Below are 60,948 nucleotides of genomic sequence, written 5' to 3'. Positions count from 1 at the left end.
TGCTGCATAACCCTAGAGCGCTTGAGCTTGAGGGCACAAACTGATGGCTGGACATTCACCTTCAGGATTTTCGAGTAGACAGCAGAATTCATTGTTCCATCAATCACAGCAAGTGGTCCAGGTCCTGAAGCAGCAAAGCAGCCCCAGACCATCACACTGCCAACACCATGTTTGACTGTTGGCATGATGTTTTCTTTTATCAAATGTTGTTATTTTTATGCCAGATGTAACGGGTCACACACCTTCCAAAAATTTCAACTTTTGTCTCGTCAGTCCACAGAATATTTACCCCAAAGTCTTGGGGATCATCAAGATGTTTCTTGGCAAATGTGAGACGAGCCTTTGTGTTCTTTTTTGTCAGCAGTGGTTTTGGCCTTGGAACTCTCTCATTGATGCCATCTTTGCCCTGTGTCTTTCTTATGGTTTAGTCATGAACTCTGACCTTAACTGAGGCCAGTGAGGCCTGCAGGTCTTCAGATGTCGTTCTGGGTTCTCTTGTGACCTCCTGGATGAGTCGTCGTTGTACTCTTTGAGTCATTTTGGTTGGCCGACTACTCCTGGGAAGGTTCACCACTGTTCCCAGTTTACTCCATTTGTGGATAATGGCTCTGACTGTGGTTTGCTGGAGTCCCAAAGCCTTGGAAATGGCTTTGTAATCTTTTCCAGAATGATGGATTTCAATCACTTTGTTTCTCATTTACTTTTTCACATAGGGCCAGATAGGTTTGGATTTTTTTTCTCCTTAATAAATAAAATCATCATTTAGAAACTGCATTTTGTATTTACATGGGTTGATTGGTTGTCCTTGTGAGATATAGAAATAGGTTTGATGATCTGAAACATTTAAGTGTGATAAATATACAAAAAAAAAAAAAAAAACAGGAATCAGAGCAGGGGCAAATACTTTCTCATGGCACTGTATATTGGCAACATATCAGCGTCATGTACTGGAACTTTGTTAAACTGTATCCTCCCTGTCAAATAAAAATATACTTCAAGTAGTAAATGCAAAGAAAATTACACTCCATGTATGTAGACATATGCACTGATTTCAAAATTCTTAACAGTAAGCGCACAAAATCTAGTGGGGATAATCTGTGCAGTGATGTACTGATACATCATGCAGTTTTTGTTGGAAAAGGGCTTTTGTTAAAAATAGCCATTGAGTAACAGGCATAAAACCACTAAAATCTTTCTGTTTGCTATCAACCACTGCATAGTCTGCACACTTAAGAGGAAGTGACAGCACCGGAGTCCCTCGGGGAATGATTGTGGTGACCAGGCTTTGTGCCTGTCACTGTGTGACATTTACCAGCAGGGTCTGTACCCGGAGAGGAAATCAAATGTGATTGTTTAGCATTTAGGACATCTAGAGATCACGAAACTCAAACAATTGTACTGTAATTGCTAATTTTGGAAAATCATTTTTATAGTATATTCTTTTTTAAGCAGTGGCTAAATTTACATTGGAGCCTATTCATGCAGTATAGACTCAATAAAATGTAGATTATGAGTTGCAGCTAATGAATCAAATAACAAAAAAAGCTTCTAATTCAGTCACTTGAAAGCCTTTAATAGTTTTCTTCAGAAGTCTTTGTTGAAGTGACTGAGATACTGTTGGGACAAAAGTAACACCTGCAGCTGCTGCACAAAGATGTTTACAGCTTCAGTCTGACAGAGAGCCCCATATTACCCCCACCTCCTTCAGACTATACCATACCTCTCTGAGTGGGAAGGCACACACCTGGCTCTCCAAATATTAATTGCAGCTCCACTTGCCACACATTATTGGGTTATAATGCAGTAATACCACTGCATGTGAAGGAAAACATCTGTTATCACACTTGGTTTTACTCAAAGATCATCTTGATAGTAGCCGGAAATTTTCAAGCAAAGACTTTCATTCATGTTTTCCATTAATATGTCTTTGTATATCCAAGCAAGAACTTTAAAATGATGTCTCGGTTTGTTGTGGATAGCAGAATGAGACTGAAGCAGGACAGAAAATATCACTAGAGAGTTCACAACTTGTGTGACTCCTGTGCCGTAATGATGATGTAACAATAAATGTAGCCCAGAGGCAACTGTGCCCTCATCTTGATGCCCGACCTGAACCTAGACAGGTCAAACACATGTCATGTGTCACAAAGAGGAGCACTAACTATCCACTCTTTTCTCACAGTAGCTGTTTTTTTTTCTTTCTTTTGTGCATTACAAACCTGAGCTAAAACACCACCACTATAAGTTCTCCTGTCCAGGTTAAATGAGCCTTTCCTTTATATAATACTGGCCATTCTTTGAAAAGTGGAACTCCTCCTTGGTATTCATGATTGACTTCCTTTTTCCCCTCCTTAAATATCTTTCATGTATTTCTTCTTATTCAATAACAGATTATAGAAAAGGGATAAAATACTATGTATTCACATCATAATCCCCGAAGAAAAAAAATCTGATATTTGCTTTATAAACCAAATTTAGCCCAGCTGGGGGGATGAGTGTTAGCCTAGTCAAGGCCACCTCGCCCTGTCTCTGCTTCTCCTATACTCTATCTAAGCTCTCTTTTCTCACACGTTTCTCTCTTTTTCCATTTGCTCTTGTTTGCAGTTGTTTTCATATGTGATGTTAGCACCGGGGATAGTTGTCTTTTTGCAGTGGCAACTATGAACGATGAACATCTTCACTTCCTGGAGACTTCCTCTACGGAGCTTTGGTCTGTTAAAGGTGGCGGTTCAGTTTGGGCTGTGATGGCCATGTGGTAGAGTAGATAAGATAAAGAACGCCTGCATGTCGGCATGGTGGGCGGTGGGGGCTAGCAGAGAGGGCTGGCTCTGGAGTTCACAGTTCAGTCCTGTGAAGGTGTCGTGGGACTAACTAAACAAAACTCCAGTAAAGGGCAGTTCCCACTTGATTTAGGGATGTCTCGTCCTTTCAGTAGGGCACAAGTATCTGTTATTCACTTCAATGCTTCTTCTCTTTGCCATCCTGGAAAAGTTGAACCTCTCCCTAAAAATCTTTAGTGCTGTTGTTGTTATCCCATTAATGATTAGAGATGAAGGGGTGATACACTGTATCTGTAAATCCACAGAAACAAAAATCAGATTTTAAGCTATTTAAACCAAATTGCCTTGACTTAATCCTGTATTTTTGATTGCTGACTTGATGTCTCCTTGGTTCTTTTCAATTTTAACTCCACCAGAGGATTTTTCAAATCCGTTTGGCTGCAGACTGTACATCTTTGACGGCCACTCTCACAGACTGTTCATCTGACATGCCATATATCTCAGAACAGAATACGCACTAAAACGTTTAAAATAAAATTGGATTAAAATTCTATTTAGGGCCATGGTAAGGGTTAGGATACCAAAAGATAAACGTTACAAACCTGACCTGCAAAACCTGATTACATGACGTTTAATAAAGCCAAGAAAACAGTCTGCTTACAGGAAAAAAGGTCGTTCTCTTTGAAAACATTGTAACTGAGCCAGCTTAGCTTGCATAGCTCTGTTGGCTGTGTAAGCTATGAAGATAATGGAAAGCGAAACATAGCTGTGTAGCTAATGAACCTGAAGCTTGGTTCACAAAGCAGCTACATTATCTACATTACAAGGCCAAAGGTTTGGAAGCAAAATCAAATGTGTACAAAAACATAATCATTTCATTCGTTTACTTTGCAACAAAATAAACATGATTGTAATATTAAGAGTCGTTCAACAAGATACATTTGAACTATAATTATCAGGTGTTAGGATTTTTATTGTTTGGCTTTGCTTCCTTAAAGTAACCTCCTCTGGCTTTATCAACAGCATGGCATATACCAGGCATTTGTTCCACAAGTTTTTAAGATATGTGCAAGGAATATTCCAAGCTTTCTTAAGTTCATCAGTGAGAGACTGCTGATTCATGGGACACACTTTTTGACTGGTCTATAGCTCTTAGAGAGAGGTCTGGAGACTGAGGAGACCAAACCTTCTTTCCAAGAAAATCTTTCTCTTCTTTTTTTGTTTAGGTAACCCTGACAGGGCCTGGAAGAATGCTCATGGTCATAATCTTGCTGCAAAACAAACTTCAACCTTCAAGTCTTCATCCAGATTGAACTGCATGATTCTGGAGGATGGAGTTGTTCTGTTCCTTTTTCATAATACCCATTACTTCAAACAATCTCCTACTCTATCACCTGCAAAACATCCCCTTACCATTACACTACCACCTCCATGCTTTATTGTGGGTGTTGCACATGCTTTAAGAGATTCACCAGTTTGTCTGCAGACATACTGTACATATCTGTCTTCTAGTTTCTTTACCCAGCTGTTTCTTTCAAGACATTTCTATGGTAGTTTGTCAGAGATATAGACACAGATGAGATTTATTGGGATTTTTGTATGGAAACTCTCAAAAACCAAAGAGCTAAAATGAATAATGCAAGGGTAATTTGTTTTTTTTTACTTTTGCACTGAAGTTGTGACATTTGCAAATCTTATCAACCCTAAAACTAAGCCCTTCTTTTCTTTTGTTAACATTTATTCAGCAATGGTCTGGTAACATCAAAGTATACCGAAAGGTAAATTGTGGGAAATGGTGGCTATCAATGACAGCAATGTCTGATCATGTAAAACATCTCAAAATCTACAGAACTCATACTCGTTTTTCAGATAGGCATTGTGAACAGGAACTTGAAGTAGCTTCCAAATGTTTGGCCTTTATTGGCCTTGTTTCCCCACTTTTGGTCTGTAGTGTATGTAGCTAAGTTAGCTTAAGTTTCATCAAAGAGAGCCAACATTTTTGCAACTACCTCTAAATGGATCAATGCATAATTTAATCCCCAGGGTAGACGTCTGATATTTTTTGTTCATGAAATGTTGCTCAGTCTGTAATGTTTGAAATCTCATGAATGTAATTTCCAGACTTTTAAAGTTGGACTAAATAAATAATCTAAAACTGGAAATACATTTTACCAGCAAGCTATGGTACTTCCTTTCTGAGATATACAGTGTCTCAGATGAACAGTCAGTGAGACCCCTTTCGTATTTTTACTGGTGCATGGAAGAACTGGGAGACATTATCGCATACAGCTTTGAACTGTGTGCATTTTAAGTCAGTTTATTCTTGCCATTTTCTTCTGTTTGGTATGGTTCCTTCACATTGGGATGCACACTCCAGAGAGTCAGCTGGCATTTACCGGTCTTTGGCCGGTTTTACAGGCAGATGTCCGACAGATAAAAATACTACTGGCCAACATGTCCAGCTGAAAAAATAAGCCAATTACCAAATGAGTAAATGGTGAACAATTATATATATCACATATTATGTTACTTATGAGATGTATTCATATAAGCTCAAAGTCATATAAACTCAATGACCCACTTCCTGTGCTGTGCTGGGATTGTTTGTCTACATAGGCAGCACATGGCTAATTAAGGTGCTGAATATTCATGTGATCAGTAGATGATGGCAAACAGAGCTTATCTCTGAAGGACTTTAGAGCTGCTGAAAAATATGAAGGTAGATCAGTGGTATAGAAGGATTTTAAGATTTTGAACCTGGGCCAAGCAGAGAGTTGTAAATCTAACTATGACCAATTCTCAGATAAACTGTATTCAGTACAAAACCATGTCCTGCAGAATGGCATGGATCATTAGGGCTGATGGTGAGAGCAACCATCTCACCCCCCTGTAGCTGGGTGTTCATGCTGAGATGATGAGATGACTGAACTATCAATAGTGGACATTTTTAGGTTGGCATATATTATATATTGTGCAATTGTCTGCATGTGTGTAAGGAAAAGCTCACAGTTTTCATTATGTTTGTTTCATTATGACTGCAGTTAATCCGGTTTACTGACAGGCTCGATTTCTACTGTCTCGGTCTTGGGTCAGGTTTGGAAAGAAAAATGTATCCCCATTCCTGTTTTAGCACAGATATGAAGCTGTATCAGTGTTTCTGCTTTTATATGTTTTACTGCTGTTAAATGCAGGTTATTGCTGATTTATGGCTATCTGAAGCAAATGTTCTAAATGGACGAAATTCTTGAGGACCACTGGTCATCTTGGCGAAAGACAAAAAAGTCCAGATGAAACTCTGGCACATACACATCACCTGTTCGTCAACTGTTTTAAACATGTTAAATGTGTATGAATCATGAGGGTACTTCCTCCATGTCCTTTGGCAGGTGAATGCTTGTAAAAGCTCTGTGGCCATGAATTAAGATGATCAGGTTAAAAAACTAAACCAGTGTTTGATCTTTATTATAACCATCATCAGTTTTTCACACATTGGAGAATCAATTGCTCAGCATTGATTGGTAGACCCGTAGAACAATCCGATTGTCATTTAAAAGCTCTGATCAATATCTTTATCTATCTAAAGACAGAAGTGTACATTGTGAAGTGTTTATTGGAGATGATCAGGGATAAAAAAAAACAGTCTGCATTCAGCTAAGGTGGTCTAGTCATTGCCACTACTGTTGCTTTTTAGTCTTTTATTCCTTGTGTCTTTGTTTCTCTCTTGCACGGACATGTACGCACATAAAACAGGAGAAAGAGGAATCAACATCCACCTGGAAGAGGATGTCATGATAGCTTTGGTTGCCTTCTCTGTTGATTGAGCACGTAGCAGCAGCCTCTACGTGTGCCCATCTCATCCCTCCAGGGTATTGGTTTTGTGAATGAAGTGGCCAAACTCCCAGATGGCAGAATTGATATAGCTGAGAGGAGAGGGCGGTGTGCACAAGCCATCCTGCCCCTGCATCCTCTGTCGTCCATTAAGCCCCTCTCCTCCTAACGCATGGGTAATGGCCTATCTGTGCACCATAATCAGACAGACACACCGACTGTAAAAAGCCATCAAAATAAAACACACACAGACAAGCACATACACAGCCAGCAGCTACATTGACACAGCTGCAGTCATTATTCACAGGAGGAGGTCTCGGGTGAGGAGAAAAGGATGAAAAATGGCAGGCGGAACTGTTTTATCTGATCTGACGTGACTGCGTCAGAAGGCCTCATGTGCGTTACAAATTCAGCAGATTCATCGATCCAACTTATACCAGGACGCATCCCTTCTCACGCTTTGTGTGATTTAAGTGCAATTTACTTTCATCTGCACCGATAAGCAATTTCCGTCATGGCATCTTGTTTGTTTTTTTCACGATTTGTTGTCCTCTGCTGTCTCAATCATTCTGATTTTTTAACGACAGTTAAACCTTTTAGCCACCAACAGAAACAACTCATAACACCTTCGATCTCACACCCAGACGCACACAATGAAAAGCTGTGTGTGTGCAAATGGGGAATGCCTGTTTCCTCCCCTCTATAATTTCAGCATCAAAACTTTGACAACAAAACGGTCTTTTCATGTTCAGATAGTTTTGTTTTTTGGTCAAGGACACACTGACTCATAACACCTTCATTATTAAAGGACTAATGCTTCAACAAAAATGAATACTTCAGTTAGTTTTAGTGAAGTACATGTGCTCAAAGTAGGATTGTCAGTATGAATGCGTTAACTTCTAATAATTGAGGTCCATTATTAGTGCATACAATTTTAAACTCGCTGTTAATCAAATGCTTTTTTTTTCCTTTCAGCAGATTTGGTTGAAGCCACTTCAACTGCTCCCTGCTGCCTCAGGGATTATAATAAGTCCACTACTGCTCCTCAATTTCACTTTAAAGAACTCCCAGACAGCTCAGTGGACAAGTCAAAAGTCATCTGAACCTTGGGTTATCAAACATTTTACTCTTCCTGTTCACTTATTACCTTTTCAATCCATAACAAGTTCCTTTTTCCACATACAGATCTGCAATCTACCTGAAGTTCCTTATTTGCCTTTACAATAAAAGCATGTCTGTGTCCAAACAGGAAGCCATTTAAGATGATTCAGAAATCCTAAATAAAACAGAAACCATTTAAATGCAAAATAGAGGAATTTCAAAAAGGGACAAACAGGGGAGATTAACTGTTATTGGTATCAGAAAATTTGAGATTCATCCCATTAAATTGTGATTTTTTTGACATCCCTAGCTTAAAGTTAACACTTCCTCTGTTGAGTAAATGCAACAGTGATGGGACAATAATGAACAAGCTGCCTAAAGACCTTAAATTCAACACTTCTTTCATTTACACTTTTGTCCACAGCGACATTCTTCAGTGATTACAGAAGTAGTGAACACTTTAAGATTTATTTTTTCAGCTGAACACTTAGGCATCTGACTGAACTATGATAAAACACATCAGTGCTGGCGTTATTTCTGACATTTGCACCTAACTGATAAAAATCTGCATTACATGACTTTTAATTAGTTCAAACAGACATCTGCTTTGAAAAATCTTTTCTGAGAAGGCGGTGCTTATGTGATATAGAAACCTACTATTGGTAGGTTTCTACATCACAGACTCTATATAAAAGGTCGAATGTTACTGCCGCTAACTGACTTTACCATTCAGTGACCACACCCATCCTCTCCTTCACCTGCACTGCTCCTGCTCCAGCTTTAGTAACGCCGGTGCTGGAGCAAACGGTGCAAACAGGTAGTGCTCAGGACCACCATAGTCTGCCATCACTCCACAGCCTGCTTCAGAGGGACTCTGGAGGGGAAAAATCCTCCACCTCAAAAGATTGCTCTGAGACAGCAGTGCTGTGGGACTCTGTGTCACTTTCTGGCAAGGGGACGTCACTGTCACTTCTGCTTCATCTGGAAAACCCCGTCCTTTAAAAAAAAAAAAAAAAAAAATTCAAAAAAAGCATTTTAAAAAAAAATTGACTCTTTATCAAAAAAAAAGACTGTGTGAGATCATATTCTGTAATCTGAACATCTTAACCCCTTAAAGCATGAAAACACAAATTATAGCCAGAAAATTCGGTTTTTTTGGGGGGACTGAAATGATTTTTTAACTTTCTATTGAAATCCAAAAAATCCTAATTTCCATAAAATTTGACATATATATTTTATGTATCTCATTTGATACATTAGGTGTTTTTGGTAACTTATAATCCACTTGAGTGCATTTTTCATCATTTATCAGATTGTATTCAGAAGGTTTTTTTTAAGTAATTTATTGATCATATTGATGAGATAGAGATCATAAAAGTATGTATCAAATATGATACAACAGACTTTAAGGGGTTAAGATATAGGTTGCACAGATTTGCATGATGAAATTGACTTAATTCATGATCACTTATAAAGGGCAATATGAGCCAAGAATTGTCTCATTTCTTGATCTTCATTTGATTACTCAGCCTTAACAGAGACAACATAGATGAGCAATATCAAATTTTACATTATTCTTTAGAAAAATCTAACATGTTAGACTACTGAATCAAATGCAATAAAAATATAGATTTAAAATGCAGAATAGGCATTAGTAATGCCACATGTGGGTTTATCTGAGCTTCAGCTGGTTGGTTTTTGTGGAGCTGCAATATCCTGGCCCTCCAGGCAACTGAATGACAAGGACCCATTAAGGGTTAATGTGATTAGAAGTCTGTCCAGCCGCAGAGCTGTGTGCTACTGCTGGAGGGGACCGTGTTACAGCGTCATTATGCTGCCTCTGTGACCCCAGCACAGGACAAATGGTTGGATAAGACTCTAACATGGCGCTTTGACCACTTATGTACCAGCAGGTTTCTGTTTTTGGACATCCAGGCAGGTCAGATGGGGGGGGCTGAGATATGAAGCATTTTTAGACCAAAGTCAGTAAAACAAACACTGAGTAATTGAATGGATAGTTTTTAAAATCAAACATCCAAAAAGTTCTATAAATCTGGATTTCTGTGAATTAATCTGGATTTTCTTTGTCATCCATTTAAGCCATTATAAACAGATAAATATTTTTGCTAGTTGTGACCACAGTTCTCAGACCACTTTGAGTGTTTGATTGAAATCATTGTTGATTTTTACCCTGCTGGGCACATTCAACATGACACACAGAGTAGATATGTGGATGCATCCGGACCACAATCAGACTGATCAGATATGACATTTAGAAATACACAGGCTGCTTTAGAAACAAAGAGCAAAAGAGAGAAGTGCCAAATATAGCCTCAGGGTTTAATGATAAAGCCGCTGCTTCCCTTTATGTGTGTTCCTCATGAGAGAATGGAAAAGTATTAAATCATTATCCTTCCCAAGATCCATGTCTCTATTGTTTTTGGGTTTTCTTTGAATAGAGTTATTTCCTTTTGCTAATTTAACATTTAAAAGGATTATTTTTGCTGTTTTAGGAGAAAAAAGGTCCATAGAAACTCTATCCTCTATTGATAAGTCTTAAGGTAACCTTAGACATAATGTGATGTTAAATTACTCCTACAGGCTAAAAATCAGTGTAATACAAATTAAGACTGAGAAATGATGATTGTCTGGATCATGTTTGGGTCCCAGCATTCTCTTAGTATTGTAAGTAATTTGTGCGGTTCTGTCACCACCGCACACACAGACCACCGTATCACTGGCGTGGTGACGGCAGTCAGCATGGACCATTGAGCATCCGTCCCTCATCCACTCGCCCACCCAGGAACACTTTATGCTACCACTGTCAAATTACACATGGAGAGCGGCACTCTATGTGATTAGTCATTCCACTTGGCAGCTGTATTTTGACACATGCAAAAACAATCACAGTCATTGCTGTTCACAGATGCTCCAATGCTGCTTAAAAAAGAAAGAGGAAGAAGCTCAGAAGTACCTGAGACGATTAAGTGTGCTTTCATATGGTTGAAATCTTTGTTTTAGCGATGACAAACTGATCACTCTTTGTTTTGGAGCTGACATTCTGTACAATTTTATTGTTTTATTTAACAGAAAAATACAACATGTTCTCAGTATGGTGTCAGGGCACCACGACCTTCATAAAAAATCCTCTTCAAGATGCTATAGTCTATAAAGAATATGGTCTCTCTGCATCACCGCAATTTACCTTGTACACATGTGCAGTGTAAGCACTCAGGACATGCATGGCCATCAGGCTGACAATCCAACATGACTGTTGAAGAGTCTGCTTGAAATTGCACACGCTATGCATGGCTTAAGTTGCTGTAATGCACCAACAGGCAGAAATGTGTCAGCTGGAAAACCCTGATGTAAAATTTCAAAGAAGTAAAATAAGTTAAAAGGTGCTTCAAACTAAAGATCTTCATTTTTGTAAGTCCAGGTGGATGGATTACCATTGGAAGATGACATTTGTTTGTGTAAAGTTTCATTTTTAGATTTGTAAAGTAATTAACACAATTTCATCTAACGGTACATTTGTTTGTAGTCATCTTTTGAGGTTGTAATTTAATTTAAGAGTCCTCATTTATGTGGTTCACTTTGCCTTTAAGGTTGTAACAGGCAGAGTGATATAGCTTTAAGATTTGAAGTGATGTATGGCGTTGTTTGTTCAGCGATCGTGAAAGGTTACGTCATGCTATGCTAAAAGACATACATTGTATTTTGAGAAGAAAGACTGAAAGTTTCCTGTACTCTTTGCTCACCTACAACCTTGAGTGATTAACTGTTAAAGTTACAAGTTTTACATTATAAATATGGCTCTGCTTGAGGTTTCTACCTCTTTTAAGGAAGTTTTCCTTTGCATCTGTTAAATGCTTACCATATATTTTGTTGGACCTTCGCTGTATTCTTTGGGTCATTGTCTTGCTTGAAAATTAGTCTTCTCCCAACCTGTAGTTCTTTTGCTGACTGAATAAGATTGTCCTCCAGGATTTCCACTTAGCATCTTTTCCAAAAGCACAGTTTTGGTCTCATCAGATCAAAGAACTTTCTTCCACTTTACCATGGAGTCTAATACTTGTGTTTTGGTGAACTCTAGTAGAGAGTTTTATTCAACAGTGGCTTTCTGTTTGCCACTCTTCCATAAAGCTTTAAATGGTGAAGCATCTGAGCAACCGCTGAAGCTTGTAACTCCTTCAGAGTAGTCATAGTTGTCTTGGTGACCTCTCTCCCTTGTCTCCTTCTTGCACAGTCACTCAGTTTGTGAGGATGGCCTGATCTAGGCAGATTCACACACGTGCCATATTCCTTCCATTTCTTGATGATGGATTTAAATGAACTCCAGGGGATGTTCAGTGCCTTGGAAACATTTTTGTATCATCCCCTGACTTAAACTTAACAGTAACCTTTTCTTTGAGTTGTTTGGCATGTTCTTTTGTCTTCATGGTGTAATGGTAGCTAGGAATACTGGTTTTCCAATTATTGGGCTCTCCAGACACAGGTATCTTTATACTACAATTGTTTGACACACATTCACTGCACTGAAGTGATCCTCATGTCACTAAATGCCAGACCAACACCAACATTTTACCAGTAAGTTCAGTGTGCTTGCTGACTGGAAGGGGCAAGAGTGGGTGCCTTTGGAAGCACTTTGTCATGACTTGATTTGATCAGTAAAGTTTGATTTGTCATTTTAACGCCAGCTTTTAGTTTATTTTGTCTAGATGTTACTGTGGAGTAGTAATGCTGTTAATTGTTGTTCTAGTGTCGGAACACCAAAATTCCCATTTACTAAAATTTACCTTTTAGGTATTAACCTTAAACGTTAACCATCAAGACTAGTGACTCCCCCCTTCCACTCCTAACTGTGACTGACTCTGACTCCAGCTCATTAGAGATTTTTTTAGCTTGACTTTTGTACAGCAGGAGGATTTGGAGCTTTGTTGTCCATCTCTAAACAGTTAATGGTTATGAAAGCATTCATTCCCACTACACTGACTGAATTGCTATAATGAAATCTGATCCACATGTTACAGTCATATAAATCTGTACAGAAGTTCATAGAAGTAATCCTATCATGCACAAAGAAGTACAAGCTCACATCCTCAATCTGAGGCTGTTTACCCAATATTATTACAATTAATAGAACACCTATTTTGCATTTTCTATTCTTTCATCAACTGGATAAGTCTAATGACCCCCACAAAGGTGACCAGCATTGTTCAGCAGCCTGGGAAAAAAAAGAAATGTGGAGGTTGATGAATAACGGCCCAGCTGGTCGTGTTAGCTGCAATTAGCCCGTCTGAAGTCCCACAATTATGTAGGGAATGGCTGACACTCACAATGCCACCGTTCTGCTGCTGAATCAATACATAATTGTAATAATTATCATCCCAATGTCATTTGCGGATACGTCCAACTCTTCCAGAAAAGACGATTGAATTAGATAAACACAGAGGGATGGATGGCGGGCACATACCGGCTCTTCAAGTGCAACATTTCACACAAAAGGTACCTGGACACCTCATCTGAGCAATCATGGGTTGACTCAGTGATGACGATGAGTCAGCCTGGATGTACAGGTGGAAAGGACTCTGCAGCACCTTTACGGCTGACTGTAGACCGCAGCGAGGTAGGAGAGGGTGAATGATCAGCTACAAATCACAGTCAGAAATATCTAACATTCACATTATCAATATTTCAATCACTGTCATGGCTGTTATCAAAGTGAAAACCTATTATTGTCCCCTAAATGTAATATATTCTTTACAAGCAAATACTGGTGTTAAAATGTACTCATGCTGAATTTTATTATGTTTACCATTTTCTTTTTAGTTTTAGTTAGACTAAAAATGACAAATAATGAAAAAGAAGCCACCAACTGTCAAATTTATAATTTCTGTTAAGACAGTTTACAAGAAGTATGGTCCAAATTTGTCCTAGCAGCAGACTTGATCATTTTAACTGAGATATAGTTATCATAGAAACATGACCTAACAGATGCAGGGTGTCCTTTAGAAAGAAAATGGGCTTCTGGTGCTCCAGTCTCTTAAATTTATCCTGGTGTATCATAGTGGTCAGCAGTGGATTCCACATCTGGGACACTTTAAACAGTTCCTCCATGTAAGGCAAGCATGCATGTTCTCTTGCCTGGTGAGCACGTTGCTTCCAACACCAAGTTCAAGTTTTGTCTTAGTTTTACCACATCATAAAATTTCAACTTCTAATCCATCGTGTTCCTTCAGTCAATTGAGCATATAGCGTTAGTTCAGGCAGGCCACAGAGTCAGGTGCTGCCATGAAATTGAGATCAGCTGATCTCCTGCAAGCCCTCATCAGCTGACAGCCAGCTGATTTACTTTAGTGCACCCTATTGGCTAATCACACTCATGCTGCCACATTTGAACTTCTCTACCCTTGCTACACTCTGCTGCTCCCTCAGCCAGCTGCATTTTTTGAAACTCTCCTCCACCCCAGCTCCTCCTTTATTCTGATTCTGACTTTAGTGTCATTCTGTTGTCACTGCTATCTACTCTCCTCTGGGATTTTTACTGCTTCTCTCCTTGCCTCTGGCTTTCCTTATGGGCACAGGAAAGGACCGTGTGCTGATCCTTCTTGATGCTTTCCATGTAGGCTTGTGGGAGGGCCAGGGGATCCCAGAACAGCCTTGAAAAAATAGTCCTTACTGAACAAGAATTCTTGTCCAATGCTGTATTTTATTGACTGGATAGCTATACCCATGAGAAACACCCTTATGATTTTAAAGGTTTCATCTTGTTCTTCTAGGTTTGTATTTTTTTCTTTTTGGGATGTTAACATTACACTGTTTCTTTTGATAATGTAAATGTGTGGATTTTAATTTTCTGTTTGTGTATTTGTGAACCAGAGGAACTCTACTTCATCAGTAGAGATTGACTGAGTGAACAAAGCTGATGAATTGTTCAGATTTCATGTCTGTCAAAAGGCAGATCCATCTAGTAAGGCTTCAATCAAAACTATTTTTGCCTGTTACTAGACCCATCAGTGACATTAGACCAGAAGGAGGCAGGAAGGGCTTAGTTTTACTGCAAGGTGGTAAACAATGGCTGCATCCAGAGAATCTATTAGCTTGATCAGTTTTTATCAAAACTTTACAACATTTCTTTATTTAAAGAAGAGCTAAGAGCCACTCTGAAAACTTTTCTTGGTCTGCAAGATGTCTACTGACTCTTCTCCCGCTCCTCTTCAGCATGAGTTTAATTAACTAAGTGGCTCCACCTTCAGTAGGCAAAAACAGCGGCAGCCTGCCAGGCTCACATTATGTAAACTTACTGGAACTGCCCATTACACCATCATGTCTTGTTACTCTAATTGGCACGTACTGAATATGACTGACAGAATATTTAACCAATGACCTTTTGAGAATTGCTTGAAAATTTCAGCCCCTCCCAAAATCACTGATAGAAATGATAAAAATTCCATGGATGTGTGGATGGATATGTATAACGGTCTAGCTGGCATGTCAGGTTATGAATGAATGAATGAGCGACTAAATCAGTGTCCCCCCTAAGTTGTCCATCTACGGTGGGGTTATGGGGGGGCCAATTTCAGCTTTCATCGGGCCAAAGGTGAGGTACACCCTGGACTGGTCGCCAGTCAATCACAGAGCGACATATAGAGAGAAACAACCTGGCTCACTCGCACTCACACCTATGGGCAATTTAGAATCAGTCAATCCAACAAACATGTCTTTGGTGTAAGGGAGGAAGCTGGACTACCTGGAGAGAACCCATGCATACACAAGGAGAACATGCTAAGTCCACACAGACACCCTATCTGACTGGAATTTGAACCAGGAGCCTTCTTGCTTAAAGCCACCATCACTAACCACTACTCCACCGTGCAGCCTCCAGCTAAGCTGCAGCACAAATAAAATGTTGATTTGCCTCTTACTAGCAAAAAGACAACTTTAAGGGACAGAAATAACATTTAACTTTAAGCATAAGCCATAATTTGAATCATTCAGCATAACAATAACACAAAAATGTCTTAAAATTAATGAAGCGAGCAAAGTGAAATCTCCGTATTTACACCTGATTCAGAAACTATTATTTACATACTTTTACCCCTGAAACTAGACCAAAAAAAATCATTCTTTATCAATGAAGACAGGCAGAGTGTCATGTCTACAGGCTTATTTTAGTGTCTTATATTTTATTCATCCTCATGTTTCTTGTCTTGTGCTTCCTGTTTTATTTTGTGATACTGACCTCGTGTCTCTTTCCTGATTGCCTCTTCCTGCCTGTACCTACCATCTGTGATGACCTCACATGTGTTTCACCTGTGTGAAATTGTCTCCCTTCCCCTTATTTAGTCTTCCCCAGCCCTTTCCTCCCTAACCAGTTTGTCTTTTCCTTTTTCCTCGTGTTTTCCAGTTAGATCTTGGCCCAGGTTGTGTTCTCTGACCTAGTTTTGGATACTTTTTCCTGTGCTTCTTTTGGATTTTTTTGTGTTCTGACCCCGTCTGATTAAACCGACTTTGAATTTTGCCTCATTGTTTCTGAGTCTTACATTTGAGCCCTTTGTTTGGCTCAGTTCAAAACAGAGCTTTCTTGATCTTATGGTGCATTAAAAATCAAGGACAGAGAAATCTGGGACATTTCCCTTTTGATTGAATTTATATTGGCAGTTGTACACTCAAGTTACATGACTTGAAAAGAGGAGACAGAGAGAGGCAGATTTGTGATATCAGTTGATCTTGATCCTAATTCAGACTGTAGTCCAGCCTGTGCTTCTTGTCTTCATACTGACTAAATCTGGTTGAACCTTAATAAAACTGTTCTGATGAATGATGCTTGAGTCTCTTGGTGTTTTGAATGCATTTTTTCTTCAGATTTATTTTAATTTACTTAAAGAGGGATGGCGGACGGATGGATCAGGAATCACATTAACAATTAACAAACTTCACAAATGCCATAGAACAAACCATAAACTTGCAAATTGTTCCAGTCTTTGAATAAATGTCAGGCTACTGCCTGTTGTTCAGTCTTTTTATGTAAAAAGGTCAAGATAAGAACATCTTCCTTTTTGAAGATACTCCAGTTTCAGTTAAATTTTCCATCCTATTGTCTCTTTGCTTTATGCTTCTTTCTACATCCTCACCCTGTCATCCTCCAATAAAGGACAGATCTGCTGCCGTTGGTGCCCGGGGCCACATCAGTGCTCTTTAGCATTTCCATCCTGTGTGCTCAGGTTGGAGGAAGAGTCGCACTGGGTCCCTTCTTCTCTTCACCCGTGTGAGCATGTGTGGCCAGAGGTCTGCAGATAATCCTTTTAGCTTTGCTTGCCTGTGGGCACTACATCACTCTGCAATCATGTTAACCACCAAAGTCCACAGACAAAAGCGCTACAAATTCACTTGATGTGCTTGTTGGTGAGGTAAGGGACAGACAGAGTGGCCCTCACAGCAAGACAACGTGTTGTTCTTTCATTCTTTGTTGTGTGTCTGCCTCCCCCCACACTATTAAATCTAATTCACGGAGAGCTGAGGGGATTAGATTGTGCTGATAAAGTGACTTAATTTTCCACAGCTGACTTTTCTGTTGTCTAACCTTTAGACACAAGTTTAAATTCAGCTCTAAAGGTCACTGTATGGTATCCAACTGGTTCTTTAAAGCAAAAGCCTTCACTTTGCTTTAAGTACTTATCAAATAAACAGAAATAGAATAAACTAAAGAAAATATGTTATAGCATTACTGTTAGACATACCAGTGTTAAGAACTCATGTCTGAAAAACTATATATCAGAACTAATAACCAGAAACTGTGAGATGACAAATGCTGTAAATTGAAGAAGCTTTACTAAAGGTCACATATATTCTAGACGGCTCCAAGTTGGGATGCGTCTGACAGAGCCTGCTCATTGATTGATCAGAATTACCGCCTTTGACGTCAGAAGCCTCAAACAAATTACCCCATAAAAAGGTGGAACCTGTCTGAAAAAACTGAAACGCTCCGAGCGCATCGCACATCCGCGCTGTCACTTCCATCACAGAGAAAACTCGAATACATCTGTGCGTAAAGATGCCGCTTTCAAGCAGCTCCACATCCTCCACCAAGAGCATCCGCAGGGCTGCATCCGAGCTGGAGAGGTCCGACTCTGTCACGGTAAGCAGTTGAGATCGTGATTTTTGAATTGATCATAGTGTTTTCAGGGGAGCAGACTATTGTATTGCGCACAGAGAGCTCGGTTAGGCGATGATTACGCACAGGATGATGCGCACTAAATCAAAGCTACATTAAAAATATACAAAAGCGCTTTGAATATTAGCTTAAATGTTTGCTGTGGCAGCTTCTCAAACTTAGCTATGTCGTAGGTTTACCTCGACTGCATAAGTGTTCTAATGCGCATTTGGAGATGTAAAGCGCTCCCACCAATTATCCAAAGAGAGGAGCAGAAGGTAAGAAGCCCAGGTGTCATTCTTCTCTTTTGCTCTTTCTGTGAGCTCTGACGGTGGATTTAAAGTAATAATGATTCGGGACGACAGCACATAAAACTTTGTTTCTTTCTGGTTCAGTCTCAAAGGTTCCTGGGCAGGCGGCAGAGCTTGATCGAGGACGCGCGTAAAGAGAGAGAAGCTGCCGCAGCAGCGGCAGAAGCGGCGGAGGCGAGCGAGCAGATCGTGTTTGAGGAGGATGATGGAAAAGCTCTGCTCAACATCTTCTTCTGTTTAAGGAGCTCAAAGACGCAGGCTCTGTCACGGACGCTCAAAGTTTTCGAGGTAAGACGGGATTACTTTTTATGTTATAATAACTTAAATCTGTGTCAGAGGGATGGATTATGACCAAAGACAGAGGAAATGACAGGTTGTGGGTGTTACACCTCCCAGCTTCAGAATTCATCACCTTAGCAAAATATACTGTTATAATTAAGCCTGTAATAAGTTGCTAGGTTGCTGAAAAATCCTTCTGGTTATTTATCACAATTGTATGTGCATAAACAATGCACATGCAAATGTGTAATAATGGCTGCTCTTATATCACAGATATTTTTATTAAAGACTTGAGATGTTTTCAGTTTAATCATTATAATTCTATTCCAAATGCATCCTTTTTGATTAAGGTGTGCAATTTTACAAAAAGATATATTATAATGAAAAGCCCTCCTTTAGAGGAAAGTAATTTAGGGCAATAAAAAGTCTGATTTTTTACCAGTAAGAGTTCTTACATTTTAGAAGGAAATTTAGCTAAGTCATGTCCTTATCAAGTCTTTGTTTTCTAGCCAATCTTGTACAATTTTAAACATTTTCTTTCACAAATTGTTGCATAAATATTCTCCAGAATTCAGTCCTGGATGTTCTACATTTCCTAGAACAGGAACAAAGACCCCTCTTTGATCCTCCTTTGTCCTCCTTGCAGGACAAAAAGCATTATTCTGCTTTAAATAGTTAAGCTATTTAGAATCAGCTCAGCACACCTGCAAAAATGTGTTCTGATGATATCAATATGCTGATTACTGATAGAATAAAGGCTTTAAATGTGCCAGAAATCAACACATTCGTGCGTCTCTGACCTAAAAATTTCTATTGCCTTACCAGTATTCAGTGATTTCATTTGACATTTCTTAAATAGTTCATGAAATCAGAAATTTCAGCTCAGTGCCTCACATTTTTTGACCATTTACCATGCAAAAAGTGGAGTAAATTTGTCTTAGTTCAAGTCTTAAAAAGTGTAAAGGAACCCTGATGATTTTTACATTTTAATGAATAGTCTGTGGCTTACTTTTTTTTATGGTCTGCTTTGGCAGAAAACAAAAAGAAGAATGCAGTCTCTTTGTATTTGGCAGCACAAAACACAAAAACATCCCTGCTTCTTTGCATCATTGTTGGATTTCTGTATTTGACCGTGTCTATTAGATCAACTGTTTTTTAACATTTATTTTGCCCATACCTAGATTTGCCTCCAGTGTGCCTCGCCACATCATTTAAAAACACTGCATTAGAGCAATCTTTAATTGTCATTCAATTAAAACCAGAGGTACAAGCTCTTTATTCAGGTGTCAAATTGCCCTTTCAGTCTTTTAGCTGTTGACTGTTATGTCAAAGCCATGCGTCATGATTGTATCTCAGCTTTGTCATAACTTCTGTACAGTCCAGTACTTTTATGATCAACATTGAAGTATTGGTGACTTTATTTCAGACATTTGAGGCTAAGATCCATCACCTGGAGACGCGGCCACACCGGAAGCTCAAGGACAGCCTGGAGTACTTTGTCCGCTGTGAGGTCCACCTGTCAGACGTCAGCACTCTCATCAGCTCCATCAAGAAGAACGCAGAGGATGTTAAAACCACCAAAGAAGTCAAATGTAACTCCCTTTAACTGTGGTTTATTCACATATTAAAAAATGTTGTAGAAATCACAGAAACAGCACTGAATTAAAGTGTGTGATCTGCTCCATTTTTTTCATCAGTTCATTGGTTTCCAAAGAAAATCGCAGATTTGGACAAATGTCATCATCTGGTCACAAAATTTGATCCAGACTTGGACCAAGACCACCCTGTGAGTAACTCTTCCAGCAGCAGCAGAACCACTTCTCATTACCAGGTTAGGAGCTAAATGTTACGACGCAGAAAATGTAATCATACTTTGATTTATTGGATTTGAACAGGGCTACACAGACCCTGTTTACAGACAGAGGAGGAAGATGATTGGAGACATTGCCTTCAGATACAGACAGTAAGAGACAGTCTAATCCCAAACAGGAAAATATCAGTTTAAAACAGATAAACTTGATTGTTCCGGATAAATCTGTGCATCTGTCTGTTCTCAGTGGGGAGTCAATTCCCAGAGTGGAGTACACAGAGGAGGAGATCGGCACATGGTAAGAGCTGCTGCACGCACATTTGAAAGAAACACAACACCGTCAAGTAGAAGAATACAAATTTATTCAAATTCTTACCTTAAACCCTGCTTTTAAAAAGAAACCCTTTCTATTAAACATTTTAAATGTACTTCTCTGACATCTATAACTATCACATTTATTTCCACTTTGGTTTTCAGAAGAGCAGTATTTTCTGTCTTCTTTCAAGTTCAAGTAAAATCTGATGTCTTGGTGATCACTGTTTCCTAATGATTCTCCAGTTGTTGGCTGACCACTGAGGTCAGCCCTACAGATGGGTCTGTCCGTGTTTGACTGACTGACTGATCGACTGAGTAACTGAGTGAGTGATGCTACTTTGAGGGCCCTAACATAACAGAGTTGTGTTTGCTTGGACTGAATGTTGGCAGTGATGGCTGCCTCCACTGTTAACTAGAGCCATACATACAGAGGTGCTCTATGGGTGGGGTTTACTTGTGCTGAAAGCCGTCTAATGGCTGCCTCCACTGCTGTAAATACTCAGATATAGCTTTAGCCTCTGTTTCACCAGAACTGGGCCACATTTCTGTGTGACAAAGAATAAAACAACCCTATAAGCTTTTCATGTTGGGAAGATGTTTTCACTCTTCTGCCGACCTGCTTTGGCATGACCTTGTGATGTTGAGGGGGAAAAAGTAACTTCTTGTGTGAATACTTGTGAAAACAATGACTGCTCGAGGAGCGATTAGCTCTGAATTAGTCACAGCAGCACTTTAGTCAAAACTGGGCATTTCTTCATCAAAACAAGCGAAGATAGCAACACTAAAAGCTTTCTGTAACAGAAAGGGTGTTTTTGCTCTTCTACCAACCCACTTCAGCGTGAGTGATAGTTAAAAGGGGAAAGGGTTTCTTGTTGTGCTAGTGTTTATCGCTGCTACCTGAACATTAGCTCGGCCTTACAGTTAGCACTGAGAGCAACACGGAAAGCTTTCTGCGACAAAAAACGACATTGTCACTCTTCTGCTGCCCCGTGTTGGCATGACTATGCGATAGTTACAGGGACAGGGTAAGTTGTTACACAGCTAATGAGTTGTTGTGTCCCAGCTAATAACTGAACTAGCAGGTCTGCTAGTCATTAGCTGGGACTGAGCCGCAGCTGGCTGTTGTCTGAACCAGACAATGTGTCTTATCCAAACAAACGCAGAGAGCAACACTGAATGCTTTCTGTGAAAGAAAAAAATGTTCTCTCTCCACTCCTGGTCTGTTTCGGCATGGCTTCCCGATCATGGCAGTGGGCTTGTCCAGTATTGTCCGGCGTTAGCTTTTAGCTTGGATGTTGCAGTAGGACCGCTATCTTGTGCAGAGGAGAGGTTTTTGTGCACTTCTTGTAGTATTGTCTTCCCTTCCCGCAATAATGGCACAGAATAAAGAGAGCGTATAGCCTCATCAACTGCAGCTCAGCCATTGTGTGTCTGCGTGAGTTTCAATCAGATGCAGTACAAGAAAAGTAGGAGGGGAGGGGGATAACGCTGCTCAGGGTTCATCTCCACAAACACAGAAGACAGAGAGAGAGACACGGCAACATGTAGCTTTTTACATTTCAGTAAGCACTTACTGGTACTTTTGCTTAAAATAATGAACAAATAACAATCATGACACCGGTGACCTGAGACTGTATTTGGACTCTCGATTTGGGACTCCTGCAGAACCTTGGGTTTTTAATTTTTCCATCATTTCCTCCTGTTCCCCTGTCATTCTTTCTCCCATCGTCCCTTTCTTTTTGACCGTTCGTGCGTCTGTTATGCAGCATTGTCAGCTGCTCTCCTCTCATCCTCGTCTGCTTTCATGCTGCCAAACAATGACACACACAAACTCGACGCTCACGCACACACCTACACTGAAACGCACGCTAACATGTTGGTAGTGTAGACCTCAGGCTTCTATCTGTTGGAGGCAAAAGTTTCATAATAATTGAGGAAAAACACCTGAACTTTCTCCTCTTAAGAATCCTTTCTGACCACAGAGGACCACCGCATCAGCGCTGTGTGTGCATGCTCCAGCTGTGTGTGTCTGTGTCATCCATGTGAGCCAGGGGTGTGCTCTATGTTAAAAAATATTTGGTTAATATTCCCTTAATACTATATGTTCATGGGGAACAAATAAATGTTAAAATCTCTGCATTTGCATTGTCAAGAGAATGCTAAACACTTGACATGTCTTTATTTGCAGAGAATATAATAAATGTGCTGTTTATTGATAATTAACGGATATAAAAAAAGGATAGGAACACTAAAGTAGAAATTCAACTTAATATTACACATAGAAAGACCCTTACACACCTGTCTGAGGAGAATAACAAATGTTTATGAAACCTGCTTCAGTTTTTATTTTAGTTTAGAATAAACAGTTCTTTCCGTTAGTGTTTTATTGTTTAGTAATTTTTCCACGTCTTTATTATTTTGCCTAGACAATTTGACTCAAAGAAGAATGATCTGTACAGAACAAGGATGTCAGAAAGTCAAACTAATGGAAACTTATAAAGAGCTTTCTTTAAAGATATTTAACAGAAAAAACAGTTTACACACTAGCCTATATAAAAACAAATTTCTCATTATATTGCAACATTTTAAATGTCAGATATTTCATGACTGATCTTTTCTGAACTCCTCTGTCAGATCATTTTTCCGAGCTTTAGCAGGTCATAAACAGACTAATTATGTAATTTTCTGTCTAACCAGGAGGGAAGTGTACTCCACCCTGAGGGACTTGTACACCACCCATGCCTGCAGTGAATACCTCGATGCCTTCCGTCTGCTTGAAAGGCATTGTGGGTACAGTCCAGACAATATTCCCCAGCTGGAAGACGTGTCAAACTTCCTGAAAGGTAGAGATGAGAAACGACAAAAGGAAAATAATTCACAAAGGTTCACATATGGAATGATTTTCTCTTTTTCTGTCTCCTCTGTTTTTAAAACAGAGCGTACAGGGTTTATTCTGCGTCCAGTCGCAGGTCTCCTCTCAGCCAGAGATTTCCTGGCCAGTTTGGCTTTCCGAGTTTTTCAATGCACCCAGTATATCCGACATGCCTCCTCTCCTATGCACTCCCCAGAGCCGTGAGTAATACTGTGACTTCTATCACTAAGTCTAAGCCATGATCTTTTGGTAGAGGTTCAGATGTTGGCCACTAAAAATGGAGTTATCTCATATAAGAACTCCATGCTGTATTTCATGGTTTGGTTCCTTAATGCCCTTGTCTTAGTCTGTAAAATTATATAAGTTAAAATATAGTTTGAAGAAATAATAGCCAACTTTTTGGACTAAAGTTTATTTTTCTGTCTATAAAAGAAAGAAACATACTTTTTCATGCTAGGAACTGTTAGAATTATTTACCACTCTATAAGAACGGTTTTAAAATGAAATATGACTGACTCTCTAGTTTAGGACTTAAAAATGTGTGTTTTATCTTCCTCCTCAGTGACTGTGTTCATGAGCTGTTGGGACATGTCCCCATGCTGGCTGATCGTACTTTTGCCCAGTTCTCACAGGTGAGAGCTTAAGACTCTAGCAGACATGCACATTTTTATTTTTAAATGCTTCGCTGTTTGAGAACAATTTATTGATTATTAATTGCAGAACCTTGGACTGGCATCACTTGGAGCATCAGATGAAGATATTGAGAAACTGTCCACAGTAAGACTGCAGTCCTAAAACACCAGTAGAATTCTTACTCCTTAGAAAAGCTTGACTTTCTTAAAAAAACAAAAAAACAAAAACAAACAAACAAACAAACAAAAAACAGGTCCTAAATTGAAACATTGCACCTCTGGTCTCTATTTTCATTTTAGATTTGTCAGTCTTTAATAATTGTGCTATTTATAAAGTCTAAAGCTGTATTCATGTAAATGAACACACAAGTAAAAAAAACTTAGATTCATTTGATTTATTTTTATTCTTTTTTATCTTGTGTTATATAAATTTGTTTTATCTCTCAATTTTATTTCCCTTTCCTTAAAAAAAAAAAAATCAGGAAATCTTATAACCTAGTTGTAATAAAAATGTTTCAATTCTGTTCTCAATAAAAATTTAAATAACAAAAAATAAAACAATGTAGCTGAAGAAGAAAAACAAAAACAAAAAAGCAGTAAAAATGAATTTGAAAATAGAATAAATATCATAAATATAAATATAAATATAAATATAACTTGCATTTAAAAAAAATTACCCTCTAACCCTAGAAATTACTTGAAAATTATTCAGGCAGGACTCACTTGGATTTAGTGAGCCAAAATAAATAAATGGCCTGGAAATTATCTTGCAACTTATATTGAAAATCATCATCTTATTTCTAAGAAATGACTTGGTAAAATACCACCTAATGACAGAGAGTTGCCACAATATTACAAGGAATTCCTTAAAACTTACTATTACAGAGTTATTATTTGGTAAAATGACAACTTATGACAAGGTTATTACCACCTCATGCTTGAGAAATTACTAGACAAATTACCACTTATTACTACAGAATTACAAGATAATCAGGGTCCACTAAAATAAAATGCAACTTTCCTATGTGGAAGCTAAAGAGGCCAAAAATAAATGAGCCTTTCTGTCTTCTACGTTTTATTGAAAATCATGTTGTTTGCGATTCATCAGTTACATCTTATGAACACTCTGATGATGCATCAAGTCTTAAAGGATATAAACACAGTAATGTTGCATGCCATCCAGATGAATTAACTACCACTATTTTAGAGTTTTACAGCTAAATTACCTTTTAAAACTGCTCATTTTCCAAATTGACAACTGAAATTAAAGAGTGTAAAAACTGTTAATTACATTTAACTGTTAATTTACTTTACAACATTAAAAGATGCTCTTTAAATTGAAATTATCTCTTTGCCAGACAACTAGATTTATTAAAGTAGACTGAATGCCCAATCAAATGATGCAACAAACAGAAAAAAGACTTTATAGTTGCATGGTGTAAACAGGACAGGTTTTAAGATGCATTTTGGTTTAATCATTACTGTATGTTTTTTCTGGAAAAGACATTCAATTTTTTTTTTATTTATCGTAAATCTGGGTCAAGAAATCACCAAAAAGCCTCCTGGAAGTGTCCTGCAGCCTTCAAAAACCTAATATGATCCACACCACTTTAAATGTCGTTATGATTAAAAACATGCATGCTCATACAAAAACATGAGAATAAGTCCAATTTTGTGAAATTTATAAAGAATTTTAAGGTTTTGGATGATAAAATATGTGGTTAGATTAAGTTTTAAAATTGCAGTAAGTTTGTTGGGATGGGCTGGGTGTCCATCCCGTAATAAAAATGTGACACATAATAAATGAATGTCCAGCCTCTTCCTCATACTTTCTGTCTGTTTCCCATCAGCTTTACTGGTTCACTGTGGAGTACGGCTTGTGCAAACAGAACGGTGAGGTGAGGGCGTACGGTGCTGGACTGCTGTCATCTTACGGAGAACTTGTGGTGCGTCCAAGCATCCTCTCACCTTCCCTCAAAAGCAGCTAAAACTACATAGCTGTCAGCTAATCCTCCGTTTTTTCTTTTAACTGCAGCACTCGCTGTCTGATGAACCTGAGACAAGGGAATTTCATCCTGAATCTGCCGCCTTGCAGCCCTATCAGGACCAGAACTACCAGCCTGTCTACTTTGTTTCTGAGAGTTTCTCTGATGCCAAGGAGAAGTTCAGGTACTGAGCCACACATGCTTACCCCACATAAAACATACAAACACCCAAGAAAATACAGAAACAGAGGGAGAGGAAAAAAAAAATTAAAAGAGGGGTTATGTAAGGGCAGGGTCAGCGAACAGCCAGCCAACCCTCGAGGCCACAAACTTTAGTAGGTCAGGAGACAGCTGTTACTAATGTAGTATTCTTTACCAGGACAAAACACTGGAGTTTTATCTGGCTAACAGATCAAATGAGGCCTGCAAAACAAGTAGCTTTAGTGTCTGTTTGGTTATCAAGTAAAATACAGAACATTACGTTCGTGCAGCACTGGCTGAGGAAATATCCATTGAAGAATGTTAGTTATGTAAAGTACACAAAGACCTTAACAGTCCATGCTTTATGGGGGGTAATACAAGCAGGATGTAACAGTCCCTGTTTGTATACATAAAGGCCAAACTGTTTACTAGCATTAGCCACTGTCAGTCAAATAATGTCTATTTAGGCACAGACAAAACGTACTGGTGCTACAGCACCTTTTGTCTGTGCCTAGATTGGACTGATTGTGGTCTTATTGTCAGAGAACCATCACCAGTCCACCCATGTGCAAACATTTGGCAACAGTGCTAAAGAGAAACTTCCACAAACAACCTCAAGCAGATCCAGGCTCCCTGGTTCCATTTTAAGACAGAAAGCTACAAAGATAGTGACATGACTTGATGCATGAGAGAGATTGGACACACTTGAGAATTATTTCAGCGTCTCAGGCCAGGTGCACCATTGGTTAAAATCTTACCTGTCCTAGAGGTCTTAACATTATAAAGCAACAACATGTTCTCTGAGTCTTGTGCTGTTAGGCATGTGTTATTTACTCTTTACTTGGCACCTTTGGGTCAAATTTTGCACTCACTTGGTAAATATTATTTGACTACAAGCTCTTTAATAATGATTGTGCCTGATCATTACCAGCTTTTTAGCTAAGAGGAAAGACTTTAAATTCAAGATTTTGTGGATATGCAGCACAGAGAAGTATATACAACTCCGAACATTAAATGAGTGTTTGAAGTTTTCTCTGATCTCACCTTATTCTGATCCTTTTTATATGGTCGACCAGGGCATACGTGGCAGGTATCAAGCGTCCCTTCTCAGTGAGGTACGATCCGTTCACCAGCAGCATAGAAGTGCTGGATAACCCGCTGAAGATCCAAGGCTGCCTGGAGGGTTTGAAGGACGAGCTGAAGGTGCTGACAGACGCCCTCAGTGTTTTGTCATGATGACGCCCCCTGCTGTGCGACTGTCCCACTGTTGTTTGCTTCCTCTCTGCTCCGCTCTGTGACCTCTGACCAGACCGATGTGTTCCTCTCTCTGTGTTGTACCTCCAGTCTGATGATGTTTCTGATCAGTTGTTGCTTGTTTTTGCTGACTGGTTGGCCGACAAGGTTGCAACCCTTGAAAACCTCAACATGTGCAGTGGCGGACCAAGTTTCCAAAGATGTTTTAACTTCTTGTTGGTTCTGTGAAAAGATCAGGTTTTACTGACATTTATGCTTTTGAAGCAAAAGGTGTTGTGTTGGAAATGTGTTAAACTCAGAACCAAAAATAAAGGGAACCATGATAATGAATGTATTTAAGAAACCTCAGTGTGTATTATATCATTATTTTAAAATCAAATAAGCATAATTGAAATAATTAAAATGTGTATTTTAAATCATTTTTTTCTTTAGAAAAAAAAAGATGTGAAGTCCTGTCACACATCACTCAGCATTTGATCATAAATTTGCAGATTTATTGAGTTTAATGCTGTTTCTGTCTTGCCATGTAAATGCACTATTAAAATATGATAAAAACATAGTTTTATGTAATGTACTGTTGATAAATGCCTAAATAGAAGAGTATGTCAAATAATAAAAGAATGGCAAATCAACATCTTGCTGTCATGTTTTCAAATCAAACTTTTGGTTCAGTGGCAACCAACAATTTTACTCCACTCATCTTTGTGAAGCGGCTAAAGCTCTGTCAGGTGGCACAGAGATGGGGCGTGAACAGCCCTTTTATAATCCAGCCACACATTTTCTATTGGACTGAGGTCTTGGTTTTGACTCAACCACTCCAGAACATTCACCTTGTTGTCCTTTATTCATTTCTGTGTAGGTTTTGCTGCATGCTACAGATTGTTGTCCTGCTGGAAAAAAAATCTTTCAAGCCGTAGACTGAATAGAATTGTCCTCTAGGATTTTCCTGTATTTTGCATTCATTTTACCCTCTACCTTTACAAGTCTTCCAGGGCCAACTGGCGAGAAGCATCCTCACAGCATGATGCTGCCACCGCTGTGCTTTAAGTGGGGATGGTGTGTTTGTGGTGATGTGCAGTGTTTGGTGTCTGTAGTCTGATGGTCTTATCAGATCAAAGACCTGTCTACATAACCAACATCCATGCACAACAACAAAATTTTGTGCAGATATTATCCTATACAGCTAATCAACACTCAGACGTAACACACAGCCCACCTGCCATGATTACAAAACATCTAGAGAAAAGTATCAAGAAAAGGGTAATGTTAGTTGAGCATCTTCATACAACATAATGCACAAAAATATCAAAGTGAGGCAGGATGGGATGACCCCTTCTGCCATATTGCTCAAGTATAGTGCCATTTTGTGGGAAACAGTGATATTCAAAAGGTCAATTTTAGTTCAAAAAATGTTGTCATGACTCAACTTAAGAGCCATATGCACCCACTGGTGTAGTGGTGCCTGCACAGCTCTTATTTCTTATGCCTCACCTTTTTATAATCTTTCTTGAGGTTGACATATTCCACAAGACTGTCTGGCTGCAGACCGCTGATCTCAGATGCCCCCTTGCGGACCACTGCTGTGAGACTCCACCTCATTCAGGTTGGAAATACAAGCCAAAACGTTTAAAATTACCTCAGAATTGACTTGACCATATCTTGACCATATCTCATTTATATAAAATAGCTGAGTTAACATGGTTATGCTAACATAGCTAAAGCTAATAAAGTTATGTTAGCTTCTGCTATGTTTGTTAAGCAAATAAAGCTAGGTCATCTAGGCGGCTACATTACCTACGTAGCTGGTGTAGTGTTAGCATTAGCTATGTTTGCTGAAGCTCATGTTGCTAAAGCTAAAGCTAACATAGCTACATTGGCTGGCATAGTAATATTGCAAATAATGCTAGTGAGCTAGATTAGCTTCACGTAAAGCTAGGTTGACCAGATGCCCCGATTTACCCGGGACAGTCTCGTTTTCAGGCTTTGACAAAAATCAATAAAACGCCAATATGCCTTTCTTTTTTTGACAACTTGTGTCCCGATTTTAGCCAATGGAAATAAGGAAATACCAAAACATTGCAACATGCACCATGCCTCCAACACTTGCTCTGTATTTCTCTGCATATATGTCAACAATTATTGTTGCCAAGACAGCTGCTATTGAACCAATAGTAAAACATAACTGATGTACCGCACGTCAAAGCTCACTCCTGAGTCGTCGTATGTGTCACTCAATCAAAGTCAGGTAAACTAGCTGTCATGCTATGATAGGAGCCAGTTAAGAGTGCCAGGAGAGGAAAAACTTTCTCCAGGTAATGAAAATGGTGCGTTTCGTTCACACTCCAAGTGTATATTTAATATACTCTGATATACAAAGTCAAGTTATACAACTATACAGCAGGGAGAGATTATACCTTGATGTTTTTTACCACAGATATTTGTGTTTTCATACTTTAGTTTAAGTTATAATGGTCATGTTTTTTTAGGCCCACCTTGCTTTTGTAAAACAATAATAATTTAATATTTATAATGATATTTATCATTAGTAATAATAATAACAATATTAATGTTAATAGTAATGATAATAAATTTGAAAAGCTGATAAGCCTGAAGAATGTGTCACAGCATGGCTCACTGACCTCTCCAACACAAACATGTCATATTGTTTACTGCTGTTAATCTTACTTTTTTTTAATTGTGGTTGATCTTAGAGGATGCTATTTCATCTGCTGAGGCACTTTCTATTGTATCAAAAAGTGTGCTGACAAAAAACCCACATTGTACCATGAGCTCATACGTGCGGTATTGCAATAAAATTTAAGTGTCCCTATTTGGAGGGTTGAAATCATGGCTGCCCTACCTAATGCAAATCAAGCTAAAGCAAGCCACTATACCAGTAACCTTTAAAAGGGTCTATACATAATTTAATCCCAGATTAGATCTCTGACCTTTTCTCTCTGTTTTATTTAGGAAATAATTCTATTATGTTTGCAGTGTAGTTATTCCATGAATGGAACTGCCATACTTTGTTTATGAATAGTAGAATTAAAAAATAAATAAAACTTCTTAAAGGGAAATACAATGTACTGGCAAACTCCACTGTTCCATCCTAACAGAGGAGAGCTGTGGTCTGCAGCCAGACCCCTCTCATTCAGTAAAATGTTATAGACCTCTCTGGCAAATTTAGATCAAGATCCAATGAAGATGAAAACAAGTCCTAGCCAATTAGAGGCAAAGTAAGCTGGGTTGTACCCTAATTATTTAAAAAAACATGCAACATACTGAATAATGTGCATCAAAAGAGGTTTAGAAGTGGGTATACCATTTGAAGACCAGATTTTAATCCTTCAATTCTTGAGAGTGCACAGCATTTACAGATGTTTGTACTTCACATATCCACCACAAGAGGGAGCTGTCCAGCAGCTTATACCGGCCTGAGTTTTGAATACTAGCAGATTTACTAGCACTTTAATGTCTTCAATCCCATAGATTATGATCACATTGGGGTAAAAAGGATCTGGTTTGGATATACAGCCACTGAAAATTCTATTAAATATTTGAATGCCCACCATTAGGGAAAAATGTGTCCAGTGGTCACAGCTTGTATGAAGACGGGCTCTGTTTTTCACCAAAAGGATCCATTTTAGTTGCTTGAAGGGAAAAATAAAGAGAATCTTCTAAACAATAACATTATGTGTAAGACTGTTAAGAGTTTGCCCGGGCAGAGCTCCTTCCTGATGGTCAGGTAAGAGGCTGAAACCCTCAGACAAACAAACAGAGATTCACCACTTTGACCACAAGGTGTCAGTATCAGTCTGAAGTCATGTCTACATCTTCACCTTCTGCAGGTCCTTCACTTACATAAGGGAACCTCTATTTACCTTTATGTGTTTTTCATGTTTAAGCTTGATTTATGAAGTGTGTTTTATATACAGTTAGGATACCTGTGAAACATCTGGATGAGCCTTTCCTGACATTAACCAGCTCAAACAGATCATTCATAATGCGCTGAAACTATTCTTTTTTTTCTACATCTTTTATCACTTTCTCCTCATTTTTTCATTCAGCATTTACATTAACCGCACACTGTTGGTTTTGGCATCCACTTCTGCTCCTGCATCCTCCTCTCCCCTAGCCTCTGCCCCCCTCCACCCCCGCCCCACTTCACTCAACCTCAGGTTGGCAAAGAGCAGCCTCCACTCTCTGGTCAGACACGTTTGGCCCCTGTGGCTCCCTCTCCACCTGAGTCACAGGAGAGCCGACCGCACAGCTTCCACTCTGATTGTTCATCTTAATCACAGCAAGGCGGAGACTTTGACATTTTTCTTGGAGTCTGAGGAATTACGTCTATTCTTGTACAGCCTGTGCGTAAACATTGTGATTGTAGGTTACCGTGCGTAAACGTGGAAAATGCCGATGGAATTGTTCCACACTTTATGAATCCCACTCTCTCCCTTTCCCCTTTTTTGCTTTTTTCTCCTTTTAAGCACTTTTCCATAAAACCTCTCTGGACCATTTCTTTTTTTTTTCTTACCAGCCGTGAAGAGGAGGAGCGAGGGGGTGGGGTTGTGGGTGTAAGGGGCGTGTTTTAGTATATAATACTTAACCGAGAAGTTTTGCCTGTCGCCTGCCGCTTGGTCTTTGGGACAGCATACATCATCCCTTTTAGCCGCTCCAACTGGGAAACTAACTCACCTGCAACCAACCAAATAACCCCACAACGTTTTTTGACTACTGCCATCTGACATGGAGACCCAGCAAAGACTCGGACACCACTCACTTTGCCACACCTGCCGGAGAACGGAGAGCAGCAGAATGAAGGTAACCAGACGAAGAAACTAGTTTTATTCTCTCCGGTTGTGCTGATCGGGTTTTGAAAGACTTCTGGCAGGGCTGTTACTGTGTTTTTCTTGGCTCTAGAAGTGCGAAAACCGCCTCGAGCGCTAAGATGCATTGAACGCATCATTATTGTGCAGAAACAGCAACCGGACATCTTTTAAATTGCATGCAACGGATAAAGTTAAACATGCATGAGTGACATTGGGAGTACCTTGAGCTTTGGAGCATTTGTGCAACAGGTCACCTTGTAAAGTAGAGGAGAAACAATGAGAGGTGTTTATTCTTCTTCTTTTCTGGATGGTGCGCCCCGTTCGCAGGACTTGGAGCAAACAGCTGGTCTTTTTGTCGGCAGATAGGGGGCGGTAGGTCTGAGGGTCAGTGAGCTCATCTCAGGGTGAGCAAGGGGAAAATATATGCTGAGTCTGGCTTTTCAGATAGTTAACTATCGAGCAGCCGGTCTTGCAACTTTAGGAGAGTTGTGTAAGAGCGAGAAAGTCAGAGATACTGTCTACTTTTTTCCTCCAGAATAAGCACTTCTCCCAGGTGCGTCGCAGTGACAGCGGCAGATAACGGCCTCAATGGGGGTGGGGGGCATTATTTGTCTCACGCAATAAGCTTTTTCTGAGTTACTAGGTCACTACAAAGAAGCAGCACAGAGCAGTTGGGATCGTACATGTTGTACGAGCATGCAAAGTGAGTGCGTAAAAAGTGGATCCTCTTATATCACGCTGAAAGGCAACATCTGGCTGTCATCTGGGATTTTGTTTTTTTTGAAGAATTTCTTTGTGTCATCATTTTTTTACATGTGTGTCTAGGCTGATGTGATGTTTCTGACATGAGTTGTGTGTGTGTGTTTTTATCTGCAGATCAAGAAGATGTCTTCGTCCAGTCGCGCGCTGCTCTTTGCACTGGCCCTGACGCTCTACGTTGTGGAAATGGCCTCGGCGGAGACGCTGTGTGGGGGAGAGCTGGTGGATGCGCTGCAGTTCGTGTGTGAAGACAGAGGCTTCTATTTCAGTAGGTTTCAAAGCAGGAGAGAGGCGAGCTCTCACAATGGGCTGAGTGAATGTTGTTTGGCTGTTTTATGTCCCTCTGTCGAGTCTCACATCTGTTTGGATAGCTGAGACTATCGCTCTGTCTGTGGCTGTGCGGTATGCGTGTTTGGTATTTGTCTTTCACACACATACACACACTCAGAGAGAGAGAGGGAGAGAGATTATAGCCAGCTGTGCGTCTCAAGACCTGGTCCAGGCTGCTTTGCTGAGTGTGCGCATTCTCCCTGCAGCTCATACCTCTCATTGCATATGAAAGACCGGCGAGCTGTGAAGGCACACACGACCCCGCGCGACACAATGGGCCGCTTGTTTACCAGTAAAGTAATAGCACCCCAAGAGGCATACCAGTCACCTCAGCACCAGTGTTCCCAGGCCAGGACCACACTGATGACTCTGAAAGGGGGAGGAGGAAGAAGAGAAGGGGGTGTTTTTGATGTCAGGTTAAGAGGACGGATCATTAACATCAATTCTGATCATTACTTCCATTGTGGTGATGATGGGAATAGCTTTAAAGCATTATGGGAATGCATTGTGTCTGCTGTTAATCCTCAAATGGATAAGCTTCTGTTTGCACAGTCTTTGGCACAATCATACCTTGTCTCTGCAGCAGAAAAAAACACTTTCTTAGACGTTGTAGGTTATAGAAAAGTCTTGCACTGGCTGTATCACCTTCTTTTGACAGACCAGAGCTGACTTCCTGGACTGAAACTGGCTAAAAATGCTTGTCAGCTACTTTTTTTTCCACAAGGAAGACTAGACTAAGACTGTCTTGATAAAGATCTGGACAAAAAGTGAGTTTATTGTTGTCCATGGTTTTAGTGCTGGACTGTTGTATGTTTAAACCCATGATACATCTCCAATGTGTGTATATTTGGTAAAAAACAAGGAGAGATGGGGTTGAGAGCTTTTGAGGCATGCCAGAATTTTCATCAGAGTGTTTTGAATCATTGAATGTGTTGGTAGTGCATTAATTATAAAATCACTTCAAAGAGAATGACTACAATTAAAGACTAGCATCTGATGACTGAAACTAAATCAAATAGTTACTTTCTTTCTGGCTAGAAGCTTCACTCTCCTCAGAAACATAATTATCCAATTCTAAGCAACATAAAAAATCCTCTTTCTCTCTTCTTCTCTTCCTGCGATCAAATCCCCTCTCTCCTGAGATTTCTGCAACATTATACGAGCTGCAGGGCTTCAAATGCGGCCTTTAAAGTCTGATCGTTTTCAGCGTATTCTTCACCTTCTCTTTTGTTTTTTTGCATTCTTGACCCTCGCACACCCTGTCCCCCCTCTGTGCTGATCCCTTTTCTCCACCTCTCTGCCCCTTCTCCCTCCTCATCTTCTTTTTTGTCTCTGCTGACTCGACAAAGGACAAGGTCACAGAAGAGTTTCCATTTTATGTATTTGCTCTCTCAAAGGTCTGTCTGAGAGCCCAGCTGTCTGTGTCGGCATGTTTACTTGTGTATTCTCTCATTAAAGGACTTCCAGATAGCCCTAATCAGATTATCCTCTACAAACAAAAAGATTTGTTGCAGTTGGTTGTAGATTTCCTTTTATCCTCTTTGCCCCGTGGGCTGCTACATTTATCAAAGTAATCCTGCAAAAACAACCCAGATTCATTACTTGTATTGCAGCTCTCCTCATCCTTTGTTGTGCTCTTCCTCAGGTAGGCCAACCAGCAGGGGAAGCAGCCGGCGCCCCCAGAACCGTGGGATCGTAGAGGAGTGTTGTTTCCGTAGCTGTGACCTCAACCTGCTGGAGCAGTACTGTGCCAAACCCGCCAAGTCTGAAAGGGACGTGTCGGCCACCTCTCTACAGGTCATACCCGTGATGCCCGCACTAAAACAGGTACATCTCAAAAACAACAACAAGTATGGGAAACGGTGCTAATCCGCGTCTCTATCTGTCCTCACATCTCCTCACCTCTGAGTCTTGCCCTCATGTCACTGACACCGAGTACACACTAAAACCCACGCAGAAACAGGTTTATCTCGTCAAATACCCATCGCTAAGCAGTTACCTTCCATGCAAAGTGCTGACCGCCGTGGAAAACATCAAGACAGTCGCAGCACGTTGTACTCAGGAAAAGGCAGAGTCATGCTCACACTGAGGCAGCGTCTCTGTGAGTGAGAGAAAGCCCGAAGACTGCCGGGCCAGTGTGTTCTGAGCGTGTGATTATTAGTCACGGAACAGCAAGCTTTCTCAAACTGGCATCCATTTTGATCTAGCACCTGACCCGGACAGTACATCTTCGAATTACGTCACAAACATGCAGGGGGAACCAGTAGAGTGTTCAGGCTTTTTCACTGCAGTCACAAGACTTTGCTGTGGCAGCTTTCCAGACCTCTTAAAAACCTCCAAACACCAGACAGGAGGATGTTTTTAACCCCTTTTCTCGGTCATATTGAAAAGCAGCATCAAGGTTTGGACGAGGCATTTGATGCGTCAGATGTTTGCAGAAAAATGACGCACTTTCCCTTTATAATGCATGAATATAAAGCTGCAGGGGAATTAGTTGGGACATGTCCCTGGTTGGTGTGTGCAGGGAGAGTTGATGGGTACAGGCTGCTCTGAGGGCCAGCTGTTCTTAAGGCTATTGAGCAGGCCTGCAGTGAATGAAGGGGGGTAAACACTCTTCAAGTGGCAGAACCAAAACAAGCCATTCACATGGAGCACTGGCTACTCGCGCATAAATTCTAGCCTCGCTGCTAACACTCCCATTCCGTTTCAATCTGTGGTGTTTAGCTAACATTTAACACCGTTTGTTTGAGCTTATCATGTGTGGTTTTATTTGGGCTGTGGAGGTTAGCCAGTTCAACGGGTCGTTTGCTCCTCATATGTATATGAGGCGAGTGGCCGCCCTTCCCTTTGACAGTATGTTAAAGAGGCTGAACTAAGCGCTTGTTGACAGCTTCTCTCAGTGAAGGAAACCAAAACAAGAGCCAGTCGGAGGCAGGGCGAGTCTGTTATGACGCTCAGCGCTGTAAGAATGACATTTGATTTCCATTTGAGCGGCCCAACAATGACCGAATGTTTTCACAAAACAAACAAGGCTTTCCTCCATTGTAATACGTACATGCACAGCATCTTATCTCTGCTAATGAACTAACTCCCTCTTTTCCCTTTTCTCCCTCCATTTTCGCCTCCACGCCACAATAGGAAGTCCCAAGGAAGCAGCATGTGACCGTGAAGTATTCCAAATACGAGGCGTGGCAGAGGAAGGCGGCCCAGCGGCTCCGGAGGGGCGTCCCCGCCATCCTGAGGGCCAAAAAGTTTCGAAAGCAGGCGGAGAAGATCAAAGCCCAGGAGCAGGTGATCTTCCACAGGCCCCTGATCAGCCTGCCCAGCAAACTGCCACCCGTCTTGCTCGCCACGGACAACTATGTCAACCACAAATGAGCCCGCTGCCAGCCCTTTGCACAGACAAGAGTTTGGAGGGAGAAAAAAAGACTAGGGGATTATAGCTTTGTCTCTGACGTCATTTCTGTGGCAGTCCTCTTTGACCTCCCCAGCCCTGTCCGAGCCCACCAATCCCTCCCCCCTCGCTCTCATCCACTACTTCTTGACCCCCTCGCCCTATTCTAATGCCCCCCCTCAACCCAACCCACCCACCCTTCTCTGGCACACAAACATGCCTTCACATTCTTCCCGTCTGAACTCCCTCTCTCTTTCAGTCACTGACACAAAAGGCACAAACACAAATGATGAACAAAAAGTTAACAATTCGGCTGAATGCAATTCAGGTGGATCCTTAAGCAAAAGAGAAACGGGAAAAGGAGAAAGAAGATGAAAGAGATCTGGGGTTTGCAAGTGTCAAGAGGACACCCAGAGGAATGCTTTTTTGTTCCTGTGGAAGACAACTGAGAGTGAAGAGCAGCTTGCATGAAAGAATCCATTCCACATCATCTTTCCTGAGGCAAAAATCTCTTGTCAGTTCTTTTTCTTATTAGTTTGCACCTCTACCTATAAAGGGACTTCCACACTGTAAGGAATTATTTTGTAAAATTAGATTCCTGTTCCAGCACCTTTTTGATCACAAACAAAAAGCAGAAAAGAGTCTGCAAAATTGCACATTGCCACGGATTACGTCAAAGTAAAGAAAAAAATGGCACTATTTTTTTATGAACAATGAACGTGTAGCTTAAAAAAATGTCATGGTGCTAGCTTTGGGAATGGACTCAAAGAAGAGGTTGAAAAGCACGTTTTTTTTTCTTTAATAAATATTAAAACTTTCCGTTTTAAGGAAAGTGGGACTTCTAAAAAAGAGGAAAATAAAGGATATGGGGGAGCTCCTGACAGTGGCAATGTCAAGGGGGAAGTGTCACTGAGAAAAGATACGGGCTGTGTCGGCGAGTGCTAGCGGCTGCTCATCACTAGCTTGCCAGCGTAAACGGCAAAGGGGGACCCAGTCTCTGCGCCCCCCCCCTCCTCGTCCCTCTGAGGCTGCCACACACAGGGAGCAGTGTGGGGACACATGGGGGACACCGTGGACCGCCTGGATTGGGAACAGTTGTGGGACAGTACTTCCAGTTTGCCATGGCTTTGCAGACTGCTCTGACAGAAAGTAACATGGCATGGACAAGTGGGATAATGATTATATTTTATTTGTCTTTTTTCTGTTTTCTTTTCATATCAATGTCTCAATGAAAAAAAGGAAAACCCTGTCAGTTTCTGGTACCGTGACATTCCTGTTTTTCCGAGTTAGGCTTTTTTTTGTTTCAATGGTTATTGTTCTGATGTTATTTTACAGTTCTAAAGAAAAGGCACAAAATTTCAATTCAAAGGGAAAAAACAGCAATAATGTCAACTAACATCTTATTTTTATTGTATATCAGTAGTATTCACATGCTTTTGCCTGAAACAAATACTTGAATATATATATATACATCTATATATATATATATAAATATAGATATATAATTAGTTTCCAGGGACGTTGTGTTATTTTCCTTTAGTCTGAGCTGTATCTTGCGTAATGAGCCGCCAAGCTTTTTTGTTTGTTTGTTGAAATACAAATAAGGGCACTGTATAAAGGCATTATTTATTTTGTTATAAAATATATTTGAAAAATTGGTCCAAATAATATACGTAGCACTGATGCTCAACTGACGGTTTTACTTTGTATGATCTCTGTTTTCCAATTGGAGTTGTAAGGCTTTTTTTGTAGATGCTTTGTACCAAAAATAATGTCTTCTTCTTTTTTTTTTTTTTTTTTTCCTTTTTTTCTGTCTGCCATAGTTACTTTAAATTAATATTTTAACAGCAGCATAGCCTGGATTGCTTAGGCATGTTATGTCACAGAAATAGGCACATACTCTGAATACGTCGGTCTGCATGGATGTCCAGAAAGCCTGTCGGGATGATCTGTGAAGGAAAGCATCAATAATGAGAGGAAAAAGAACTGTTCAATATTGATTGTACTCAAACCCACTATGTTTTTAAAGCCACTTTAGTATTGATGGTGGAGGGGAATGATCAGTCCTTTATTATTAAATCATGTCTTTGTAATTGTGCACGGTGTCCTATGATCTTCTACGGGGCGTCCTGCCCATGTGCCAGTGCCACTCATGTTGTTGTCAGTTTGGGTCAGAAGGCCATTAATGTCTGGTCAGTTAGTAGATTTAGGGACGAGCTTACATGTGTCTTACACAAGTTATTATGTTGATGCCTTAATTAAAGGTTAGGATGTCGCTGTGATGTCATCAAAGGTCATCTAAAGGTCGTTGTGTATCTGGAGAGTGTATCATCGAACCACCTCACTGTTCTCTCTCTCTCTCTCTCTCTCTCTCTCTCTCTCTCTCTCTGTCTATCTATGTTCGCCCCTGATCTTATGCATCGACACCATGTTTCTTTATTAGCATGGCGAGGGAAAGTACGCAGGGGTTGTCAGCCCCCCTCGAAAATCTTCCAATGATCCATCTATTATGCATTTGATGAAGGGCTATCATGCTGAACCATTTCTGAAGCACTCAGGAACTTAAAAAAAAAACAAAAACAATCTATGCTCTGTGAAGGAGAAGTGGAGTTAAGTGCTGAGTGCAAGTGATAATCGTGTTGTGGAAGGGTGAGCGTACCTGCCCAAAATGATACAGCTCTCTGTGACAAAACCACTGAAGCCCATGTCAGAAACAAGGTCATTTAGTGCCACATCATGCTTCCTCCTCCTTATGTCATGTATCAGCCATGAAACGGGGACTTTAATGGATGATCACCCTGCTGCAGTGAAGACAAATGTTCTCTCTTCTTCTGTCAGAGAGATCTCAATGATCATGGCTGCATCCTGTCTCTAATTATATTCTACTTCAGTTGTGCAACAAAGCAGGCAGTGCAATTACTATTATTATTATATTATATTATTATTATTATTATTAATATTATTGTTATTATATTATTTTCTATTTTTTTCTATATTTTCCTGCTAGGACTGCATTCATTCACTATTGTAATGTTCAAACAGGCGACTCTAGTGTTCCTATGAATGGCGTGAAAGACAACCACTTCTTTTCGCTGAATATGAAGAGATATCTTGCCAAGCAATGGCAACTTTTTCTGTGTCAGTAGCTCACTCAGCCTGTGTGTATTTTATTAATTTAACCTCTGCACGCTAGAACGTCCGAAATGCACAATTCATGTACTTTCATTTTTAATATCAATAAAAAAACATTTTATCAAACATACTATGTCTAAAAGGGTTACTGCTTTCTGTTCAGTGTGTGTCACATGTGAGGTAACACTTTGGAGTCATTTTTGAGATCCCTTTTTTTATGTCAATTAAACCTTATGTGCCCTGTAAATGATTTATTGCATCTTAAGGCCTTGCTTTTAGCACCCTCTCTCCTTCTCTCACCAGCCCCCCCCTTCCCTCTCTGCATCTCTGCCTGACCATCTCTCTCTCTCTCTCTCTCTCTCTCTCTCTCTGTGATGTTGCAAAGTAGAAATGTGCAGCATGTCCACTAAACCTGACCTGTTCCCACTGCTTCTGACACACCCATACATCCCTCCATCTCTTCATCTCTCCATCTCTTCATCCCTTCATCCTCCAGCGGCTCGCTAACTACTGGAGCAAGCTCCACTTCAGCGGCTAAGTTTAGCAACCAACATGTCTCAAATTATCCCGCACATATTCCAAAAACAGCTCAACCTTTTTTTTGTTGTTGACATGCATGCACACACCCACTCATGGGAATGATGTTACCGGGCAGATTTACAATTTAGTATCTTTGTTCCCAGAATAAAGCAGTTTTGGGCTCTGGGCTTTTCTCAGAGCAGTTGAGTTTACTGTAGGTATGATTTTAGGTTGAACTTTGCAAGAAGAGGAGGCAACGTCTCCTTTTCTTTGGCTTTTGTGCAAAATTCATCCTCAGAGTGATGAAATGCATGAATTTATTGTCTTGGAAAGTCAAGTCTACTATAGTGGAAAGAAGTTGTCATTGCTTGATCGAATCACATTTGAAACCATCAGCATACTTAGGAGGATGTCTCCTGCAAAAAGCATGCTTTTATGTGCATGCCATAAAATTCTTTTATTTCAGAAGGATGTTTAGAGGTTCACACTTGAGTTGCCAGAATGCACGCAAACATTCTGCCTCTTTAATCAAAGAGATCCTTCACCATTTATACATTCTCTTTCAGTCTTAAATGCATTATTATTTCAGTTTTTTAAGGTGTCACTCCCAATAAAACACTCTACTCTCATTGCCTATTTCGCAGGTGTGTTCTCCAGCAGCCGCTCTGGGATCGCGCCTGTTCCCTGCAGGTGTTTATACGTAGAATAACTCTCTGGAGTTTGGTAATGAGATCAGGGACTCTCTGTCCCTCGGGGCTCATCACGTCACTGCCAAGCCTGACAGAACACCGGCTGGCACAACATTACTCAACCAAAACAAGCCAAACCGGGCCCCAGTGTGCCAAATCATCACTTGTTTTTGTGACTGGTGAGCTTGATGGTTGTTGTTGGTGTGATCTTGTCAAGATGATCAAAGCTGATAGTGCATGGGTGTCTTAAATGTGGATGCTTACAGTGTTTTTCACAGGTAGGTGCATTTATCAATCAGTTTTTAAATCTCCATCTTTATTTGGAACAAGAATCTGAAACACTCTGGCAAAAAAGTGAAATACAAGGCCACCTTAAACCAACACAGGGGAGGCAAATTAACCGTAAAGCTTAACCCATGCATCAATTCCCATCAGAGAGGCCTCCTGAACTGTGGAGTGGGGTGTAGATGTGGGTGGCACAACTCTCCCAGGCCTGACATTGGAAACTGCCAAAGAGCACACTAGAGTTAGTTGTGGTTGGCCGGATGCACGGGATGCATGTAAGGCCAGGCCAACTATTGAGGCACAGGGTTTGGCAAGCCCAGACCATCACAGCCCAGCGTGGCCACACAGGCCAATTAAGACGGTCCTTCTCCTTTCCCTTTCTTCTCCTCCCCCTCCTCTGTGCGTCTCTCTCATCTCTCCCTCTCTCTTTATCTCTCACTTTCTCCCTTGTACTCCCTCTCTCTTTCTCCCGATCCTCACAAAGCGTGCTCACACATTCCTCTTCTCCCACTTTGCCTCCCTAATTGCTGTGGACTGAAAAGAAGGATGGAGAGAGGGGAGTGAGATTGAGAGAAAGAGACAGAGAGAGAGAGAATCAGGAGGGAAAGGGGGTCACACCAGAGAGCCGCTACGGCCGGGACAAACTGTACTGTCCCCCGGCAGTAGTCAAAACCCCTGTGTGGGGTGCTTTTGCCCTCCAGCACTCTCTTTCTCTCATTAATTACACCAAAACATAACCATTTGGCTAATTCCCGCCAAAGAGCTTAATTTCATAATATAAAAATGAGTCAATCTGCATCCTTTTGGAGCTCTGATGTGGTTACAGCAGAGCCAGAGCATAAAGAGGGGATTGTATTTCTTCAGCGCCCCACGAAACTATCTAATTGTTGATTCCTAATCAACCAGGAGCTGCGAGGAGGCTTTCCTAATTATGTAACCGTAGGTTCTGACACATTAACAATGAAGTGGAAGTTTTGGTGGATTTTGAAAGATTATTTGAAACTGTGTGAAGAAAAGAGAAGAAGACGGGGGTTCAGTTTATTGTGGCAAAATAGAAAAATGCACACTGTATTTGTGCAATTTCTTGACATAAATAGATAATTGAAATCAAATTAAGCTACACTTAGCCAATTGTTCCTGATAAAAAACCTTATTGTTTAAAAATGGCTGTCGATGCAGCATTTATGCTAACTGCAAATATATCCCTGTAGTTCCAAACAGACGTTCATGTGCACACTCCCTCGAGACGACAGATGACGTATGTCACCATGCAGAAAACTGCCACCCAAAGCCTCTGATCAGCACTACAGACAGCTGCCGAAGTGCTTTCTCCAAACACATCAGCCTAGGTTCATCAAACTACCAAACATCTGAAATCCCTCCAAAAGCAGCTTGCCCTCTGTCTGGCCATTCTACCATAAGCCCATATCAGTGAAGGGCTGCAATGATGGTTGTCCTTCTAGAACTTTGTCCCATCTCCACACAGGATCTCTGGAGCTCAGTCAGAGTAACCATCAGGTTCTTGTTCACCTCTCTTACTAAGGCCCATGTCCCTCGATTGCTCAGTTTGCCAGGTGATCAGCACTTGGAAAAGTCCTGGTTGTGCCAAACTTCTTCCCACAGCAATCTATGCTCTGTGAAGGAGAAATGGAGTTAAGTGCTGAGTGTAAAATCAAAATTTTTGCCGTGCGGTCCCTTTCGCACATAAATTCTAGACAATTTCAGGACAATTTAGCCCTCAAAGTCATAACCTCATTCATAATTGCACTAACACAGTTCACACACCCCGAACACAAAATAACCTCCTCCACAGTCAGCTCTGTAAAGGTCAACCACGCAGTATAAACTTTAATCTTCTTGAAAAGATCTTATTAAAACAGCCGTCTTACTCACCAATCAGGAAATTAAGAGATAACTGACACTGTGGTTTGGCTCTGGTTTCTTTGACTAATGTCGTGCCAGCTGATATTCATTCAGGATCAGTGTGATGGGTCTGAGTAGAGCATGAAGGGAAGGGTTAATATCACTCTCATGAGTCAAAGAATATTTCTGCAATACAAAAATAATAGTAGGAAATTAAATTTAGCACATGAGAGGAGAAGTAAATTACTGAGTACTTTTTCTTTTTTCCCCCCTGACAAGTAAACTTCGAATGTTTTTTTCCCATTATCGCAACCAGTTTATCACAGTATCAACCATTCTCCCGTGACAACAATTTAACTGTGGCTGTTTCTCAAGATCTAAAAAAAATACCTCATTATAACAGGATAGCCAGCATTTTTATAAATACATAAAGAAGTCAACAGAAAATACCAGAATTGACTTCTTATCACTGGATAGATAGATAGATAGATAGATAGATAGATAGATAGACAGACAGACAGACAGACAGACAGACAGATAGATAGATAGATAGATAGATAGATAGATAGATAGATAGATTTTGTCTAAGTGGACAAACTGTGATAAAGTGCCCTCTAAGGTGTCTTTCCAGTTGGTGCCATCTGGCTTGCCCTTTTGTTTGACAAAATGCGATAAAGTGCAGGCCAGGGTGTCTTTTAATTTGACCAAATATGATAAATTCCCCTCTAGATTGTCTTTAAGTTGGACCAAATATGTTAGGTTGACCTCTAGAGTATCTGTCAGTTGGACAAAACATGATAAAGTGCACTCGAGGGAGTCTTTCAATTTGATAAAACATCGGCAATGTGACCTGTGAGAGCCCTCTCAGGGGACAAAATGTGATACAGCGCCATCTAGCATGCCCTTGAATTGGACAAAATGTGATAAAGTGCACTCTAGAGTATCTTAAATTGGGACAGATATGATAAAGTGCCCTTCAGCATGTCCTTTAATTTGACAAGATATGATAAAGTTCCTTCCATAGTCTACTCTTAGGGGATAAAATGTGATATGTTGCCCTCCGGGTTCTTTTAATTGTACACTGTGTGAAAAAGTGCCCTCCAGTATGCCTTGTAATTAAATTTAATGTGATAAAGTGCCCTCTCGAGTGCCGTTAATTAGACAAAATGTGATACAGTAGCCTCTAGCTTGCCCTCCAGATGGACACAATATGCTAAATTGACCTCCCACTGGACAAAACATGATAAAGTGACAACTAAAGAGTATTTTTCCAGTAGGGGAGAATATGCAATTAGCTCCTGGGTATCAGGGTAACTTTCACTTGCATCCTCCTGTATCAATGTTAAGAAAAAGGTTAAATAGTTGAGAATTCTTTGTCCTTTGTGTAGTAGGTTTACTCACATAATTTTAAAAAGGTTTTTCTAATTCATTATAAATGTATGACAACTTTTGTTCACTAGTTCCTCACTGCACACAGCAGGTACCCCTTTAATAATGTTCACCCCTGCCCCTCAAGCATCCTAAGCCTGTCACTGTATCCCCTCATATACAAGAGTGCCTGTGACCACCTCAGAGACCACTCCATCACTACAGAGGGGTAAGCCAACCCTTGCTCTGGTTTTGTTTTGACTTTTAGACCCGTCACTGAGCACCTCATCTAACTGACATTTACTCGTTTGAACATGCCAGTTCCCATACTTTCCCTCAACAATCAGGAAAATTAGTGACGATTCAGCAGTTTGTTGGCTACTTTGGCTTGTTCTTGATGACGTATGTGCTGCCAGCTGTCTCTCTCATAGGCTGATGCTGAGCCTAGAGCATGCAGGAGGAGGATCTGGGTCAGTACTCCGACACGTAAGAATGTTTCTGCAATACAAAAACCCTAAGAAGGAAACATACAATGGGGAAATGAGCTGAGAAGTAAAAGGTTAAAGCCCAGTCACTGACAGTGACTATTCCAGGCCTGCTTTGCTCTTAAATCACCCAGACTCCTTGGGACTACAGACATACATAAAAGGACAATTCCACTGTTTACAATCACAGATGAACATACATGTGTGTTTGAGTTGATGTTTATATTAGTTTGACGTCTTTAGTTGTCTAAATTCTTTTGCTTTCATTTGAAAAAAGTGACTGACATACATCCCAGTTTATAATAGCTCAGGCAATGAGACAAAAGCAAACTATTTGGGCACACAAAAACAACTTCACAACGTCAGGGTTTGCCTGTGGTCTCTGTCTTATAGCATGCAAAGGATCCTTGTGGCCCACTCACACTCACAAACATGGAGCGCTTTTGATGCCACATTTGTAATGTTTTGCAATTTTGAGGCTTTTGGTGTGTTCATCAACACGGCAGTGAAAGGTCAGAGATGGGAGAAAAAGCAAACAACAGAGCGATGCGGATGTGACAAGATTTGTGGGGTAGACTTTATTCTGGAGGGACCAGAAGAAGGGGAATGAGGCGGTTTAACCATACAAAATCATAACAAAGGGGGAAGTGGTTTTTGGTGTGGTCACTGGGTCATTGCACGACAATTTCCTTTTACTGGAAACAAGGGGGTCACAGCTTCACACTGAAATACACTCTGTGTGTGGTGCACAGACCGCCAGGGGTTTACTTTTCATAGGGGTCAAATGCCTTACTCTGTGGCAAATTATTTCAAGATTTTAAACCATCCATGTTTCATCCAAACTGATAATGTCAGATTTTACTTCCTCATTTTTTTTAGCAGGGCTAAACTTGATTACTTTGGGCCTTTTTGAAATATTCATGACTTTGTTAGAGGCTAAATTTAATTGGAGGTGTTGCAGCAGGAGAGAAGTGGGTGGCAATAAATGTTTAAAAGCAGAACGCTGCACTTAATTAAACAAGGAGGTCAGCATCTTGTAATGTTTAAGGTCTCTGAGTTTCCCACTTTAACATTATCCAGGTGTGTCCTTACTTCACTCTATCAGGGCATTCATCATTGTTGCACGTCAATGTCACTATGTAGAGGTCGCAGGAGCACTACCTGAGACACACAAACATGCAACACCGCACACACTGCTTTGCTGCCATGACGCACAAGAGGCAAGACAGTTAAAGGTGCAAACTGTGACAAATCTGGAGGGTAGACAAACGTTTTTTTCTTAATGGAAATCTACAAAGAATCACAACTTTAAATCCAAAGGCAGACAATGGTTGATGCTGGCACTTGTTGTGGTGGTAAAGAGGGCTGCACAATAACCAGGGACACTCCCCTCGATGTTTGAACAACATGTAATTACAGATCAGGATAGGAGAGCCCATTCTTTGGGGAAAATAGCAATCTCTCCTAATTACAAGGCAGGCCATGATCCATACCTATCCGTCACTTCAAATAACTCGTTGTTGGAGTGGCTGATGATATTACTTCTGTTCAGGTAGAAATAAAAAAAGAAAACAGGAGACACAGAAAGAAACATCAGCACAACCGTGCCCATTCAAATCTGTCAAATCAGCAGAAAAGATAACTCAGTATTTGAACGTCTGTCTTTAACATTGTTGTCACTGATTTAAATGTATTCTATACATATTTTTAACAGTTTTTACAGTGTTGATTTAATCTTTTCCTTTTTGAAAACTATATCATTAACTTCATAGGACTGCATGTTTTGTTGAATAAAAGGTGCTAGAGAAATAAAGTTGACCTGAGTTGACAACATTTGTAAGGCCTGCTGGCAGAATAATGGGCTAAGCTTTCACTTATAAAATAAAATCGGCAAAAGTGTTCTCACAGCAGTGGTGCTCAGCTGGTCTTTAATTGAGAAACACTGTGTTGCTCTTTTTATTGATTTGTTGAAAGGCTTATACTGTGGAGCATCTCATTTTAAAAGTCAGACTGTGATGTGTTATTTTTTAATCCAAACAGAACATAAACAAACCTTAGCATTAAAGTAAAGCATAACAAAGACTAACTTATTGCAAAGCTCTCTTAGCTTAATGGTTAACATTAAATTAGTTACTTACATGGAGAAAGCAAATAATCTGGAACTGAAAAGTATTAATGCATTCACATTGACTGGGGAGCATTGGAACCAGTGTGTCATTTTGTACATGCGCTCCTGCACAGGGGTGAAGCCGCACATATGAAATATCCGGTGCTTAGCCAAGCACAGGACAGTCAAGGGGGCTGCTTGCCCAGAAAGTTCTTGCATATGGGGCACTTTGATGTACTTTTTTACTCAATTTGAAACATAAATTTAGAATTCAAGTGCCAACAAATTTAGGCATCACCTGGGAAACAAATGATGCAGTTCAACCTAATGAAATCCTCAGTGCTTACATACTTTTTCTCAATTTAATTGCACTAAAAAAGTGTCACTATCATTTTAAAATAGTGAAATACCCTGCCAAAGTTTAATAATTTAAACTGCTGCCTCCTAAAAATGTTGGAAATTTCTTTTTAAGTTACTTTGCATAGGTGGGGTGGGAATTTATCTGTCACAGCAAACATAAGCAACATACTTTTAACAAGCCTGAAAGATGAGGGCTCTGAAGAAAACATTCAGGGCTTAAGCCCCACAAGCCACCCCTTGCTCCGCCCATTCTCCCGCATATTTCTTTATGTATTATTAATAACAATTTTATTTACCCAATAAGTGCCGACAAACCTGTGCCTGCAAGTGTTTTACAGTGCCGTGAAAATGCATTTTATTCCTGAGATTTTTGCATATTTATCACACTTCAGTGTTTCGGATCATCAAACCAATTATCATATCTCACAAAGACAACCCAAGTAAATACAAAATGCAGTGTCTGAATGATTATTTAATTCTTTAAGGAGGGCAAAAAAATCCAATCCTATCTGGCCCTGACCTTTGACCTTGACCTATGACCTTAGACAATTGTGAAAATTTGATCAAGGTTTGAAAAAAAAATCTGTCAAAGGGTTCTTGAGATGGTGTTGAAGAGAATGTCCTGCACAGATGGAGGGAAAGACATCAGGATGGACAACCCAAAAACATCACGCCTCTGATCTTGGCTATTGCTGGTATATGAGCAAAAAAAAAAAAACATGCAAACTCTCTAAATCAGTTGATTTCCTTAACATTCAACACAATCACCTTTGTGGAATAAATGAAGGATTTGGATCGATTGAGAAGTCCAAATAATTCTCCCCCTTAGTCCTGTCCTATCCACTTTTCCTTGACCGTAATAAAAAATGTCACAGGGTCAAGGAAAGGTGTAAGTAAGAGGATAGGATAAGAGAAGTGTGGTGATAAGAGAATCTGACTGCACTAACACCAACACCGATGTGACAGATGTGATGTTGGTCTTCAGTAAAAAAAATTCAATTTGCTGAAGATGGGTTACAAAATGCACGTCTATCTCCTGGTGTGTTCTCTGTGCTATTTAATAAAGCAAGTGTACTGTGAAAACACTCTGAGCTCATTCATGTTTTTACAGTGAAGAACATCTGCTCAGGATGAGGTTGCTCCAGCTGCTGTGACAATTTAAACGTCTGACAACAACTGGAAGATTTTATACAGCTGAATTCAAACTTATGTGATGATTTAATGAATGATTTTTGATTCTTTAAATTCACTGTAATGATGTAGTTTAAAAGTCTTGTTTTATGCTCTTTCTTGGCACCCAACCTGTATTTTCTCCTGTTTCAAAGCTGCTAAAATTGGTCTCAGAAGTTCTTTGTGAAGCATTTTAAAATGCAGTGTCACTGTTACAGATCAAATTAGTTGTATCTTATTTTTCTCAGTTATGAGGAGAAAAACTATGATCATGTTCCAGCAATAAGATGCTGTATTTACCATCATCAAAACAGGAGAAATCATTCTTGAAATAGTACCACAATTTAAACTTTCACCACAATAATATTTAACATATCATCACGAACTAAATTGAACAATTGATGATTGATTGAACAATTGATTTTCATCTATTTTGAGGTTGAGGTAAAACAAAAACAGAGTAAATGTGATTTGGCATAGCTGTTACATCTAGAATATTCCTCTGCTAACTCTTCTGTCATACTTGTCCACATTAATCATAAGTTCAATTGAATTAAATATTTTTTAATTAATTAAAAATAACATTTAAACCTACATCACCAATTCCAAAAAAAGCTAGGGGGCTGTGTAAAATGTACATATAAACAGAACACAATGATTTGTATATCTCATAAACCCATATTTCATTCACAGTAGAACATAAACAACACATCAGATTTTGAAATGGAGACATTTTCCACTAAGGGGGAAGGAAGTGCAGGTTGTAGTGAGGGGTGCAAAGACTTTTTTGACCCCAGGGACAAATGGAGTCCCCTACAGGCTTTATAAAGGCTCGCCCCATGTCCATAGATTTCTGAAAGGAACCCCGTGAGTAGGTTCAGACTTTCATACCTGACATGCATCTCAGACAAATTACATGACACATCCTCCAAATTCGGTGGTCTACTAAGCTGCAAGATTTCTGGGGGTCCGGGAGTCTTTCTATGCTCTTCAATTGTCAGCTTTGCCCTGAATCAGCACTGTGCAGTCTGGTTTCAACCCACCTCCACCCCAGCATCCAGCTGCAGGCCGAGGCGGAGCTTGTCTACAGGCAAGCATGACAGCTGCTTGGGTTCCCCGGCCACTAGTGGGCCCCAAGACCTAATGAACTTTACTCCACAATAATGCCCTAAAATGTTGCAACTGCAGTGACCTACCCTGTTAACCCCATCAAACAACCAGTGGTCAAATTGCAATGACATCTTAGATGGATACCCCCCTAAAGAGGCCCCATGTCATCCCTGTCGCACTGCTACGTGACCTACGTCCCGTAACTTTACTGAAGTGTGTCAATCAAAGTAACGTCACAGTCAGCCATGCTAAATGAGGCGGAGCTACTAATCAGGGAGCGAGAGAATAAAGGAGAAAGCAAGACAGCGGTAAGTGGAGCAGATAACAACATGTGGCAAACACTTAAACTAGCGTAAGATGTAAGGCTGGCTGTTGATTTTTTGATAGTTAGTTAGCCTTGTTAATGAAGCGGGAGACGTTAGCTTGGGGTTCCTGCTCCGTCGGCTTGCCGTTACTGTGTGTTGACACACCCGCACATGACTGTCTTGCTAGCTTAGCCAACAAGTAGCCGACAGAGAGAAAGTTAATATGCTTGTAAGGTACAGTACCGAAATTTCACAAAAGTAACTAGGACACCGGTAATGGAGGGATTTGGACGGGGAAAAACAGCTGACCCAGACAACAGATTTTACTGTAACTAATGAAAGTTGTGTCTTAGCTAACTCTTACATTATTGATGCTTTAAAATTAAGATCCAAATTTTGACAGTGTGCTTTCTGCATAAAAGACTATCAACTTTGGAGCATATTACGTACTGAAATAAGTCTCAGACATCAAATCTTAGAACAAAGGTGAAGTGCTGGCTATTGTGGTAAAAACACACCAGAGCTGTAGCTATTTTTGGCTAATTGTATTCTGGATTACCTGTATTGCTGTATTGCAATATGTGCTGTGTGTATTGTATTGTATTTTATTTAGCTGTAGTGTATTGTGGTTTTATGATAATAGAAGCTGAATTCATTATACTGTAAATGTAAAAGCTCAGCTGGGGACAAGAGTTGAAAATTAGCCATAGCTATCCGGTCTTTATGCAGCGCTTAGTTTATTTATATTTATATTTATAATATGTATAAATATGTTTAACGCTTGTCATGGGGCCCCTTTGGAATTTTTGCTTGGGGCCCCAGCACACTCTAGAATCGCCGCTGGCTGCAGGTCCCATCAGGGGGGTTCAAGATGTTATATCCTCACTCCTCAGTTCTGCTTTTAAAATAATCCGCAAAGAATGATGAAGTCAGAGCCTGATGCCTGTCATAGTTAATGAAAAATTACAAATGTGAGATAAATGACTGAACTAAGGTTAAATTGGGAGAAACAGTCTATCTCTGAGCCTGTTGTTGATCAGTGGGAATCCTGATTCCCAAGGAGAAGGAAATGAGCCTCTGAAATGAGCCAGTTTGGTACCATCTCACTCCTGAACGTGGAGAGGAGGATTTTCTTTGGTATAATGGCACTGAAATGAATAGATTTATAGAAACAACAGTGTAGAAAGCAGGGATCCAAATGTTTTGCATGGTGCATAGAAGACACAAGCACGATTTGGCACCAGATTTAGGCAGCTAAAGTAGAGAAAAGGGTGTTACTCATAGAATTTTTAGATCCAGTAAACTGGTTTGGATCAATACCTTATCTGGAGGGCATTTGATTATTTTTAAGATAGCCAGAGGCTGTAAGTTTTATTGAAATCATAGGTATTAGGATGTGTATTAGTACTGCAAATTTCACAGCAGACTGGAAAAGACTAGAGGGAGGTATTATGGCATGGTGAGCTATTTCCCTTCTAGTTTTCAAAATGGCAATGGAAGTCATTTTCAGAGCTTCAACGTGGGTGGTAGGATGGGGTGCACTCCCTCCCAAACAGGGCTTAAATGAATGACCACAACAGTGCCATGTACAAGAAGGCTACTGGAGAGACCAAATAAGAATCCCAAGTGGGCTAGTATGAAGATCAAGTAGAGGAGCATGCTGACAGCACGTTTTTATAGACAAGGAAGACATATGGCAGATTATGGAGAGGCTGTATTACAATCATGTTGATCGTTTTATAGAGGGACTTGAAGTTCTTCATTTTAGGTGATGTTAACCTATAACCTTGCAAAGCAGATCTGTGTTTTTCACTGGTGAACGAATCTTGCAAAGCTCCCATCTGAACCGTCCTGAAAGTGACAGGACCAATCAGCATCGAGGGGCAGTACTTTTGGGTGTGGCAGAGTCGTGACGTAAGCATGCAGCAAGAAGAGGCTGGTGGTGGAAGACATTAATGTGGATGATGGTTAAGTGCCAGTTTTATCAGAACTTGACGACATTTCTCCGTTAAAAGAAGAACAAAGAACAGCAGTGAGTTTTTTTTTTTTTTCAAAAACGACCAAAGTCGTGTACTGACATGTCTACAGTCGCCATGGTTCGCGTCACGCAGCTCTCTACGGAGTTACTCATCGGTAGCGGTGCACCTCAGTTTGGGGCTACGTCTCATGTTTTGTTGCTCTGATTGGTCCATAAAGATGTGACGGAACATTTATCAAATCACCCTCCGAGTTTTTTTCTAAGGCCTTGCCCTTTCCCAAGGTTTACCAGATGGATGTGTGAAGCAAATCCATGTGGCGTGTCAGCTTAGTTAACCCGAGGATTTATCAATAACTTAACTTCCTACTTTAGTAAAGGATGCTCCAGTGAATCAGATGCGAAAGGAGACTAAAAGAAGCAATGACGCTAATTTCTGTATCATTTCAAACATCCCTTATAATGTCTTAAACTTAACTACTTCTGGGTTGCTTTAGGGAGTGAAAAAGGACTTTCTGAACCTACTCCAGGTGATTTTTATGTCAATTTCCAGTATGTGCTAGCAACAAGCTAATGAAGAAAGATGTAAACCCTGGTCCATCTGTGAAATATCCCCCGGAATGCACCAGCTACCACTGAACATTTGATTGAGTTCAAAGAAGGGGGAGAAACCACATCCACTGACTTCTGTTCTCCATATTTTTCCATTCTCATAAACCCTGCACAGATCCCCGTGGATGTTATAATGCACTTTGAATGACAAGTGTTGAGTTGGACTTTTGTGCTGTAGTTGAATGAGCGCCAGCGTGTGTGTCCAGCTGTCATGTTTACAACAAACACACACACACAGGCCTCGGTCCATCGTCTCCGGTGTCAGCACATAGCGGTGGCGGAGGTTCCTCTCCCTCCCACCAGATGAGCATTCAAGTTATCTTCCTCACATAAACAAGATAAGCTCCTTTTTTTCTGCCCCTCTCCAGGGCCTGGGGGTTACAGAGTTCTTTCCTTGTATCGCTCTCTTTCTCTTCCTCTCCTTGACCTTTTTCCTCTTTGTTTTTCTACAACTTCTGCTTACTGCAGGATTTGGAAACCAGCAAAATCTTTTGGCTCATCATAGTATCATCTGGTAATGAAATTAGAGAATTCCTGAGTCATTTTTACCAGAAAAATGTATAATGGCACTTAACTTGAATAGGAAAAATAACCAGTTATCTAAGAATGACAGACATTTCACCTGAGGTTGTAGACCAGGCATCAAAAACATGCAAACAAAAAATAAAAAATAAAAAATAAACACAGGAATATTTGTGGGGAAATTGCTCGAGAAGGACCTTGCAACTGTGCCATTTGGCTGCCCCAAACTATTGTCCTCTGAGACTTGCCATAGCGGCTGGCAGCAGTTGTTTGTGTCTGCTGTGCCATCCTTCAGCCCAAGTCTGTCAATTTCATTCTCATGCTTCAGTAACACGGATGGGAAGTAGTCCAAAAATGCCTAAACTGAAGACAATGTATATACGTGCTTGTGTGCTGGTTCATGTGTGGGAGACAGAGAGAGAGAGTGTGTTTCTCTGTGTGTGATTGTGTGTGTGCATACTTATATATAACGGCCGTGCAACCGTTCTGGCACACAGGCGATGACAACATGTTCTCTGTGCAAACCCATGCAGAACACAAACATAAACAAACAGTCATGTATACACAAATATACACAAAAGCACACGTGCAAATTTGCACACATTCAAATATGAGCTCAGGACCACACATACGACACCTAAACCCACACGCATGAGTGTCCACGGAGTCCCTGCTAATGATGGGTGGCAGTATGATGTTTGTGTGTGTTCCAAAAGAATTGGCATTAGTTCTTGGGCCAAATCAGCAGCCAGCAGCAGCAGGCTATTAACAAAACTGTTTCTTTGTTTGCTTTTTTTTCCTGTTTTTCTTTTTTCTTGAGAGGCGCCAAGCAATTAATGGTCTGCCTATGGGAGAGCAGTAAACTGTGCCACGGTGCAGAACATATGCACAGTGATGCAAGACATGACATACAAGAATGGATGATGTTATGACTGGGCAGCATTCATCAATCTGATCTTTATTATGAGATGGATAAACAGAGGGGAGCGTGTTCTGATGTCAGAAAGGGCTTGACGCACTTTTTACCACCCTGGCACGTCTTCCAGAGGCTAAAGCCTCCAAGAACGGAGAAGGAGCAGAAACTGTGGTTGTGTGTGGGAGGTTGGATTACCATGCTGAATGAATCCCCTTCAACATGTAGTAAAGAAGAAAAAAGGGAAACTTGGAGCTGTCACTTTGTTACTTCTTTCTCAGCCAGGTCTTTCTAGGAAAAGTGTAATTTTTATCCTGGTGGCAAGGTTTTCATGATGGCTGAATAAGAGCAGCAAAGACAGAGGGGATACAAGGTTTCTCATGTGACGTATGGTGGTAAAACTGCAGTGTTCAAATATAAACTACTTGTGTTGAAGGCCTGTTATCTACAATTATATTGTAGCACTTACAACTGATAAGAGTTATAGATATGAAGAGCAGGAAGTAGCAAACATTATCAACATTTCCATAAAGCTGATTTTTGCCACTATTAGCCAAATTTTCTACTTTTAACCCGTTTCACTACTTAGCCATCCATTATTATCCATTTTACCCACTTATGACACATTTTTGCCAATTTTGGAACTTTTTTTTCTACTTTTCTCCATTCATACTGTCCATTTCTGCCACTTATTGCCCCTTTAAACATATTTTTGCCACTCTTTACCACTAATTTCTGCCACTTTTGAACACTTTTCACCAATTTTACCACTCATTATTGCCACTTGTTCCCTTTCCTAATGCATGTTTACTGCTTTATTCATTTTTGCCACTTTTAACCAATTTTTTGACACGCTTTCACCAATATTCACCACTTATTTTTTACCATTTTTGACACGTTTAATGCATTTTTTGCAACTTCTGACACATTTTAGCCACTTTGAGCCCATTTTATCCACTTTTTAACCTCTTATCACAATTTCTACTGCCTATGTTTGCCACCTATAGCATTTTTTTGTCACCTGACACCTATTTTTGCCACTTTTTAAAAATTCTTTTCACCAGTTTTACCACCCATTTTGCCACTTTGTCCCTTTCCTAATGCATATTTGCTGCTATATCATTTTTTACCTCTTTTAACTCATATAATTGCCACGTTTAACCCATTTTTTTCCGCTCATGAAATGCTTTTCACCATATTCAATGCCCATTTTACCACCTTTAGCCAATTTCTCACCACTTAAAGCCAATTCTGCTTCTTTTAATCAATTTTTGCTAGTTTCAAAACTTCTCACCACTCATCTGCCAATTTTGGCAATTTTTGACAAATTTTTGCAATTTTTTGTATTTATTCCACAATTATTAAATTACTTATTTCACTGAAAGTCATTTAATTTTCTTCAACTTTAGTTTCTCTGGTATTCTGACGTTTGTGCACATCATGGCTTCGCTATGAAGTCCTCGCTTAAAAAAACAATTTCCAAATGTTTTAGTGAATGTGCTCATCCACATTGTTAACATTACAAATAAAAAGGTAATAAAAATAGGTCTACATTTTAAAAGAGGCTAGATTGTACTACAACATTTGTTGGTACTTTTATAGGAGTGGTTATTATTCAGGTTAAATGTAAAATATAGTTATCACAGATTAACTTTACAACAGACCATGATTTTGCTGACCTCCATGGGTCGCCCATTTGCCATAGGTGGCCTTGCATGGGATATGTTTCACATGCATCTGCCCACAGTCTGTTTTGGGAAGCAGAAACTTAAAAAACATCCAGGATATTGATTGGACAAGCATTCTGTCTGTCTTGTTTATGATTGGCCAATCAGAGCAATATGACATAGTAGGAATGTGCAGCTCTGGTGAGATCTCTCCTCACCTCTAGAGGTATTGTAAAAATTAATCTGTGGATTATTGTGTGGTATGATGGCATGCAGGGGATGAAAATGATTTGTTGCTGGAATAGATTTTGCACCAAGAGTGAGTGTTTATTTTTAATCCTCAATATCAGCTTGGACTAAAGACATGCTAAAACATTGATTCAGATCTATGATGCTCTTGTAAGACCTGGTGTTGGCTATTTGGGTATCTATAATTCACATTTAAGTATGCCCCTTAATTCTCTGGCTATATTATCTGAAAAAGAAATGCTTCTTAATGTTTTTTCCACTTGCTTTCATTACTTTTAGCTAAAAAGGGAAGGTTTTTACCTGGAACATTCAATTATTCAAACTGCCCTTGCATGATTACAAAGGGAAAACGGACTCTAAAGAATAGTACTGTATTTAATACAGGTCTTGCCTACCAAAGAAAATATTTTCTATCTAATGTACAATATTTCTTTTCATTAGCCTCATAGCACAATTGCCTTAGTCATATTTAAAGGTTTTCAGAAAAAAAAATAGAAAACAAATATTTTGGCAAACACATAGGCCTTTTTTAATTCATACTGTAACAGTAAGATCTACCAGAATTACCTCAAAAAGGAAAGCCACAACAAGGACTGTCGTTTTTACATGCAGCCTACTCTCTTTGCACCTGTCCACATTGCATTAGTAAAGCACTGAGGGCACACGGCCAGGGGCCCCTCTGGACACCGGTCCATGGTTCAGTATTTACATCCCAATGCAACAGTTCAAAAAGCACTTCCACTTGCTGTCATGTGGAGAAAAGCAAAGAGAGATAAATGGGGCAAGTGTGCAGAGAGGATTAATGATCAGCCAGGTGATGCTTAAAAAGAGGATAATGTCATATAATTACTAAGCCATAAAAGTGACAAAGAGGAAGATAATGCTGTGGATTTACTGCCCTATGGTGGTTCTAAGTACACAAGATCATGCATTTTATTAGATAAGGTTTGTTGTTAAGGCACTTGAGCATGATCCGTGTGAAATGAATTTTAATTCGCCCATGCTGGGTTTGGGCAACTCTAGCAGAACCAAATGGCTTTTTATTGAAAATGCATTCCTGAAAATCTCAACAATCATTCTGAACACATATGCGCCTTACATCAGGAGACTTCCACTGTCAGGCAGGAGCTTTGGGAGGGAGGGTCCCTGCAGGAGGCAGGACGTGACGTAAAAAGGACAATGCAGACGTGGCAGACGAAGCGTCTGTAATGACCGTTATGCATAAGATGTTCAACACATCAATAGATATATGGTGAAGAACAAACTTGTAAACAGAAAAGAGTAGCAGGAAAGAGAAGCAGCTTCACTGTATGAAGATCGCACAAGTCATCCTCCTTCTGTGTGGTAAATGCCACTAGCTCCACCCACTTGATTTGAAGTATTTCCTGATGTGTCACATAGCAGCTCACCTTGACTTTTTACTGCCTTTTTTTGTTCACAAAAAAAAAAAGAAAAAAGACTTGGCTTGAAAATTATGCAATCTGCAACACAATGAACACAATGAAACTTAATATAATAATATTTAAAGTCTTTTTACATCATGCCTGTGCCATCCTGGCCCAATCAGTAAAAGGGACGTATTTCTTGTAGTATTGCAAATTAAAGTTCAAAAATTCCCAGCAGTAATCTTGTAGTTCAAGAAAGCTTTGGGCATTTGGAAAATAAATTTATAATGACATACCTGTAAATCATTTTAGAAGGCATAAAACAGCATAGCAAGATCTTATTTACAACAGAATGGGCTAACATTAACACTATAGCATGCAGGTGGTACATGAAGGAAATGTTGCAAACACAAAGAGTACTACTATTCTATCCATGCAAGTTTGTTTATGAGTGCACCTTGAGGTAACTGACCTCATTTGACATAGTAACTGACAAGCTGGCTAATTCTGTTATGTTGCTTTATGTTCCTTTTATGGCCATTATTTACACCTCCAGTGTAATTATCCATTAAAATGCATAGTTGCTCATTATCAACACCAGTACTCCTGCTGTCTGATGTTGAGAGTGACGTCATGTTTGACACATGTCCCCCAAAGATCTACAGTGGAAAAACAGGTTGTCTGCAGTTATTATGCTGCGGATATTTATGCCTACTATCTCAATTTTTGTTTATATAATGTTTATCTTTATTGTGTAAGAATGTAAACTTACAACAAAAAGTAAGGAAATTTGTGTTTGGTAGATTATTTCTTTGTTGTAACAATGCTTCTTGGCAATAAATTTTATACCATTGGAAGGCCTGTTTATTACCGTTTTAAATGGTGCCACATTTGTAAGGAACATGCATTTGTGGGATGAGCCGCAGAGCTGAGTATGTGGGTTGCACCCATGAAAAATGTGCCAGATCTTCTCTGCCAATGCCAAAAAGCTTATTTTGCTGTTGCTACTGACTATTGTTTTGAGCTTCTGGTACCCCCAGGTGCTGCCAATCAGGTGCCTGATGTGTCAGTCAATGTGTCTCTAGTAATTGTACTATAAAGACACCTGTGTTTGGAAAGTCCAGTCATTCCTGGCTACCATTACACCATGAAGACAAAAGAAAACTCCCAGCAGTTCAGAGAAAAGGTTATTGAAAAGTATAAATCAGGGGGTCGATACATGATACATGAAAATTCCAAGGCACTAAACATCTGTCGGAGTTCAGTAAAATCCATCATCAACAAATGGAAGGAATATGGCACACGTGTAAATCTTCCTGGATCAGGATGTCCTCACAAACTGAGAGACCATGCAAGAAGAAGACTAGTGAGAGAGGCCACCGCAATTCCTATGACTACTCTGAAGGAGTTACAAGCTTCAGCAGCTGAGATGGGAGAGAATCTGCAATACAACTACTAAAATGGGCAAAGAGAAAGCCACTGTTAAAGAAAACTCATTAAATCTTGACTAGAGTTCATCAAAAAGCATGTGGGAGACTCCAGGTTCTTTGGTCTGATGAGACTAAAATGGTGCTTTCTGGCCATCAGACAAGACACTAAGTTTGACGGACACCAAAAACTGTACATCACCATAAACGAACCGTCCTGTGAATCATGGTGGTGGCAGCATCATGCCGTGGGGATGCTTTTCTGCTGCCAGTCCTTGAAGGCTTGTAAAGATAGAGGGTAAAATATAAGAAAATCCTGGCGGACAATCTTATTCCATTTGGAAGAAAACTACATCCTGGGAGAAGATTTCTCTTCCAGCAAGACAATGACCAGAAGCATACAACAAAAGCTACACAGAAATGGTTTAAAGGCAACAAGGTGAATGTTCTGGGGTGGCCAAGTCAAAGCCCAGACCTCAATCTAATAAAGGATTTGTGGCTGACTGGAAAAGGACTCCACACAGACTGAGTGCTGTGATTGCATGGCATATTTTTGTTTAATTTGCATTACTTTGTAGAAATCTGTTTCTACTTTGGCATTAAAGAGGGTTTTGGTCAAAAAATCCAATTTAAATTGACCATGTTTGATTTATAGAATCAATTAAAAGGTAACACATCAAGGGGGTGAACACATTTTATAGGCACTGTATGTATTTCAAATAGTTTTTAATGATGGTAAGAATATACATGTTTTAAATTATTAATCTATATTAAAAAGGTAACTTTTCAATTACTTAAACTTTTACTTTGAGTTTGGGTAATCCCTGTGAACTAAAAACAGCTCATAACCTACTTCAGCGCTGAATGTGTGAGAGCTGGGGCTTTAGCACTCACAGTCAGCTGCCTATTTATTACAGGAGAGTCATAAAGCTAGAAATAAAAAGCAACAAAACACCCTAAAATTGCCTTTGTTTTACTGTCAATTAACACAGAACATCATCAGTGATTTCCTGTAACTCCCTGCGTGCCTGTCCCCTCAGGGCTTTCCAATGACCCCTCAAGATGAGGTAACCGCAGCGGTTTCACCTTAACTGCACATTTCTGGTCAGGAAAATTAGCTGCAAATCCACATTTGGCTCTCTCAACATGTTTGCCTAATTCATATGTGCAGTGTGTGCATGTTGCTAAATGCATGTCTGTGCTGGTGTGTTTATAACCATCAAAGTTTTTTTTCCTCTTATTTGTATTATAAGTGTGTTTGTGTGAGGTGGCTGTGACAGGTAACCAGGAATTATCCAGTGGCTCGCTCCCCAGACAGACTGTGTGCGTACGCAGTGTGCCAGGCTAGTAATTGTGGGCTCAGAGGGAGAGAGGCTATACCATGTTAGCCGTATTATTATCATTAAAGCGAGAGTTAGCTGGCTGTCTGAGGCCAGGTCCAGCAGGGAGATGTTCCTCCAGACAAACTGATGCTTACAAACCTTCTGTTTGTCCAACCTGTGCCAAGTGAATCAACCACTGCTGGTAGCAATTACTGCAGGGCCATCACTCAAAAATAACAATTTGTCTTTATTCACCGTCCATGATTAAACTTAAATTCAAAGATTTTAAAATGAAAGGTTGATCATTTGAGGAGTTCCTGCCCTGCAGTTGTGTGTTAATTAATGCTGTCAGTTATTAGGCTGCAGGATCGGCCACCTGCAGCTCCTCACTGGGGTACACAATGAGAGCTGCTCTCAGCGCTCTGAGACACCTGTACCTGAGCATCAGCTGAGGACTCATTTAACACATGAACGGGTTCTAACGGCAGCTCAGCTGTACAAGGCTGTATCGGGAGAGTAAAATACAGCCATGTTCAGCTGGGGTTGAAGAGAGGACTGTTTTCTGGACCCACTGTTGATTCAGGGTCATTACCTTATGGAGGCTGAAGGTGTGTAAAATATGAGCAAACCCATATTTTATTTTCAAA

General features: G+C 40.1%; 2 protein-coding genes across 3 annotated transcripts; both read left to right on the top strand.

Moving 5' to 3' along the window:
* Positions 1-17,766: 17,766 nt before the first annotated feature.
* Positions 17,767-27,506, top strand: th (tyrosine hydroxylase). The gene is made up of 13 exons (XM_041795759.1): positions 17,767-17,850; positions 18,261-18,464; positions 19,882-20,047; positions 20,153-20,241; positions 20,351-20,418; positions 20,513-20,563; positions 23,278-23,423; positions 23,517-23,652; positions 24,015-24,084; positions 24,173-24,229; positions 25,935-26,030; positions 26,120-26,253; positions 27,347-27,506. Exons 1-13 carry the CDS (start codon positions 17,767-17,769, stop codon positions 27,504-27,506), a joined length of 1,461 nt encoding a protein of 486 aa, XP_041651693.1.
* Positions 27,507-32,160: 4,654 nt separating this feature from the next.
* Positions 32,161-40,098, top strand: igf2b (insulin-like growth factor 2b). Of its 2 annotated transcripts, none has more exons than XM_041795477.1 (4): positions 32,161-32,345; positions 33,230-33,380; positions 35,088-35,269; positions 36,581-40,098. In XM_041795477.1, exons 1-4 carry the CDS (start codon positions 32,271-32,273, stop codon positions 36,818-36,820), a joined length of 648 nt encoding a protein of 215 aa, XP_041651411.1. In that variant the 5' UTR covers positions 32,161-32,270; the 3' UTR covers positions 36,821-40,098. The 2 variants fall into 2 exon arrangements, with proteins under 2 accessions (XP_041651411.1, XP_041651412.1); XM_041795478.1 differs by lacking the exon at positions 32,161-32,345 and adding an exon at positions 32,930-33,056.
* Positions 40,099-60,948: the final 20,850 nt, after the last annotated feature.

Source organism: Cheilinus undulatus, linkage group 9 (genome assembly GCF_018320785.1).
Source record: "Cheilinus undulatus linkage group 9, ASM1832078v1, whole genome shotgun sequence".
Classification (NCBI taxonomy): Eukaryota; Metazoa; Chordata; class Actinopteri; order Labriformes; family Labridae; genus Cheilinus; species Cheilinus undulatus.
The sequence above is the reverse complement of the archived record's forward strand: the minus strand, read 5'-3'. Positions and strand labels throughout refer to the sequence as shown.

What these genes read in the sequence shown, in the direction of transcription:
- th (XM_041795759.1), top strand. Translation starts at nt 17,767, where the DNA reads ATGCCGCTTTCAAGCAGCTCCACATCCTCCACCAAGAGCATCCGCAGG. An exon ending in ATTGCCTTCAGATACAGACA is followed by an intron (nt 20,419 to 20,512) that starts GTAAGAGACAGT and finishes GTCTGTTCTCAG; the next exon opens with TGGGGAGTCAATTCCCAGAG. An exon ending in ATATTGAGAAACTGTCCACA is followed by an intron (nt 24,230 to 25,934) that starts GTAAGACTGCAG and finishes GTTTCCCATCAG; the next exon opens with CTTTACTGGTTCACTGTGGA.
- igf2b (XM_041795477.1), top strand. Translation starts at nt 32,271, where the DNA reads ATGGAGACCCAGCAAAGACTCGGACACCACTCACTTTGCCACACCTGC. An exon ending in AGACAGAGGCTTCTATTTCA is followed by an intron (nt 33,381 to 35,087) that starts GTAGGTTTCAAA and finishes GCTCTTCCTCAG; the next exon opens with GTAGGCCAACCAGCAGGGGA. An exon ending in TGATGCCCGCACTAAAACAG is followed by an intron (nt 35,270 to 36,580) that starts GTACATCTCAAA and finishes ACGCCACAATAG; the next exon opens with GAAGTCCCAAGGAAGCAGCA.